Source organism: Acomys russatus, chromosome 32, assembly GCF_903995435.1.
Source record: "Acomys russatus chromosome 32, mAcoRus1.1, whole genome shotgun sequence".
NCBI classification, from domain to species: Eukaryota; Metazoa; Chordata; class Mammalia; order Rodentia; family Muridae; genus Acomys; species Acomys russatus.
The window spans coordinates 16,332,771-16,404,859 of record NC_067168.1 but is presented as its reverse complement, the minus strand read 5'-3'; the positions used below and the strand labels follow the sequence as shown (position 1 = coordinate 16,404,859).

Sequence of the window (72,089 nt, the reverse complement as noted above, 5' to 3'; positions counted from 1 at the left end):
AATAAAATAGAGTTGGGTGGGTAAGGAGGAGAGGAAGAATCTGAGAGGACTCAGAGTGGCAATCATGATAAAAAAAATATACTGTATGAAATGTGTTTTAAATAAAAAGTGGTTAAAAAATAAAAAAAAGGAAAAAAAGGCCTTGATAGCTAGGGAAAAAAAAGTCATCTTTTTGAGGAGTTCCACGATGACGGCACCTATCCTGAACTGTATCTGATCTACCACATGGAGACCAGGGACCAGAGTGCGAGCCAAAGACTGAAAGACTGGAAGCACTAGGTGGGTCCTGCACAGAGCAGACCACAGGCACGTCTGGCCCCAAGTCAAATCACAGCCCATGGGGGTCCTGAACCCACTCTCCAGACTTTAGAATGGAACCCACCTGTAGCTGCAGCTGAACTCTATAGCCCAGGTGCAGTGTGGACAGTAGAACACCGGAGCTCCTGACCTGAGAAAGCCTCAGGGAAACAGGTGAATCTATCCTCAGACACTGGACAGGCTAAATCCTGGTTCATCTTCTTTGTGCCTACATGATCCACCATGTTCTGGCTCTTGGATTTCGGTTTTATGATGAAGTCGTTAATAATTTCACAAATACCATATCAGTGGAATTTGCAATATTCTTGGCCTAAATTCTTATTTTGATTATAGACTTCACTGACCACACTGCTTACTGTTCTGTTCATTATAAAAGATTCTACACAGCTTGTTGCTCATTCTGGTATGATGTCCTGGAGTGCAAACTTGGATTTCTAGATCACTCAGCTTAATATTAGTCACCCAGCAGGACTGCAGGAAATAAACTTCCAATTAAATGATGATAAAAGACTATAGATTACATTGGCACCTCCACACCCCAGCTTCCAAGGCCTTTGTGAAGTGGTGATGAGAAGAGGCAAAGCCAGAGTGAAGTTCTCAGTCTTTTCCTTCCTTAGAACACACAAAGGGAGAAAATCTGGTGAAATCTGGATAGTCTTTCTGTCTTCCATGACCCCCTAGACCTGTTTGCCTGAATGTTTCATGTAGTGAGTGTGGCTCTTAAACGCAACCATCCTGGCAAGAGTTCAGATATCCTAAAGAGTGGTTGTATGTTTAGAAGCCTCTTGATTAGACTGCCCCTCTTATTCCTGGGAGAACAAGCCTGGCATTTCCTTGAGAGGCTTTTTAAAGCTTGAGCATAGCTCTTTAAAGTTGCTAACTCATGCAGGTTGTAACAGAATAGAACAGTTTAAAGGAAGACATGTTTAGGATTTCCTTGGCTGTAAACAATTCTCCACATATAGCTGATGTGTAAGTGGTGCCTAAGTTAGGGTCCAGGTCATGACTCTGAATCCCACTGTGGTGGTTCAAATGAGAATGGCCCACTTTGTTGGAACTGTTTGGGAAGGATTAGGTGTGGCCTTGTTGCAGGAAGTGTTACTATGAACAAGTTTTGAGGTTCCAAAGGACTTTCTCCATTCTCTCTCAAATAAAAATGTGAACTCTCAGCTACAGCTACAGTGGCATTCTTGCCTGCCTTCTGCCATGACTCCTGCCATGATGGTCATGAATTCTAACCCTCTGAAACTCTAAGTTCCGAATTAAATATTTTCTTTTACAAGTTGCCTTAGTTATGGTATTTTATTACAAAAACAGAAGCGTAACTAAGATACCCCCAACCATTCATGTTTGTCTACCTGTCCTCGATAGTTCAATTAAAGACACAACTAATAGTGAAAAAGCATAAAGAAAGATGAATAAATTAACTCTTTATTTTAGCCTCAGGCCCATTGGGCCACTTTCCATGAATGTTGTCATGACTTCCCTGCTGGAGTCCCATTGAACACCACAAGATGGCACCCTATGAAGGTCTGTTGATGTTGCCTGTTGAGTTATATTGGGAAGAGGAAACAAAGAGGCCTGTTGACTTCTCCATCTATCATAAGGTTTAGTTTTAAACAAAATCAAGATACAGCTCAGCAGTGCTGGACAAGGTACTCCCCCTCCTGACTCTCATTACTATTGTCTGAGCTTCAGCCCCTCCTGAAAAGTACTATGATAGGTCTTAGGTCTCTTTCCAGAAAATAAGCCCTCCTTCTGCCTTACCCAAGGGTCCTAGCTTTTTCCTTCTGCCGGCATGAGATAAAGACATCCACTGTATCAGCTGTCTAGTACCCAGGGGGAGGAGCACAAGTGTCTCTTCAGAATATTTCATACCTTCCAGGATGGTTATAGAAATAGTTATAGAAGTAGCTTTGTGCCCTTGGCACCACTGCTTTGAGCCTTCCTTCTTCCTCTATAGTTCCACGCATGGCAGAGTAGAATGCACACAATGAAATGATAGAATTTACCACTCACCACTAATTCTTCTACATCAAAACTAAGATGGGCAAGGGGAAGTCAGTTCTAAGAATGGGAATTTTCCCTCAGTGGGAGGCTTGGCCAAATGTTTAGGACTTCTGCTTTATGTCTACCCTCTCTCTCAGAAATATGTGATAGCCAAAGTGATTGAGAACTGGGAAGTGGGAAGAAAAGGTTCTGGAAACCCCCAAGATTTCTTTTAGTGCAGACATATGGCTGTTAAAGCTATCTGCAGCTGGGGTTGGTGCCTGAGATGACAATGGGGTTTTCCTTTGGAAATTATCTTTCACTAGATAGATAGATGTCCCCCAAGTGTATTAGAAAGCAAATAATTTCTGTGTAACCATACTGGCAAGAATAAAAATATCCTAAACAAAACAACTTATTTCCTTCCCTTTGGCTATCAGATCATCAAAATAAGAGTCTACTATAAATAAGAATTTCCTCTGTAACAGCATAGTTGGAGAAAACAAATGCCTGGAACCCTTATTCCAGCCAGAGGGGAATGCTTTCCTGTGAGACATATCTCTGTATCCAATTTTTCGAAGCCCAAGTTTTGGGCATGTTGTTAACCAGAAAGAAAGGTGAATGCTCTAAATATTTTGCATGAAATAGAAGGTGATTCCTTTAATATGACGAGGAACACTACGGGAAGGTACAGGTGGAATGTCAAATGCCATATAGAGATTTTTAAGTCTGAGATGCTGGTTACAATTTTAAGTAGAAAAGCTGGATAGCCATCTGAACACAGGAGTCTAAAATCTGTGAGAAAGAAACACGAAGAGAAACAGGGCAAAGACAGGACACCATAGAATGCTGCACATTTGGGACCAAACTCCATCATCCTTTACGTATTTCATATGCATTGCTAGAAGTCAAGGAAGTCAAGAACCTTGTTTGTTGCCTCTCACCTCACTACTGACCACACCTCCCTGAGTACAGTTTTGGTGAGTAAGTGGACATAAAGTTTTTCAAAGTGTGTATTAAAAAAAAGATGAGATTGTGAGGAGATGAGGGCCTAAGGATTAAATAATATGGAAAATTCTTGAGACAAGTATAAAAATATGGTGAAGCTGTTAGGAGGTTACAAATCAAGGGGGAACTATTTCTTTTTGTAAAAAAAATATGGGATGAGCCAGGCATGGTGGCACACACCTCTAATCTCAGCACTTGAGAGGCAGAGACAGGTGGATCTTTGTGAGTTTGAGGCCACCCTGGTATACAAAGCAAGTCTAGGACAGCCAAGCTACACAGAGAGACCCTGTTTTGAAAAAAATATGAGATGAATTCTAAAATGTTTATATTGCTAATGAAGATGTCTCAGTACTGAGGTAACAATGTAAGGTTCAGTAAATTATAGAAATAACTCAACTAGTCATGGGGAGAAAAGATCTGCATCTGGTGTTTTCATGTGAGCACAGAAATAAGAAGAGAATTCCAAGGGAAGTCCCCCAGGCCATACAGAATTGCAATTCGAGATACAGGTCAGGTCTACCCATCAATGGAAGAGATCAGGGAAGTTGGGGTGGAAAAAACACTGGCAGCTTACTTACTGAGAACCCAGCATATTATGCCTGCTTATCATGATGTTCCACAGTAGAGCCAAAGTCTATTTTTCCAATAGCACTGAACTTGAGTCTGTTATATTTTACTGAATCTGTTATCTCAGAAGTAACAAAAGAATGTATTGAAAAGACTGCGAGATGTTTCACTACCTAAATATGGGTAAAAAAAAAATAATAATTTGAACCTAGGGCCTGTAGAGCTCCAGAACTCTTACCAACAATCTCTTCTTTCTGCATATGGACCTCATTTAATTTTGAAATACTTATTATTTTTATTTTATACATATGATTGGTTTTCCTGCATATACATGTATGTACTGAATGTGTGCCTATGTCTGTGGAGGCTAGAAAAGCTTGCCATATCCTCTGGTACTGAAGTTAAGGATGGTTTTAAGACACCATGTGCATACTGGGTCCTCTGCAAGAACCGCAACTGCTCTTAACCTCTGAAACATCTCTACAGCCCAACTTCATTCACTTTTACCAGTTTTACAGATTGAGAAACACAAAATACTAAAAGCCCTTGATCACCACTCAAGTATTTATATGATAAAGAGGATTGGATTACATCTGTTTTATTTCTTAGTGTGCTTTATGTTGGGACAACAAAATTTATGTTGGACAACATAGAAAGAAAAAAATCTTATTTGATTCATGATTTTAGTAGCCAGAAAGTCTACATAGTATGGTGCTGGCTGACATCCTAGGAAGAGTCTTCTGACTCTTAAACATTCACAGAAAATCAGACAGGGTACCAGAAGTATGAAAAAGGTGTATGAGTTCGGGGCAGGTATGTCTATTTCTAACTACATGGTCCAAAATAAATTAACTTATTCTCACCAGATACACACCACTATCTTTATAAAGCATTAATCCATTCCTGAGGTGGAACCTGCCATGATCTAATTACTTTCCATTAGGCTTTCAACACTGGCATACAGAAGACCAAACTTCCATCCCATAAATCCTGAGAAACAATCCCGTTAAATATAAATGGAATTGTGGAGTTGTTATAGCAAATCTGTTATTTCCAAGATACAGGTGGCAGGAGGTTGTCTTAGGCTACCATCATCATCAATCATCATTAACTGAGAATTAACCTAGAGTTTAGTCGCTTTGATTATTAGGCCAGAAGGTGGGTCAAGTTTTGGAGGTATTAGGTGATTTGTAATGTAGAGCCTCAGGATTCTGAAGTGTCAGAAGGGTACACAATAGCCATAGTGTCAATCCTTCAGTAGGTTAACACTCAAGAAGCTCATAAAGTACAAATGTCAGTCCTCTGTCTGTTCTGGCTGCTCTCCATGCTCCTAATGGATTTGAGTGGCAACCTTTAGCTAAAAGCCACCCCAGGAAATAAAATCTGGGGATCTATAAGAAGAGTGAGAGAAACTGTACAGCCCACTAATACAGTCAACTGCTACCAGATGAGGCCCCCTGACATGAAAAAAGAGAAAATTCCCGCTGTGAAGGCAGCTCAAGCAAGCATCAGATACTTTTCCAATACAGACTCAGTAACAACATGAAGCAAGATATATGAAATATTACACTGAAATATTAAGGAAGAAAAAGAAAATAAATGAGTTTGACCCCAATGTCCAAGAGCCCTGGGATACAGTCACTAGACAAAACTCACAAAACTATAGGATGAAAGAAAGAGCTGTGATAAACATTGTGAAGGAATGAGACTCTATTTAAGAAAATTATAGCAGAAAATGTCCTAAATCTTAGAAACATGAATATACATTCAAACAAAGAGCCATTTAGAATACCAGGTAGACATGACCAGAGTACGTATCCACAATGTATTATAGTCAATATGTCAAAAAAAAGAGCAAAAGAAGAATATTAAAAGCATTAAGAGAAAAACACCAAATCATTTACAGAGGTATAAATATCTAAACAATTTTATGTAGAGGAATTTTAATCCAGCAACATGGCTGCTTTGGCAAAGGATCGCATCTAAAACCTTCTAGGTCTATGTGATCCAGGTGGAATGCAGACACAAACTAGATCACATTATGACCTGGTTGGAGTACAGACACACTCTTAGTAATACCTTTAATACAAAACAATGAAAGTGAGACTAGTTCATAAAAGAAAGCAGTCATGTTTGAAAGTGACTTTTAATTGAGGGACAGACAAAGTGATGAACCAGAGAAAGATTTGACAGAATGAGTCAGAGATAGGATATGCCCAACTCGCACAAGAACAACACAGGAAAGAGAGGCTGCTTGAGAGCAGTGCAGGGAGATGGGGGGCGGGGTCAATAGTAGTGTGTGAGTGTGTGCCATATTTACCAGGACAGTTTTACAAAGACAAGTTGCAAAGAGAATGAGCCAGATAATAAGAAGGAGCCAGAGATTAGAATACATTGTCAGAGTTAGTTTGAGGCCAAGCAGAGCAATTCAGACTGAAGTTAAGAGAAGCCAGTTTGAGCCATAAAAGCTGAGTTGAACCAGCCAGCAAAGTTCCAGCAGAGCTAGAAAGAGCCTGGGAGGGGATCCAAGATGGCGGCGAGCAGTGTGGACCGCGTTTGGAGGCTCCAGTGAACAATTCAGGGAATTGCACAGATTTCTGAGCCAGGAACACCGAGGTCCGAACATCACGGCAGCGGGAGTGCTCCACGGTTCGGAGGGACCAGGGTGCGGAGGACCTGCGTGCCCCTGCACACGGGAGGAGCGTGGTTTTTCTCTGATTGGAGCGGCAGCGGTAGAGGCGGCAGCACCAGCGGCACCAGCAGCGGCGGCTGAGGTTTGCAGCTCATAGCCTTCCGGTGGAGGCGATTGGTGTGGTGGCTGGTGGGAATTGCTGCGGGAGAGGGGACTCGGGGCAGGATTTGGGTCGCGTGGAGCCTTTGGACCCAGACTGGACTCGGCGGACAGTTCGGCCCCAGAGTCCCGGGTATTGGCCCGGCCCAGCAAACAATTCTGCCTGAGGCACTAACTCAGCGTGGCCATAGCTCCCCTGCTGTGGCGCAGGCTTAGTTGAGCACGCTGCTCCACACTAGGCACTACCTCAGCTCAGCGGCAGCTCCCCTGCGGTGACACAGTCTGGGCGGAGCACTTGGTTTCACCACAGGCGCTAACTCAGAGCAGCCGCAGTTCTCCTGCTGTGGCGCAGGCTTGGTGACGTGCTCGGTTCCATCCTAGGCACCACCTCAGCTCAGCGGCAGCTCCCCTGCGGGGACACAGTCCGGGCGGAGCACTTGTTCCACCACTGGCGCTAACTCAGAGCAGCCACAGTTCTCCTGCTGTGGCGCAGGCTTGGTGACGTGCTCGGTTCCATCCTAGGCACCACCTCAGCTCAGCGGCAGCTCCCCTGCGGGGACACAGTCCGGGCGGAGCACTTGTCCCACCACTGGCGCTAACTCAGAGCAGCCGCAGTTCTCCTGCTGTGGCGCAGGCTTGGTGACGTGCTCGGTTCCATCCTAGGCACCACCTCAGCTCAGCGGCAGCTCCCCTGTGGGGACACAGTGCGGGCAGAGCACTTGTTCCACCACTGGCGCTAACTCAGAGCAGCCGCAGTTCTCCTGCTGTGGCACAGGCTGGACAGAGCTCTCGGTTCCACCAGCTCTAAGACTCTGGTTGGACACAGTGTACAGTTTGAATCCAGAATTCCTGGCTGAGATTGGTGGTCAGTTCGGGCCCTGAGTCAATAACTGACCACAGCACGCACTTTGGGCCAAAAGGCCCTAGCGGAGCTTGGTACGTAGTCCCAGCCCAAAAATTCTGGCTGGACCCTGTGTGCATTTTGGGCCCAAAATCCCTAGCTGAGCTTGGCAGACGGTTCAGGCCCTGAGAATCTAGCTGAGTTCTGCCCGTGGTTCGGTCCCAGTGCTCCTGGCTGGACTTGGCAGGGAACACAGAAGGCTGTGGATACCTTGGCCTGACCCAACGCTCATTCAGAGACCCAGAACAATTGCAGGATCCACAGCAGAGAGGGACGGAGGATCACTGGCTGTGAGAGACCAGAACAACAGGGCTAACCTCCTAACATCCACACCAGTGAAGCTTTGAGCTCGCAGCCTAGGGAAATCGTAAGAAAACAAGTGAATCTATCATCAGACACCCTCCATTCAACTCTGGAAGCTACCCAACAAAAACAAAGACGGCAAGATGTCTAAAGGACAACGAAAAAGCATACGCAAAAAACCCCAAAACAACATGGCGTCTCCAGTTTCCAGCTATCCCAAAGAAAACCACCCAGAGAACTCAAATACAACGGAAATACAAGAAAATGACCTCAAATCCTTAGTAATGAGGATGATAATGGAGGAAACAAATAAAATTCGTAATCAAATGCAGGAAGACGCAGACAAACAGGTGAGAGACATAAAAGAAGCACATAGAGTGGAACTGGAAAAATTGCAGGAAAATGCAAACAACCAGATGAAAGAAATAACTAAAACGGTTCAAGCTCTGAAGACCTATAAAGAGGCAATGGAAGAAACTCAGGAATATACAAAAAATCAGATGAAAGAAATCAAAAAATCAGTTCAAGATCTGAAAATGAAAATGGATTCAATGATAAACACACAGACAGAAGAAAAACGAGAACGTGAGACCTCAGAGAAGAAGGCGAGCAACACAGAGGTGAGCTTTTCTAACAGAATCCAAGAGATGGAAGAACGAATCTCAGGGCTAGAAGATACAATCACAGATATTGAATCAACCATTAAAGAAAATGCCAAATCTGGAAAACTCCTGACACAAAACATCCAAGAAATTAAGGACACCATGAAAAGAAGAAATTTGCGGATAATAGGCATTGAAGAAAGAGAAGACATCAGACTCCAGGGCCCAGAAACTATTCTCAACAAAATCATAGAAGAAAATTTCCCCAATCTAAAGAAAGAGATGCCTATAAACATACAAGAGGCCTACAGAACACCAAATAGAATTGACCAGAAAAGAAAAAACTGCCCGCCACATAATAATCAAAACACAAAACATGCAGAACAAAGAAAAAATATTAAAAGCTGCAAGGGAAAAGGGCCAAATAACATTTAATGGTAAACCTATCAGAATTACACCTGACTTCTCAGCAGAGACCATAAAAGCCAGAAGGGCCTGGACAGAGATCCTGCAAACCCTAAGAGACCACAGATGCCAGGCCAGACTACTTTACCCAGCAAAATTATCAATAACCATTGATGGAGAAAACAAAATATTCCATGACAAAAACAAATTCAAACAGTACCTATCCACAAACCCAGCTTTACAGAAGGTACTAGAAGGAAAACTCCATCCCAAAGGGTCAAGCTACAACCAAAACTACCCAGGAAATAGATAACTATCCCATGGCAAAAACACAACTACACAAACGCTCGACTGGAAACAACATCAAAATTAAGACTCTTAACAGTCACTGGTCATTAATATCTCTCAACATCAATGGCCTCAATTCTCCAATAAAAAGACACAGACTAACCGAATGGGTACATAAACAAGACCCAACATTCTTCTGCATCCAAGAAACACATCTCACCCATAATGAAAGGCATTACCTCAGGGTAAAAGGTTGGAAAAAAATATTCCAAGCAAATGGTCACAAGAAGCAAGCAGGGGTAGCCATTTTAGTATCGAACAAAATAGACTTTCAACCAAAATTAATCAAAAGGGATGAGGAAGGACACTTCATACTCATCAAAGGTAAAGTCAACCAAGATGACATCACAATTCTGAACATCTATGCTCCCAATACAAGGGCACCCACATATGTAAAAGATCTCCTAAAAAAGCTTAAACCACACATCGATCCCCACACAATAATAGTGGGAGACTTCAACACCCCACTCTCACTGAAGGATAAGTCATTGAAACAGAAACTAAGCCGAGAAATAACATCATTAACCAATGCCATGGGTCAAATGGATCTAACAGATATCTATAGAACCTTTCACCCAAACAAGAAAGAATACACCTTCTTCTCTGCACCCCATGGAACCTTCTCCAAAATTGATCACATCGTAGGTCACAAAGCAAGCCTCAACAGATACAAGAGGATTGAAATAATACCTTGTATCCTATCAGATCACCATGCTCTTAGGCTGCAATTCAACAACAACAGAAATAACAAAAAGCCTACACGTTTGTGGAAACTAAACAACTCTCTGCTAAATGACACCTGGGTCAGGGAAGAAATAAAGAAAGAAATCAAGGAGTTTCTGAAATTCAATGAAAATGAAGAAACAACATACCCAAATTTGTGGGATACATTGAAAGCAGTGCTAAGAGGAAAATTCATAGCACTAAGTGCCTTTAAAAAGAAATTGGAAACATCGCACATAAGCATCTTAACAACACAACTGGAAGCCCTAGAAAAAAAGAAGCAGAAACACCCAAGAGGAGTAGACGCCTGGAAATTATCAAACTCAGGGCTGAAATTAACAAATTAGAAACTAAGAAAACAGTCCAAAGAATCAACAAAACCAAAAGCTGGTTCTTTGAGAAAATCAACAAGATAGACAGACCATTAGCCAAACTAACTAAAAGGCAGAGAGACAGTATTGAAATGAACAAAATCAGAAATGAAAAGGGAGACATAACAACAGACACTGAAGAAATTCAAAGAATCATAAGATCCTACTTTGAAGGCATATATGCCACAAAATTTGAAAATCTAAGGGAAATGGACGATTTTCTTGATCAAGTTCACTTGCCAAAGTTGAGTGAAGAACAGATAAACAAGTTAAATAGTCCCATTTCCCCTACAGAAATAGAAGCAATCATCGATGGTCTCCCAACCAAAAAAAGCCCAGGGCCAGATGGTTTCAGTGCAGAATTCTACCAGACCTTTAAGGGCGAGCTAATACCGATACTCTTCAAGCTACTCCAAAAGATAGAAATGGATGGAAAATTACCAAATTCATTCTATGAGGCCATAGTCTCATTGATACCTAAACCTCACAAAGACTCAACAAAGAAAGAGAATTTCAGACCAATTTCTCTTATGAACATAGATGCAAAAATACTAAATAAAATACTTGCAAAACGAATACAGGAGCACATCAAAGATATCATTCATCATGACCAAGTAGGCTTCATTCCAGGCATGCAGGGATGGTTTAATATACGGAAATCCATCAATGTAATCCATCATATAAACAAACTGAAAATAAAAAACCACATGATTATCTCCTTGGATGCAGAGAAAGCATTTGATAAAATTCAACACCCATTCATGTTTAAAGTTTTAGAGAGATCGGGGATACAAGGCACTTTCCTCAACATAATAAAGGCTATATACAGCAAGCCAATAGCCAAAATCAAAGTAAATGGTGAGATACTCAAGGAAATTCCTCTCAAATCGGGAACAAGGCAAGGCTGCCCACTCTCTCCATATCTCTTCAATATAGTACTCGAAGTTCTAGCCAGAGCAATAAGACAACAAAAGGAGATCAAGGGTATCCAAATGGGAAAGGAGGAAGTCAAATTATCCCTCTTTGCAGATGATATGATAGTGTACATAAGTGACCCTCAAAACTCCACCAGAGAACTCCTAAAGCTGATAAACACCTTCAGCAAATTGGCTGGATACAAAATTAACTCAAAAAAGTCTGTAGCCTTCCTATACACAAATGACAAGCTTACAGAGGAAGAAATTAGGAAAACCACACCCTTCACATTAGCCACAAGCAATATAAAATATCTAGGAGTTACCCTAACTAAGCAAGTGAAGGACTTGTATGAAAAAAATTTCAAAACTCTGAAGAAAGAGATTGAAGATGACCTGAGAAGATGGCGTGATCTTCCTTGCTCATGGATCGGGAGAATTAACATAGTAAAAATGGCCATCCTACCAAAAGCAATCTACAGATTCAATGCAATCCCTATCAAAATAACTACACAATTTTTTAAAGACATTGAAAGTTCAATTCTGAACTTCATATGGAAAAACAAAAAACCCAGAATAGCTAAAACAATCTTGTACAATAAAAGATGCTCCGGAGGAATCTCCATACCTGATCTCAAACTGTACTATAAAGCAATAGTACTTAAAACAGCATGGTACTGGCACAGCAACAGGCTGGTTGATCAGTGGAATCGAATCGAAGACCCAGATATGAATCCACACACATATGGTCACTTGATTTTTGACAAAGAAGCCAAATCCATTCAATGGAAAAAGGATAGCATCTTCAACAAATGGTGCTGGTCTAACTGGAGGTCTATGTGTAAAAAAATGAAACTGGACCCATATTTGTCACCTTGCACAAAACTCAAATCCAAGTGGATTAAAGACCTCAACATAAAACCAGAGACACTAAGCCACTTAGAAGAAAAAGTGGGAAAGAGCCTGGAACATATTGGCACAGGAGACAACTTCCTGAACAGAACACCAACGGCCCAGGCCTTAATGTCAACCATTAATAAATGGGACCTCATGAGGCTGAGAAGCTTCTGTAAGGCAGGAGACACTGTCAAGAGAACAAAGCGACAGCCTACAGACTGGGAAAAAATCTTCACCAACCCTACATCTGACAAAGGTCTAATATCCAAAATATATAAAGAACTCAAGAAATTAAACACCACCAAACCGAATAACCCAATTGAGAAATGGGGCTTGGAACTAAACAGAGAATTCTCAACAGAGGAGTATCAAATGGCTGAGAAACACTTAAAGAAATGCTCAACCTCCTTAGTCATCAGGGAAATGCAAATCAAAACAACTCTGAGATTCCATCTTACACCCATAAGAATGGCTAAGATCAAAAATTCAAGCGACACCACATGCTGGCGAGGATGTGGGGAGAGAGGAACACTCCTTCATTGCTGGTGGGAATGCAAACTAGTACAGCCACTTTGGAAATCTATCTGGTGCTATCTCAGAAAAATGGGAATAGGGCTTCCTCAAGACCCAGCTATTCCACTCCTTGGAATATACCCAGAAGATGCTCCAGCACACAACAAGAAAATTTGCTCAACCATGTTCATAGCAGCCTTATTCATAATAGCCAGAACATGGAAACAGCCTAAGTGTCCCTCAGTAGAAGAGTGGATAAAGAAACTGTGGTACATATACACTATGGAATACTACTCAGCTATTAAAAACAAGGAATTCCCGAAATTTGTGGATAAATGGATTGAGCTAGAAATGATCATAATGAGTGAGTTAACCCAGAAGCAGAAAGAATCAAATGGTATATACTCACTTATATCTGCATACTAGCCCAAGGGGCATGTCCCACGAAAGCCTTCACTTACCAGGAAACTGGGACAGAGGGGAAGGCATCCTATTGGGACTCTAAATGAGAGACGCATGGGAGAACAGCAAAATAAAAGGATCCAGAGGGTCCTAGAAATCTACAAGTAGAGCAATATGATAGGCAGATTTGGGCCCAGGGGTCCCGCTCAAACTAAGGCACCAGCCAAGGACAATACAGGAGGTAAACTTTAAACCCCTTCCCAGATCTAGCCAATGGTCAGAATATTCTCCACAGTTGAGTGGAGAGTGTGATACGACTTTCTCACATACTCTGGTGCCTCACATTTGACCATGTCCCCTGGAGGGGGAGACCTGGTGGCACTCAGAGGAAGGACAGCAAGTAGCCAAGAAGAGACTTGATACCCTATGAGAATATATAGGGGGAGGTAATCCCCCTCAGGAACAGTCATAGGGGAGGGGAATAATGGGAAAATGGGGGGGGGAGGAATGGGAGGATACAAGGGATGGGATAAACATTGAGATGTAACAAGAATAAATTAATAAAAAAAAAAAAAAAAAAAAGAGCCTGGGAGCCTGAAACTGGAGCTTTCAAGGTTCAAGATTGTATAGAGGTTAGAAGCTTCGAGGCCTAGGCTTAGGGATAGATGGAACAGAGAAAGGCATGCTCTGGGTTTAGCTGAAACTGTGTATTCATACAGCTTGGGTAACGCTCTCTTCTCATCCCTTCATCTGAGGGATAAAAACAACATTTACATTTGCACTTCATTGCCGGGAAATCATGAAATGATGTATTTCAAGCCCTGAAAATTACTGCCAATCAGGAGTTTTACATTACAAAGACATATTTTTAAACAGACAGAAAAAAATAAAGATTTCAAAAACAAGCATCTGTCATTGTGTATCTCTGCAAAAGATAGTTAAAGGAATACTATAAATGGAGGAGGAAGACAGGCTCAAATACAAGATCACAGGAAACATACATTTTATGGGACAAATGCCTAAACAAAGAGAGCTGAGAAAGAGTTCATCATCTCTGGCACAATAGATAAGAAAATTCCTAATATAATGATTGGAGAGAAAATCAAATAGCCAACAAAATTATCAGAATCAATAAGTATAGCTTAGTATAGTAAAGTATAACTTTACAAGTGAATTCAATTCATCATTGAAGACAAAAGACTGGCTGACTGGGTTAAATAATTAGATAAAAAAAATAGATCCAACTTATCTCTATAAACACACCTTACTGGTAAAGACAGCCACAGACTAATAACCAAAGGATAGGAAATAATCAAGTAAAATGACGCCAGAATGAATCTGACACAGCTATTTTTCTACCAAATGAAGCAGATTCAAATAAAAATAAGAAGGATAAGGAAAACCACTTCATATTTTAAAAGGAAACAATATTAGGAAAATATTACAATTTTAAAATATATGTGTTAAATATTGATATCCCCAACTTCATAAGACAAAGACCAGTGGACATATAAGGTCAGGTGATACAATAATATTGGGTGATTTTCATAGCCTATTCTAATTTCAAGACAGGTCATCCAAACTAAAGTATTAGAGTTAAACTATAGTATAGAGGAAATGGGCTTAGCATATGTATATGGAACATTTAATCCAACAGAAACAGGATAAGTATCCTCAGGAGCCTATCAACCTTCTGTAGCACAGACCACACTCTAGACCAAAAATCAAACATTAGCAAGTATAAAATTACCAGAATATCTTGTGTCTTATCAGACGATGGTGATAAAACAAAAGAAAGAAAGAAAAAAACAAAACAAAACAAAGAAAAAACCTGTAAGTAGCAAGGAAAAGTACAGAAATGACATAAATACACAGAAACTAAATAGTACACATTGTAGGATATTTGATCCCAATGTGATCCCTGAGATAGTGAATTATAAAAACCTGTCTTTTGTTTATCACAATTGAGCCCTAGCACACACCTTTCATCCAAGAGCAAACTGTACACAGGATTTAATAAAGTTAACCCTAGGTCAAGAGGAGAGCAATAAACCAGTTGACAGGGATTACAAAGTAGGAGAGACTTTGAGCTGAGTACTTAAGACTGTGTAGAAGTAGAAGGGGTCTTTGATGCTTTTTGCTATTGGGTCTTACTCTTGGGATTTTAACTTAGCTCTTTAGCTTTTAGCTCTTTGGCTCTTAATTCTCTAGCTCTTGAGCTTCTCATTTCCTTGGTGTTTGGCTTTTTAGGCTTTGAGCTAGCAAGCCTTTGGATTTGAGATTTTTGGCTTTTTTCTTCCTGGGCTGTCAGCTGAGCTAGTGAGCTTCCTGGGCCTCCTCCATAGGGACATGAGCTGAGTAGGAAGGTCAGCTGGGTGCTTTCTCTTTGTCTCTGAGCTAGCAGGTTACTCACCACAACATCTAGCTCCTGAGTCTTTATTGGTAAAATAGATATGGGATTTTCAGTGAAAAAAGTATATTCTTGAATGACCAGTTAGCTTGTACAAGAAATTTAAAACATTCTAGAACCAAATGAAAAATGAAATGACATTATATCAGAGCCTTTGGGTTTTATAATTAAGGTAGTTCTATGAAGAAAATATTTATAGTTTTGAGTGCTTTTAAAAGCCAGAACAATCTAGAGTAAATAAGTTAAGGATATACCTCAAGGCCCCAGAATACAAAAACAGTCCAAATTCTAAAGCAGTAGATAGTCATAATAAAAATCAAGGCAGGAGATAAGGAAATTGAGATGAAAATAAATATATATGTATATCTCCCTTGCCAAACTTGTCAAAAGAGATAAAAGACCCAAAGTGAAATATTAGAGATAAAAAGGTCCAACATCCTTTCATGATAAAACCTCAAAGAAACAAGAAAATATAATGTAAAAACAATAAAGGCAGGATACAACAAGTATTAGTGTTACACTAATTTGGGGAAACTGAGAGAATTTTTTCTAAAATTTACAATGAAAAATTGATTCACATTCCCTCCATAGTTATTAAATACAGGACTAAATGTCTTAGCTGGAGTACTAAGACAAGAGAATTAAAGAAGAGGACACATGTAAGAAGGAAAGAAGGCAGATTACTGCTATTTGCAGACAGAATAAGCTTCATAGACCCTAAGCATTCCTCCAGAAAACTACAAGCTCTAACACTTTTAGAAGCATAGCAGGGTATAAAAGTCAGCATACAAAAAGAGTGCCCTTTCCATATAACAACAGTAAACTCACTGGGGATGAAGATAGAGGGCAATCCTATTCATTATCGCTATTTAAAAAAAAAAAGTGAAGAAGCTTAACTGTGGAGGTAAAAGAATGTCTACAATGATAATTTAAGAAACAGAAGAAAGAAAAAAGGAAGACACTAGAAGATGAAACTACTTCTTGGTCATTTGGACAGGCATAATGCTGTGTATATGGCCACATTTCTAACAGCAATCTACATATTTAAAACATTCTCCATCAAAATGGCGATGACATTCTTCACAGAACAAGAAAGGCACTCTTAAATCTCATATGAAAGCACAATGCTCCTAAGAACTCATAAAATCCTTAGCAGAAAGAACAATGCAAGATATTATATTACAGAGTTATTGTGGCAAAACAAAACAAAACAAAAGAGCAGCATGGTACTGTTATAAAACCAGATGCAGATCAATAGACTAGAATAGATGACCAAGCAATAAAGCCAGAGAGTTACAATCATCTTGTTTTGGAAAAAGCTCCCCAAAATATAAGTTGGAGACAAAATAGCCTCTTTACAAATGGTTCTGGGGGAAACAATTTACATGTAAAAGACTACAACTAGATTTCTCACCCTCCACAAGATTCAATTCACACTGGATCAAAGATATTAAAACGAAACAAGAAACCTCTCAACTGTCAGAAGAAAGTCTAAACAAAACACTTGAGGACACAGGATTAGGTAAGCGTTTTTTGGAAAAGGACTATAACACATAGGACATATTTGTAAGAACTGACATATGATAGATCACACGATGGCAGCACCTATCATGCACTGTATCTGATCTACCACACAGAGAGACGAAGCACCGGACTGGGAGCCACAGACTGCAGGAACTGGAGAATACTAGGTGAGTGGAGTCCTGCACAGTGCAGACCACAGGCGGGCCTGGCCCGGGGTCAACCAACAGCCCACGGAGGACCTGAACCCACTCCCCAGACTTTGAAACAGAACCCACCTGTGGACTGCAGCCAGCCTCTATAGCCCAAACTCAGTATGTGGGACAGTGGAAACACCGGAGCTCGGAGCTCCTGGCCTGAGGAAGTCTCAGGGAAACAGGTGAATCTGTCCTTGGACACCCCCCCCCCAGCAAAGGCCCTGGTAGGCCACAGGGAAGCCCAGGAGGCTGTGAACACATTGCCCAGCGAGTGGGGTCTGAACGGGACCAGACCGGAGCCAGACTGCCGGCCACGGCGGACCGAGCCTGCAAAATTGGACAGATAGAACCTGGCCTGGCCAGTCCCCACGCTCTTGGGAGAAGCTGGACAGCCCTGAGGGGGTCTGGATGGTGGGGGTCTGAACAGTGGCCACAATTCAGTGGGACTGAACCGCCAAAGGTGCGCAATCTAGACTGGTCCCGGCAGGAACCTGACTGCTGGCCACGGTGGTCCTGGCCAGCACAATTGGGCAGATAAATCCTGGCCTGGGCAGTATAAATGGACTTGTAGGGTCTCCCATGCTCTTGGGAGAAACTGGACAGCCCTGAGGGGTCTAGACAGGGGTCTGAACAGCAGCCACAACTCAGTGGGCTTGAAGTGCCACAGTTGCGCTGTCTGAACAGGTCCGGGCAGGAACCTATCTACTTGCCATAGTTGTCCATGCCTGCACAATTGGGTAGACAAAACCCAGCCTGGTCAGTCCCCGTGGCCAATTTACATGGCCCAGCAGGGTCTCCTAAGTGCTTGTGAGAGGCTGGACTGCCCTGAGGGGTCAGGACAGAAAATTAAACAGCGGAACCAACACAGCTAGTCTGAATCACTTTAGTAGCATGAACTGGGATAAAGCAGAAGCCTACTTCTGCTGACCCAGTCGGGAGCCTAAGCTGTAGAGCAAAGTCTCCTGGCACGGAAACCAGGTCGCCTGCCAGTTCCAGGGAAGAACTCCCTGATCCCCTCCCCACAGGCAAAGGGATGTGACCTATAATCACTCACCAACTATCCACTCCCAACAACCAGTGAAGGACACCAGAAGCTACCTAACATCGGGGATAGCAAGATGACTAAAGGAACGCAAACAACAAAAACCAAAACAATTTGGCATCTCCAGATCCCAGCTATCTCAAAGAAAGCAGCCCTGAAAACTCAGACACAATCAAAATACAAGAAAATGACCTCAGATCCTTAGTAATGAAAACAATAATGGAATAAATGAATAAAATCCATAAACAAATGCAGGAAGATGCAACCAAACAGGTTTAAGACGTAAAAGAGGCCTATAGAGAGGCACTGGAAAAATTCAGGAAAATACAAACAACCAGATGAAGGAAATCAATAAAACAATTCAAGATCTGAAGGCATAAAAAGAGGCAATGGAAGAAACTCATGAATGCACAAACAATCAGATGAAAGAAATCAATAAAACAGGTCTAATATCCAAAATATATAAAGTAATCAAGAAATTAAACACCACCAAACCCAATAACCCAATTAAGAAATGGGACTCAGAACTAAACAGAGAATTCTCAACAGAGGAATATCGGATGGGAATGAGAAACACTTAAAGAAATACTCAATGTCCTTAGTCATCAGAGAAGTGAAAATCAAAACAACTCTGAGATTCCATCTTACACCCACCCATCAGAATGGCTAAGATCAAAAATTCAAGTGACACCACATGCTGGAGAGGATGTGGGGAGAGAGGAACACTCCTTCATTGCTGGTGGGAATGCAAGCTTGTACAACCACTTTGGAAGTTTATCTGGTGCTTTCTCAGAAAACTGGGAATAGGGCTTCCTCAAGACCCAGCTATTCCACTCCTTGGAATATACCCAGAAGATGCTCCACCACACAAGGACATATGCTCAACCATGTTCATAGCAGCCTTATTTATAATAGCCAGAACCTGGAAACAGCCTAAATGTCCCTCAGTTGAAGAATGGATAAAGAAACTGTGGTACATTTACACTATGGACTACTACTCAGCTATAAAAAGAAGGAAATCACAAAATTTGTCGACAAATAGATGGAACTAGAAACGATCATGCTGAGTGAGTTAGCCCAGAAGCAGAAAGATTCATATAGTATATACTCACTTATAATTGGACACTAGCCTAAGAGGCATGTTCCATGAAAGTCTTCACTTACCAGAAGATTGGGATAGTTGTGAGGATGTCCTGTGTAATGGTGAGAATCGTGCTGCTGCCTTGTGTCCATTAACCAGTCATCCTGACAGGCCCCTACAACCCAGTCCCAGGAATCTCTCAAATCCATCTCCCAGTAATATTTCCCAGAGGTGAAGCTCTGTGATCCCCGGGCAGCAAGAGTGTGTCCAGCAGATTCCACAGTCATCCCCTGACACCAAGATGTCGAGTAGAATCTTCTCATGTTATTTAATAATCGGTCAATGTTGTAAGTGAATCTCGTGACATATTCAAAGGCAATGTTCACTGTAGGAAGAAGCAACAATTTAGTTAAAATGACCATTTACATTTCTCAAGTGAAAGAGGTACCTGGACACTTCCTGAGTAAGACTAGAGAGTTAAATGTGTCTCAAATACTTCAATACCAAAAAATTCCACATGAAGCAGAGTATAATCATGATTTTTTTTAATTTTTCATGTTGTAGAGAAGGGTGTTTCAGCTTATTTCTGTCAGGTGACTTTTAATTGCACTGGGAAATTGGAAGACATATGCACTTTATTGAGGTCCACAGCATAGGTTGTTCTACATAAAAAGTTATTTCTAAGATTAGGCAGTAAATGTTGGTACTTCTATTTGTATGTCAGTAACCCTGTTTCTACTCAAGCAATGGCTAAAGATGCATTAGAAGTGGTTCCCAGGGAGTCACTGTCTACCTTTAACCCCTTGTTCCTCTGATGTTCTTGCCTTGTGAGGTTGAATTCATATTTAGGTCCTCAGGCACTGCCTCACATCCTATCAATTTCCTTTATTTTCTTGCTCATGATAATATGCCTTTCTGTATATAGTTTTTTATGTTTATTATTCAGTTCTCTTTGACACAGAGTCTTGATATATATTTTTGTCTGGCCAGGGACTCATTTCATCAACAAGTCTAACGTCAGACACATGGACCATCTTCGTGTCTCTACGTTTAATGTTGTGATTACAAGTGTATACCACTATATTTTTACTCTAAGATGTGTAGTTTACTTCAAAAATTCAACCGGTAAAATGCTTGAGAAAAAAAAACAATCAAATATCTGCACTGTTGGGTATACTTCATATGACTTAGATGATGACTGAATTAATTTATCTTTCCTTGTGTCTCAAGGAATTACAGATAATGTATTTTCAGCCTGGATCAAATATTAATATTCATCAACAATTTGTTTGTAACATGACCCTGTGAATAAATAGAATTACACATGTGGGTTTTATAGGCATATCTTTCAGGAAAGGTAAAATGTTCGAGTGTGCAAAGCTTATCTCACTGTTGAAGGTCATCTCTGGTCATTGTATCAGTGCTGACACTCACCTCGGAAGCAGTTGGACCTTTCAGTGAGTCCAGTGATGGGCAGGGCCCTGAGCTCTGGTTCCATAGCCTGGGGCAGGCACAGCTGCACTGACTCACTCCTGCAAGGAGAAGAAGACATTGATCTGCCTGGTGCTAAAGACATCATCACAGAGATCAGGAGAAATCCTCACTCCAAGTCCAGTCAAAGGCTCAGGGGTTAAGTCCCTATGCACACAAGCCTGGCGACCTCAGTTCAATCTCTGGAACCCATGGTGGAAAGAGAGGACTGTCTCCTGAAAAATTGTCCTCTGACTCCACATATGTGCAATGCACACACACACATGTACTTCCATAATTCCAATTAATAAAAACAATACTCACTGGAACATCTTTCAGACAATCACTTCCTATATCATACGCTCCCTGTGATCAGGGTCCCCTAATCCCCTTAGATTCTCCTATTTACTCTTTGTGAAGCCCTTCCTGCTACCTGTCCTTTCTCCATGCTTTCTGCCAGGAAACTACAGCCCATGAGCCTCAACGTTTATGATTTCAAAACTAGAAATCTTACCATCTAGTCCTCTTGCTACACTTCCATGTGATAGAGAAAGCAAAGGTACTTTCTGGAAACGAGGTTTCAAGTCATATACATGACAACAATCTCAGACATATCACCCAAACAAATGAGTATTTCTATATAAAATAGATTGGTAGCTTTATAGCAGAGTTCAGAGTATCCTGTCTTGCACTGGGAACTAAACTCACCTCTTGAACATGGCCTCCAAATCCTGCAAAGAAAACAAGAAAAACTTGGTTTTCTGAAGGAATTGGATACAATGATGAATATAACGTTCCCATAAATGTTAGTCATCATCACACTGATCGACCCTGCAAATTTATTTTCCAGCCTCAGGATAATGTCAACCCTGCAGGTTAGCAGAAGGGGATTCTTGGTGAGAGCAGAAAGTAGGCCATCACGCACCACAAATAAAGACCTTAAATCAAAACACCAATCCCCAAAATAACCCTCAAAATACAGCTTGTAAAAACTAGAAATTAAGCAAAAGGGTTCTATAACTGTGCACGATGTCCAAGGAGAGTGAAAATGGAGTGTTTGCTGACAGAAACAACCTGATTTGGGCTTTCAGAGAAGCAACCTACAAGAGCAAAAGTGAGGTATAAATGAGGAATCTACAGACACAAGGTCAACAGGCTTGTTCTTCTAAGAGAAATCAATGGCAAATGACTGAGTTGGCCAACTATCTGCCTATAGTTACTTCTAGCATCAGTCTCCTACCCACCATCCATGGAGTTGACATTCTCTTCTCTTGTTCTATGATAAAATTTAGTTTCTCCAGATTGCCCATAAAACATCATCTCCCTGAGAACAAGCGCAGGTGATACAGAAAGCTCTCTTAGGTGTGACAGTCACCCCTGTGGGACTATGAAAATACATCCTTTTCATGCACGCTTCCACACTCACCTGGAGCAGCAGCACATATGGCTGGTGGGACATCCTCATCAGCTCTTGATACATCTCAATCAGCTGACTCCTGTTTTGGACCATCATGGCTTCACTTTTCCTGAGTTTCTCTATAAAAGTTTGGCCTTCAAGGTTCACACACTCCAGATGCTGCCTTTCTTCCTCATAGAGGCGTGGGTGCAGCTTCCTGTACTCTGTCCTGATCATCTCTTTCCGCAGAGTCACATACTCCTGAAAGAAAAGGGACATTCTAGAGCTTTTTACAGAGTATTTTATCCTCTCCACTGACTCTGTGTATGTTTAAATTTGACCAGAGCATCTTATCACTCTGCTGCACACACTGATTTATTGTGCCCACTTTTCAGAATTGTAAATTCATGAATTCATTTATTTCTTCTTTATAATAGAACAAGCAGACAATCCCACTCTTTCCTATAAGCATTTTCATCTATAAAATGAGATCCTGAGCTACTTAGAGAAAGTGCAATGACAATTCACATCTTTATTCTAATGTGGAACTCTGTGTGCATTAAACATCATGGGCCACTTATAGAGGTGAATGCAGTGTGTGCACTGTCAGCAGATCACTCATTAGCCTCAAACTTCTCTGACACATGTCCAGGGCATCCTTCTGCAGACAGGATTGTATTTTACACTAAAACCTTGAAGGGAACAGAAAATGTTTTCATGGCATCACATGCCATGACTTAGACTCAAATGGCAAATGACCGAGTTTGCAAATATCTGCTTCAAGCTGCTTTAAGCTTCAGTCTCATACTCACCATCCACTGAGACTTCATTGTCTTCTCTGCCTCTAGATCCTCCTGATTTTCTTGGGTCTTCTCCCATAAAGATGCCATCTGCTTTAGAAGTCTCTCCTGTCATAAAAAGTAAGTATCCGGTTTAGATAAATAGATACTGGTAAATGACTCTTCAGCAAGGAACACAATACTTTAGGGAGAGTAGAAGGATGATAATGTTCTTTATTTTTTACTTTTGGTAACTATGAATTCTAGACATCAGACTACAGAAGTACTATATACAACATTACCTTTTGCTCAGTGGAGTGATTAATAGGTCTGACTGATTTTTGGGTAATTTATGTCTGATTTGGATGCCCAGATGTTTCTCTCTAGATAATTCCAGTGTACTTTCTACAATTTGTCTCCAGTCATAAGTACCTTTTCAACACATGACTACCTTAGTTTACTCAGAAGCCGCCTGAGCATAATGTACCAACTAACTATAAATGATCTTTACACTTGTGGGCTTCCCAAGTGATGTTTACATTTATCATTACACTTCCTCCGTTAGCTATTTTTAAATTCCACCATTCAGGACACAATGGCTTCCCCGTACTGAGGACAGGCATCTTCCTGTGCTCAGCTAAGCTCCCACTCTTCACCTTTCATGTTCTCTCAGAAACATCACTTACCATTTGCCCCTCAGCAGCTGCTTCAATGGGACAGTGTCTGTGACCCATGTGCTCCTGGGAGTCAGAGCACAACTGACAGAGGGGGATCCAGTTCTCCTCACAGAAGATCCTCTTTGTCTCCTTGTGGGTCACACACCTGTGCTCCTCAGAGCTCAGGTACTTCATCAGGCTGTGTTGTCTGGCAATGGACACCAGCCTCTTCAGAAGAATGTTGGTTCTGAGGTCCTTGTGCTGGGATGGATGCCTACACGTGGGGCAGGGAACAGGGATCTGCTTGTCTTCCCAGGAAAGGCAGAGGCAGGCCCGACAGAAGCTGTGGCCACAGCTGACGGTGACTGGATCTATAAGGCTGTCCAGACATATGAGGCAGGTGAGCTCTTCCTTGAAAGCTTGTGAGATGTCTGGCTCCATTTTTCCTAGGAAAGAAATCAAAATAACTACTACTGGACCCAAGGGAAGCAAGAGATTGCAGAAAATCTGATTCAAATTGTAATCGAGTTCTGTCTATGAATAAACAATCCTTGTTTATTGTATGACCAAGAGAAAACTAAGCATAGGATTGTGGGTGCATGTTTCTTGTTTCATTTTTCCTGATGGAAACACAGATTGATCTCGTGGCCTTCTGTGTCCTCCTATCTGCCTTTCACCAGGTGACTAAGGTCAAATTGACACCTTGGTTCAAAGTCAGAGAAAATCTTTCAGTGTTTTGGGTGGGAAAAATATATATGTACATACACGCACCCACGCTTGCATAGACATAGGCATGTACATACACACACACAGGTGCACACACACTCACCCACACACACACACCTATTCCCTTGCACGCACCCACCCACCCACCCACATGGTGGAGTGCTCAAAGTCCTTCAGTTTCCCAGGGTGACCTGACCCTGCAGACATATGTAGGTAAAACCCTCCTTCTTCATTGTCTAAGAAAACACTCCCCACCTTCACAGCTACCCTACAAAATGCTTGGGTTTTATCTCTGATTTTAGCTTTAGATACTCAGAATCCACCGTCTCTCCACTGACACTGGGAGGCGTTATCATTTCCTCTGTCTCTGCTACACAAACACTGAGAAGAATAAGAATCTATGTGGCTCCTAATCCAAGGGTTTGGCCACCACTATGGTGAAGAAAAGTGGCAGCAGCTCTAGGCAGCTGCTCTCCTGGGGCCAAATACAGGAAGCAGGAAACAAGGAAAGCCTGTGCTCAACTCCTCTTCCCCTTTTCTTTCAGACTGAGACATCAGCCCATGGGATGGTGCAATGATCTCAGCAGCACTTAGGGAGCATCTTGCACCTGAAGTGAATCTAGCCCGAGTCATCTTTCACAGACCTGTCCAGTCATTTCCATGTCAGCCCTAAGTCCCTTCAGGTTAAATCTGGGAAAATGTTTTGTGGAAACCTGTTTGCTTCCCAAAGACACAACTCCTGCCCGAGTTCATGGGAGGAAACTTGGAGGCACAAGTGAAGCTGTCATGACTATTTGAGACTCTGCTATCTACACAGCAGGGGCCCACTTACTAGCTCTTTTAGCTTGTTATGTTTCTCAAGACAGGGTTTCTCTGTGTAGCCTTGGCTATTCTCCACTCCGTAGACCAGGCTGGCCTCAGACTCAGAGTTCTGCCTGCCTCTGCCTCCCAAGTGCTGGCATTAAAGGTGTGTGTCACTACTACATGGGTCTCTTTTAGTTTTACAGGAGGAATTAATCTTGGTTTGATTAAGCCAAGTGTTCTTCAAATATCTTAAGGTTCTTCCTTTGAAAACAAAGCAATCAAATGGCATTAGCTAAACATCCTCTATACCTCAAAAAAAGCAATACTAATATTCATCATCAAAATCTTGTTTAGTAAAGTGACTGAGACTCCAATACTTCCTCCTTTTTTATTTTTATTTTCATTTTCTTTATCTTTTTTTTTTAAGACATGGTTTCCCTAAGAATCCATGAACCTCCCAGATTCACTATTTAGACAAGGTTGGCTTTGAACCCAGAGCTGGGATAAAAACTTGTACAAACATTGCCTGGCTACTTATTTCTAAACTTATCAGATGGTTGTATTTTTCTACTTTTTTCCCTGTGCATTTTACACCTCACTCCAAAATAATTTGTAAATACAATGAAATACCAAAAGTTGAACAGTGTTGAAATATTGCGTCTTTTTTACCAAAATCTAGTTTATGAATGAAATGGGTAAATTAATTTTCTCTACTTTAAATACATGTAACCTTCCAATCTAATAAACCAATCTATAGCCATGTCTTACAAGATGGTAGACTACTAGCAACTATCCCTGAGATTTTCCTATAATTTACAACAAAACATATTAATATGTTTTCTTTTGCTAGGTTTTGTATTTAACTTCTATACTGCCCCTAAAATATCTGTAAATCCTTATATTTTTCAAGCCATTTGGACCATTAGATTATTTCATATTATATGCTTTTCCATTATTTAGAGGTTATGATCTTGCTTACATACAGTACATACAGAATAAAATGCTCAGTCTGGCAGAAATATTAGGCCAGAAAACTAAAGATGAGGCTCCAACGTTATACAGTGTATTGGGGGACTGGTCAGGAGGTAAGCTGTGTTAAGTCAATTTGTACATTTTGGAAACTGCTAACCCACACTGCTGGTTCACTCAGGAATTTAAGTTTTATTCCTTCTCAAGTCTCTGAGGGGCATTGAAGACAAAATAATATAGTTTTATAACCAAGTTTAGCTGGTTAGGGGACAAGAGCGTTTTAGATCAAGATAAAGAAGTTCAGCTATTAGAGTTGAGATAGGATAAATATTGAATCTCATTCGGAGATCTAGACCCAACAAGACAGGAAAAACACTTACTTCAAAGGAGACGAATGCAGATGGCCAAGTCACTATGAATGTAACATAAATAGTACTCAGTACTCTCATGATTGTCACATGGTCCTCCCTGCTGTATGTAGTTTGTTTTACACATGTGTAATGAAATAAAGTATATATTTTAAAAAGAAGAATAAAATGCTCACAATATTTTAGGATTCACAGCTGGGCATGGTGCACATGCCTGTAATCTTAGCACTCCGGAAGCAGAGGCTGGAGGATTGCTGTGAGTTCAAGGCCAGAATGGTCTACAATGAGTGTCCAGGACAGCCAAGGCTACACAGAAAAACCCTGTCTCAAATATATATATATATATATATATATATATATATATATATATATATATATATATATATATATATACACAAAAAAAAACAAATACATATATATAATAATTTAGACAAAACTCAAAATTAAAAAGTAGGCTGGGTGGTAGTGGTGGAGTACATCTTTAATCCCAGCTTGAATCTCTGTGAATTCGAGGCCAGTCTGGTCTACAGAATGAGCCCAGGACAGCTAGGGCTACACAGAGAAATCCTTTCTTGAAAACCACAAACAAAACAAAAAGGAAAGAAAGGAAGGAAAGGAGGAAGGAAGGAAGGAAGGAAGGAAGGAAGGAAGGAAAAGAAACGTATCTTGTAATTTCTTGTCAGCATAATACATGAGAGGAATTCATGTGTGCATGATGAATCCATATGTATCCGTAACTTTCACCCACATTATAGACCAAGGAAGAGAACAAATGGGAACAGGATCATTTTAGCTAATTAGTACAGTGTCACTTCTAAGCAGAAGCCTCACTTTGGTAATTAAACCAAACTAGTAAATATCAGTGCCCTTTCCCCTGCCAACTGTGTACTCACCCAAGCAACTGTCTCTGGCCTCGGCCATGTTTCTTAGGGACTCAGTAACAGTAGCTCAGCTCTAGGGTCAGATCACCAGCTTGTGGAGGTGATCGATCCTTCAGTGTCTGGAGCCAGATGGTGTGGAAACACACTCTCTCTGGTCTGGAGAAGAATGGAGCTTGCTGGGCCCTGGAGCTTCCTTACATACCCTCTCTAAGCTGGGTGTGGCAGCTCATACCTTTAATCCCAGAGTCCTAGGTCCTGGGCTACTGAGGCAGGAAGATTTTAGGTCAAGGCCGACCTAGGATATACAGAGAGAATTTGTCAAAGAAGAAGAAGAAAATGACAGTGATTTTACACCAAATTTTGCTGTACCTAAATATTTTGCGATGTGCTTATATTTTTGCTCTTCCTAAGGTAAAAAGATGATGATGTCATCAACCTGTGATCTTAGCAAAATTGTCAACATTAACAATATTTTACTGGCTCTTAGAGAATTTTGTTCAACTTATTTTTATCACGTTCCCCTCAGCTGCAAATCCTTTAAAATCTATCCACTTTTTCTACAAACACAACTTACTGTTCATTTTTTTAAGGATTTCTTTATTTTATTTATTACATATCAGTGTTTTATCTGCAGAAGAGGGTATCAGATTACATTATAGATTGTTGTGAGCCACCATGTGGTTGCTGGGAATTGAACTCAGGACCTCGGGAAGAGCAGGCAGTGCTCTTAACCACTGAGCCATCTCTCCAGCCCCTCTGTTCATTTTTTTAATGTATTTGTTTTCTAATTTGATGTATACTAGTGTTTCACCTGCATGTATGTCTGTGTGTTGGATCCCCTGGAAATGGAATTACAGACAGTTGTGAGCTGCCATGTGGGAATTGAACCTGTGCCCTCTAGGAAAGCAGCCAGTGCTCTTACCCACCGAGCCATCTCTCCAGCTCCAAGTCTGTTCTTTAAAAACACAAAACATCAACAAAAATAAATGCTCATATATATCACTCTATTTCAGTTCCCACTGTGTGGTGACACGGGAGATCAAAGATGCCTGGCTCTCTAGTAATCTAGCCAGAGAACGCCAAGGAAATGCCCCAGATGTGAAACAGCTAAGAACCAGCCACAGGCCATGGTGGCACAGACCTTTAATCCTAGCACTAAGGGACTCAAAGGGAGGCAGATCTCTCTGAATCCATGGCCAGCCTGGTCTACAAAGCACGTCCAGGACAGCCAGGGTTTGTTACACTGAAGAACCTTTTAAAAAAAAAAAAAACCTACAGCATTTTTCTGCCCTCCCCACTCTCACAAAACAGGGTTTCTCTATAGCTTCGGCTTTCCTGGAGCTCGTTCTGCAGACCAGGCTGGCCTAGAACTCACACAGATCCTCCTAAATCTGTCTGCCAAGGACTGGGATTAAGGGCGTGCACCAACCATCAGCCTGAAGCTACAACATCTCAGTCAGATCCAGTTCAGGGTGTTGCACCTGGATGCTGTGTTTTTGTATTTTACTCTTAATATGTTTTTCGTTGAAATAAAACCACATCGCTTTCTCAGTCCTCTTTCTTTTTACACGAGTCTTTATATAAACTGGCACCAGAAGGTGAAGCTAAAATTTAAAATGGGTCCTCATACCTCAAAAGATCCAGATTGCGCTGGCCGGGCGCCGTGGCACACGCCTGTAATCCCAGCACTCAAGAGGTAGGCCGATCTCTATAAACTCAAGGCCAGCCTGGTCTACAAAGTGAATCCCGGACAGCCAGGGGCACACACAGAAACCCTGTCTCAAAAAACAAAAACAAAAACAAAAAAATCCACATTGAGGTGGGTCTCTTCATATGATTCAACCAGGGAAAAAATCCCATCCTCTTGGGGTTTAGTGGATCCCAGATGAGGTCAAATAGACAAGCAAGGATAGCCATGCTGAGGGCTGAGCACTTAGGACTGGCTAATCAAGTCAGGGAGCTCATCCCTGATAGAGGCTAAGTCTTTGTCTGAACTTCCATATCAACATATCGATTGCTCTGGCCTTGTTTCGGCAGCCACTTCTAGGAGAGACTGTTTTTCAACGAACTCCATGGTGCTCTGGTTCTTCCTGTCTTTCTGACCATCTTCCACGTGGGTCTGGAGCCATTGATGCCAGCACTAGGATATATCCGATGGGCTGGGATCCCCATGAGCTGTTGTTTTGGTTTGGTTTGGTTTGGTTTTTTGGTGGTTTTTTTTTTTTTTTTTTTTTTTTGCATTCTGTCCAGTTGTGGTATTTTATGAGGATCTGCCTGTGTTGCTTCTTTTATATGTTATTGTAAATAATCTTTACTAGGAATTTCTAACTGGATTTGCAATCAGATGTTTTGTTTAATTTGATAGTAAACCAAATCAATGATAAATTAATGTTTCTGCAATTATGAGATCAAGGGAAGCATAAGCAAAGCTACGCAAGAGGACTGGCAGGAAAGGAGCATTTACAATTATTTATATGTCATGCCTGTTTCCCACACTGTGCTGTTTTTAGGATTTTTGTTTTGCTTTGGTTTGCTTTGGTTTTTTGTTTATTTGGTTGTTGGTTTGGTTTGGTTTTTTTGAGATAGGGTTTCTCTGTGTAGCCTTGGCTGTCCTGTACTCACTTTGTAGACCAGGATGGCCTCAAACTCACAGAGATCCTCCTGCCTCTGCCTCCCAAGTGGTGAGATTAAAGTTATGCAGCACCTCGCCCTGCACTGTCTTGAGTATTTAGAGAGCACATGGAACCATAATGAGTATGTTAAGATGGAACCTAAGGACTGTGTAAAATGGTGAGGAGGAAGACTGTAAAATTACACGCAATTCGCCCATTAATTCCTAGATGGCAGGAGTGGATTTGTCAGGCTGGCAAGATTTGTTCCTAAGTGGAGTTTCCAGGAATTCTAAGGATGAAGTCAGGCCACGTACTATCATTGATGCTACAGCTTTTATGTAGCCTCTTCCTGATGAGGCTTTTTTAAGGTTTTTTGAGACAGGGTTTCTCTGTGTAACAGTCCTGGCTATCCTGGACTCGATGTTGTAGACCAGGCTGGCCTCGAACTCACAGCAATCCACCTGCCTCTGCCTCCTAAGTGCTGGGATTAAAAGCGTGAGCCACCACATCCGGCTATTTGAGACTATTGTGAAAGGTGTTTGATATCTTTCTCAGTCCATTTTTCATTTGTATACAGGAGGGCTACTTATTTTTGTGAGTTAACTTTGTATCTAACTACTTTGCTGAGCTGAAAGTGTTTATCGGACATAGGAGTTTCCTTATAGAATGTTTAGGGTGACTTTATATATACTATCATATTGTCTGCAAATAAAACTATTTTGATTTCTTCCTTTCCAGTTTGCATATTCTTGATCTCTTTTAGTTGTCTTGTTGCTCTAGCTAAGACTTCAAGTACTATATTGAATAGGTATGGAAAAAGTGCACAAACTTGTTCTGTTCCTGGTTTCAGTGAAAATATCTTGAGTATCTTTCCATTTAAGTTACTATTGTTTATTGGCTTGCTGTAAATAGCCTTTATTATGTAGAGGTATATCCTTTGTATCCCTCATCTCTCCATGACTTTTATGATGAAAGGCTGTTGGATTTTGTCAAAGTCCTTTTCTGCATCTAATGAAATGATCATGTGGTTTTGTCTTTCAGCTTGCTTATTGTGTGGATTACATTTATTGATTTCTGTATATTGAACCATTCCTGCATCTCTGGAATAAAATCTACTTGATCATGGTGGATGACCTTTTTGGTGTGTTCTTGCATTCAGTTCCCAAATAATTTAATTACTTTTGCATCTATGTTGATAAGGGAAATTGGTCTGTAATATTCTCTCTCTCTCTCTCTCTCTCTCTCTCTCTCTCTCTCTCTCTCTATCTATCTATCTCTATCTCTCTCTTTCTCTCTGTTGTCGATGTTGAGTCATTTTCTGGTTTGTGTATCAGGATAACTGTGGGCTTATAAAATAAATTGGATGATGTTCCTTCAGTTTCTATTTTGTGGAATAATTTGAGGAATAATGGAATTGAGGAATACTCTTTTTTGAAAGTCTGATAAGATTATATGCTAAGACCATTCGGACCCTGAGCTGTTTTTTTGTTTGGTTGGTTGGTTGGTTGGTTGGTTGGTTGTTTTTTTTTTGTTGTTGTTGTTTTTTGTGTGGGCGGGGGGGGGGGAACAGAGACCTTTAATAACTATTTGACTATGGATTATAGGTTTGTTTAAGTTGCTTATCTAATCTTGATTAACTTTGCTAAGTGGTACCTATTGAGAAAATTATCCAATTCTTTTAGATTTTTCAATTTGGTGGAATATCAGTTTTTATAATTCTCTGGCTTATCTCCATGTCTGTCGTTATGTCTCCCTTTTTATTTTTATTTTGTTAATTTGGACATTCTCTCTGTGTCTGTTAATTTGGGTAAGGGTTTGGTGATCTTTTTGATTTCCTCAAAGAACGAACTCTGTGTCATTGGTTCTTTGTATTGTTCCTTTTGTTTCTATTTTATTGATTTCAGTCCCCAGTTTGATTATTTCTTGCCATGTACTCCTTCTTGTATGATTTCTTCTTTTTATTCTAGAGCTTTTGGGTGTGCTGTTACATTGCTATAATGATATTTTCTCTAGCTTGTTTCTGTTTTTGTTTTGTTTTGTTTTTGCACACAGCGTTCCTCTGTAAGGTCCCTGGTTGACCTAGAACTAGTTCTGTAGACCAAACTTGCCTTAGACTCAGAAATCCACCTGCCTCTCCCTCCTGAGTTCTGGGATTAAAGGCGTACACCACCACCTGGCTTCTCCCTAGTTCTTTTATGTAGGCACTTAGTGCTATTATCTTGCCTTTCAGAACCACGTTTATTGTGTCCCATAAGTGTGGCTATGTTGTTTATTCATTTTTATTCAATGCTAAAATGTCTTTAATTTCTTTGTTATTTTTTTTTCCCTGCCCATTTTTCATTCAGTGGTAAGTTGTTCAGCGTCCATGTATTTGAAAGCTTTCTGTTGTTTCTGTTGTTATCAAGCTTTACTCTGTGGTAGCCTCATAAGATACAGTGAGCTATTTCAATTTTCCTGTATCTATTGAGACTTGTTTTGTGTCTGAGAATGTGGTAATCTCTGGATAAAGTTCCATGGGGTGCAGAGAAGAATATATATTCTTTGGTGTTTGGGTGAAATGTTATGTAAATGTATGGTAGGTCCAATTGGGTTATGATCTCATTTAGTATTTCTCTGATTAGCGTTTTTCTGAATTACTTGTCTTCTGGTGAGAGTTGGGTATTGAAGTCATCTATATCAGTGTGTGAGGATCAGTATGTGACTTAAGCTGTACTGGGTCTTTTACAACCTTGGGTATCCTTGTGTTTGGGACCATAGATGTTAAGAATTAAGATGTTGGGACCAAAAAGATGGCTCAGAGGTTAAAAGTATCAGTTTTTCTTCCAGAGGACCCAGATTTAATTCCCAGCACCAACATGGCAGTTCACAACTCTGTAACTCCAGTTGTAGAGGATCTGGCACCCTTGCACAGGCATACATGCAGGCAAAACACCAATGCACATAAAAGACAATCCTTACAAAAAAAATTAAAATGTCATCTCGGTAGATTCCCTATCTCTTCTGATTAGTTTGGGTTTGATGTCTATGTTGTTAGATATAATGGCTACGTGAGCTTGTTTCTTAGGTTTATTCAATTGGAATATTGGTTTCCAACCCTTTTCTCTATGCAGCAGCAGGATGGATCCTGGTTTTCATCCATTCTATTAGTCTGCATCTTTTTATTGGGGAATTAAGATCATTGATGTTGAGAGGTATCAATGCGTAGTTTGTTGATTCCTGTTAGTTGTTGGTGTGTGTGTGTGTGTGTGTGTGTGTGTGTGTGTGTGTGTGTGTGTTTCCCCTCTTTTGATTTGTTAGTCTAGGATTACTTATTCCTTATGTTTTTTTGGATTTGGTTAACCTCTTTAAAGTTTTCCTTCTAGTGCCTTCTGTGGGGCTGGACTTGTAGATATATAAATTTCATCATGAATGTCTTATTTTCTCCATTATTGTGATTGAAAGTTTTGCTAGGAGCTGGCTGCAGTGGCTCTTGCCTTTAATCTCAGCACTAGGAAGGCAGAGGCAGTTAAATCACTGAGTTAAAAGTCACCTTCTTAAACTCAACAAATTCCAGGATGGATAGGACTACACAGAGAAACCCTGTCTCCAAAGAAAAAGAAAAAGGGTTTTCTCAGTATAGCAGTCTGGGCTGTCGTCTGTGTTTTCTTAGAGTTTGTAGAACGTCTGTCCAGGCCCTTCTGGCTTTCAGAATCTCCATTGAGAAGTTGGACATTATTTTACTTGGTCTACCTTAAGATGGTACTTGGTCTTCTCTCTGTGTCTGTCTGTCCGTCTGTCTGTCTGTCTGTCTGTCTCTCTCTCTCTCTCTCTCTCCCCCCCCCTCTCAGCTTTTGATGTTATTTTCTCTGTACATTTAGTTTTTTATTATAATTTATCATGGAGAATTTATTTTCTGGGTGTTTTGTTTTGTTTTGTTTTGTTTTGTTTTGTTTTTCGAGACAGGGTTTCTCTGTGAAGCCTTGGCTGTCCCGGTCTCGCTTTGTAGACCAGGCTGGCCTCAAACCCACAGATATCCGCCTGCCTCTGCCTCCCGGGTGTTGAGATTAAAGGCATGTTCCACCACCATGCTCGGCTGAGAATTTATTTTCTTATCCAGTCTATTTGGTGTTCTATATGCTTCTTGTAACTCAATAGGCATCTCCCTCTTTAGGTGAGACAATTTTTCCTGTAGGGTTTTGTTGATGATATGTACTATGCCTGGACACTTGACGCGGGTTTCTTCTCTTTCCACTATTCCTATTATTCTTAAATTTGATCTTTTCAGAACTGGGCAGTGGTGATGCACACCTTTAATCCAAGCATTCAAGAAGCAGAGACAGGCAGAGCTCTATGAGTTCAAGGTCAACCTGATCTACAGAGCAAGTTTCAAGACAGCCAGGCCTACACAAAGAAGCCCTGTTTCAAAAAGAAAAATGTCTTTTCAGTGTCTCAGATTTCTTCCCCCAAGGATTTCATTTTTTTTTTCCTATCTATCATTTCTTCTATGTCAGAAATTTTCTCTTCCATCTCTTGTATTTTGTTCATAAGATTTGCCTCTGATGTTGTTGTTAGAGACCCTAAATTTTTCATTTCCAGTTTTCCTTGAGTTTCAATTATCTTTATTGGCTCTGTTTCCACTTTCAGATCTTGAACTGTTTTATTCATTTACTTCCACTGTTTGCTTGTGTTTTCATTGATTTTATGGGCTTTATTAATTCCTCTTTAAGGACCTCTATAATATTAATAAAGGCTATGTTAAGATCTGTGTCTTGGGCTTAAGGTATGTTGTAATCCTCAGGGCCTACTGTGATAGGTTGCTGAGCTCTAGTGTAGACACACTGTCATGACTGTTGTTGGTTGTATTTTTTTTTTTTTTAAATGCTGACATCTAGGCATCTGGCAACTAATTCTAGTCTTTTGGAGTGTTTTGTTCCTTGTTTTCTGTTGCCTTGTTAGTTGGGTATGGTGGCTTTGTGTTGATTCGTAGGGAATTCTGGGTTCTATGAAAAAATGTGTTTCTCCATCTTGGGGGTTGACAAGTCATAATGGGGATACTGTGAGGGGGACTAAGGGGATCCACAGCAGGGAAGAAAGCAGGGTATTGCACCAAGATCTAATGTGTCCCCTGAGAAATGGGGCAGACTGAAGAAGTACCACAACAGGTGGTCTGCCACAGAGCTGGGGATTAGAGTGAGGGGTTAGATTTGGAAGAGAGATTGAAGATCTGCAGTTAGCCTGTTTCACTAGTCTGCTTGCCTCTCCGGTAGGCTTGGCTGACGGGTTCCTAGGGAACACATGCTGGTGTTTGGGGGCTGAGATAATGTGATGTGGGGGGGAAGATTGGAAAGAAAGATCTGAGTGATCCACTGGCGGTGGGGGCAGAGAGAAGGGGGAAGTCACAGTAGGTGCTCTGCTACAGCTGGGACTACGACTAGGGGATTGGATTTGGAAGAGAGAAAGGAGAAATGAAGATTTGCACTTAGCCTACTGTTCCCCTGGCTAGAGTCTCTCAACTTTATTGTTATTTCCTGTTAAAAAGCCTTGTGTGTTATATATTTGTGGGTTGGTTGGTTTTTCAAAACAGTTTCTCTGTGTAGCCTTGGCTTTGTTGACTGGGCTGGCCTTGAACTCAGAGATCTGTGTGCCTCTGCCTCACCAAGTGTGTAGCTCAAGTTTTTATATTATTATCCCACATTCTCTCTCCATTATCTTTCAAAATATGAAACTGAATAAAAAATAAAAATTTCCAACTAGGACCTGTTCTGACCTCCTTGGGTACTAGGCATGTATGTGGTGGATATACATACATGTATACATACATACATACATACATACATACATACATACATACATGGAAAACACTTGCACACAAAGTGAATAAATACAACTTTTTTTTTCTTTCTTTAAAGTTGACTAATTGAGTAGCTGTTAGTGGGCATTAGCTAGTCTCAATAACTGAAGACTAAGTTATAGAGAGTAACTAGTTACACCCTTCAGAGTAACTAGTGACACACTCTTTGGCATACAAGCCCACACCTATGCAGGAACCAATTTCAACACGGGAAATTCTTCTTCCAGAGACTGCATTTCACTGAATGGAATAAAATACTACTATTGATCACAGCTGTTTGAGGTAATTCATGGTTAATCTGTTTAAAGTACTGTGCCATGATTGTACATTTCTACAGAAAATGCTTTCTGGGGATCACTGTGTGTATTGAAGACATTAGTAGGAAAAAAAGTATTTTACTTAAGATTAGGTAATAAAAATAAAAATTGGCTGGGAAAGGTGGTATACACCTTTAACCCTAGAATTGGGAAAAGGAGAGGAGCTATGTGAGTTCAAGGTTAGTATGGTCTACATCCAAAGTTTCAAAGTCAGACTAGTCTACATAGCAAAGTCCAGGGCAGCAAGAGCTACATAATAAAGAGACCCTGTCTCAAAACAACAACAAAAATGCCTAAATATATTAAAATCTTACATACATTAGTAGAAAAAGTGTGGTATAAATCTCCCTGTTTCATACTTAAAATGATATGAGCTTACAAGGGTATTTAATCTGAAGTTCCTTTCAAAGGTTTATATGCTAAGTAAAATGTGACCCACTGTGTGGTAACACTGAAAGGCGAATGAGCCTCCACTACATAGTGATGAGGAGAAGGAGGTGGTGACTGGATCAAGGGGAATGCCACAAGAGAGATTAGTGATGATCTTGTTGTTGGTCCCATCATTTTGGGTTACTTCTAATGCAGATTTGCTGTCTCTCTGTACTTAGCTTGATCCCTTTCTGACTCGCCAACATGCCAAGTATGTCTACAGTAGACACTAAAATTATGAAAACTACATGATTTTGGAATTTTTAACCTAAAAAAGAAACTGTCATCAAAATTAATTTAATTTGTTTGTTTGTTTGTTTGTTTTTCAAGAGAGAGTTTCTCTGTGTATACTTGGCTATCCTGGACTCACTTTGTAGACCAGGCTGACCTTGAAGTCACAGAAATCCGCCTGCCTCTACCTCCTGGGTGCTGAGAGTAAAGGCGTGCGCCACCATGGCCAGCTTTAATTTCTTAATAAAGTTCTAAACATCAAGTATTTTATTATAGCAACTGAAAACAGCAGAGCACACTAATTTGTCACAGTATTTTTATATTAAGCCATATGTGTTGTCTCACCACCATAAAGGTTCCAACTAAGAGAAATCTCTAACATAAAACACTTATTCATTAACCATGTACCGAAGGGGCTGTTCGCTACTTCATTAGCAGCATGTCAGATCCCTGGCCTCTACCCAACAGCTGACGATCAGCAGCTCCCAACATCCAATAAAGTCAACAATATCTCCAGGCTTGGCCAAATGGCCCAACAGACTGAATCACCACTCATCTTTTATGTATGATGAAGACTCAAATATTTGTTGTTAAAGTTATACTCAACATTACCTGTATTCATATCATAGTACATGGAAGTAAGTGTCTATTTATTACAATTTTGTATAAAACTGGAAATACTATAAAAAAATGTATGACATCTACTTTTTCTGCAATGAGTTAAACCTGCATGATAAAACGCATTCCCAAAAATGATTCATTGTGGGTTTTTCTACATTTGATGCTTCTAGAATTAACCTGGAAATAAAGAACTACAAGGCAGACTTCTCTTCTGTATGAATGTCCTGGGGAAAGGGTACAAAAGATTCCCTGTATCCCTAAAGTGAACTGCCAATAATGAACTGTTAGTAATATAATGAGAAGAGATCAGAGTTGAAAAGATGAAACACTACAGACATTTATTTCTCAGGAATGTGACAGATATACAGCACAGAAATAAAGGAAAAAGATCTGGTTTTTTTGTTGTTGTTGTTTTTCAAACAACTCTTAAATCCCATTGACTTTTGCAAGGGTATCCTGGGGTTAATGTGCACTTCTCTCTGAGATGGCATAGAAACTGGAAATAGCTGCCTACTGTTTTTCAGGTTGCCAAGTCTAGAAGCACTGTTCATCACTTGGGTTCACAGTCTCCCAAGTAGCACTCACGTAACGTGTGATGGCCACAAGTAAAGGCTGAAAACTGCAGGCTATTTCCAGAGATAAGAAAGTAGACTCTGGGGTGGGGTGGGGGGAGTAGCACTCTGCTACTCAGTACTGTTTCTTTGTACATATTGTGATGTATGCCAAAGCTTGATTACTAATGGTTTTCTTCCATGCTCTAAGATTTCTCTTGAACTGTGCTACCTGATAGTTGCTAGGTGTGACAGATAGGTGGTTAATGGGTTTTCAACATTATAGGCTTTGCTTTCTCAAGTGAGTTCTCTGATGTATGCTGGGGTGACACTTATACTAGAAAGTTTCCATAATGACTCCATTCACAGAGATGTCCCTCACAGGGTGATCTCATATTTTAAAAGGTGTGACTTCCAGACAGTTTTCTAATGATTATACTTCTTGAAGAATTTTTTCCATTGTGGAGTTTCTCATGTATAGTAATGGATGAATAATGTCAAAATGGTTTTCAACTTTAATTATATTCATAGATTTTTTTCTAAATTATGTTAAAGTATTTTCTACATTCATGACATTGAGTTTCTCTTCAATATGAGTTATCTCAGACATACTGAAGGGGAAAAAATGGTTAAAACTTTTATATTCTCTACGTTCATGTTTCCTCCTATGTAAATAACTTAGATGCACACCAGGTTTTGACCTCTAATGAAATATTTTTCACACATATTACATTTATAAACATTCCCTCCAATGTGAGTTTTCTTACAACTTTTTTTTTTTTTTGGTTTTTCTCTGTGTAGCCTTGGCTCTTGGCTGTACTGAAACTTGCTCTGTAGGCCAGGCTAGCCTTGAACTCACAGCAATTGGCCTGCCTCTGCCTCCCGAGTGCTGGGATTAAAGACGTGTGCCACCACCACCCAGTTTTTCTTATAACTTCTTAAGTGCAAGTTCTTCACATGCATTCAATAATCCTAAGCCTTCCCAGCCCCATGTGCTCTCTCTCCTATGAACTGAGATTTGTCTTACAGAAAGAACACCTGCACTACTCATGCTTGAGTGGATTCTTGGAGTACTCGGTGCATTCTGGGGCTTACGTGTGAGGTAAACGCCTTCCTGTCCCCATTACCATCACAACTCCCCATGGCTGTGAGTTCTCTGGTGCCTGCTCAGGTTTGATTTCTGTGAAAAGGTTTTTCTACATACGTTACACTCATAGGGTTTCTCCCCAGAATGAATCAACTCATGTACAATAAGGGATGATCTGTAGCCAAACGCTTTCCCGCACTGAATGCACTCGTAGGGCTTCTCGCCAGTGTGGGTTCTGTGATGCTTACTGAGGACCAACTTCCACTGAAAGGTTTTCCCACATTTACTGCACTCATAGGGCTTCTCGCCTGTGTGGATTATCTGATGCTTGCTGAGATATGACTTGTTCTGAAATGCTTTTCCACACTCTTTACATTCATATGGTTTCTCACCTGTGTGAACTTTCTGATGAGTTTTGAGGTATGATTTATTTTGAAAAGCTTTTCCGCATTCTTTGCATTCATGTAATTTCTCACTGCTGTGGATCCTCTGATGCCTCCTGAGGTCTGACTTTTGGTAAAAGGCTTTCCCACACTCGGCGCATGCATAGGGCTTCTCACCAGTGTGAGTTCTATGATGCATGTTGAAGTATGACCTGTTATGGAAGGTTTTTCCACATTCTTCACATTCATATGGCTTCTCACTCTTGTGAGTTCCCTGATGCATCTTGAGGTATGACTTCTTCAGAAAGGCCCTTCCACATTCTTTGCATTCATATGGTTTCTCACCAGTGTGAGTTCTCTGGTGCATTTTGAGGTACCACTTATGTTGGAAGGCTTTACCACACTCCTGACATTCAAAGGGTTTCTCCCCAGTGTGAGTTCTCTCATGGACAATGAGGGCTGACTTTTGCCGGAAGGTTTTATCACACTCACTGCATCCATAGGGCTTTTCTCCTGTGTGAATTCTCTGATGAATAGTCAGGGAAGAGTGAGTGCTAAAGGCTTTCTCACACTGGATACACACATGGGCTTTTCTCGGGTTGTGTGTCCCCTGATGAACTGTAAGGTCCAACTTGCTAGTAAAGGTTTTCTTACTTTCAAGGCATTTACAAGATTTGCTCCCTGAGTATGGTGCTTGATGTTTAGTGGGGTTACATTTTTTCCTGAAACTGGCCTTCCCTACCTCAGCCACGACATCTGACTTAGCAGAAACTTGCTCACATTCATTATGCTTACAGGAGCTCAGTTCCATCTTAAGTCTCACAGATGAAGTAATTTTTTTCAAGAGTTTTGCCTCCTTTGCGTCTTTCCCTTCTCCACTATATTCAAGATCCTGCTGTCCAGTTTGAACCTTGGAATGTTGACCAAACTGCTCAGGACATCTGAGGGATTTCCCTGCTGCACAACAGTCATTGTATTTCTCTGCAGTACACACTCCATTGGGATCAGAAGCAAGACATGTATTCTGATATCCATTCAACCTCTCAGACTTCACTCCTGAACAGTTTCTATTATTTACAACAAAATTTGAAATGTTCATGGAGCATAAATAAAGCATGTTTTCTAATCCACCTGTCTCCTCGGTTGCTCCATTGGGGCTGTTGGCAGTGACTCGCCACAGATGTTTCTTTTGACTCTTCTTGTTGGTCTCAATTGTACCATCCACAGTGCAGAAGCCTAAGAGGACAAAACAAATAATTTCTATGAATTAGTCTTAGGAGTTTCTAATTGAGAGCCAGGCATGATGGCACACGACTTTAACCCCAACACTTGGGAGGCAGAGATAGGCAGATCTCTGTAAGTTTGAGGCCAGCCTGGTTTGCAAGGAGAGTTCCAGGACAGCTAGGGCTATTACACAGAGAAACCCTGTCTTGAAAAAGGAAAAACAAAAGACAAAAAATGAAAACAAAACAAACAAAATGATAGAAGGAAAATTAAAGCAGAACATGCTACATTCAAACTATAGTCCCCATTCCAAAAAAAAAATAAAAATAAAAAGCTTCAGTTCTTCAACATGAAAATTTGTTTCACTTCTCTTGGAAGCAAGAAATTCTTGATTCTTTCTCAAGTTGGACCATCCTTTCTTGTATTGAGTCCTCCTTATGATTTCTTAGATCATGGCGCAAAAGCCTAACTTCTAGATGGTTCTATATTTTCTCACAAACTACCTACGTGAAATACTCTGTAACTTTAAATACCATCTGTCACTCATATACTCTCTGGCTCAACATTGCATATCAGTGCTTGTGACTACTTAGTATAAATAATCTTATTTGTCTTTTATAAAAAAGTTAATTCCATGAAGTAAGGACATTACTTTTACATTTTTATGTAGAAATATACAATAACCAGCATTTAAAGTTTGCCTCATTAGAATGTGCTAAAACAAAAACAAATACATGAAAAATATCTGAAAACAAAATCCCCATGAGATTGAAGTGTTAGAGGCAATTGAAACTTTGGAAAAAAGAAGCACCAGAGAAAAATATCAAATTACAGACGTCAGAGGTTAGGCTTGGGGGGGGGAGGGGGCAGGAGTCTATAAACAAGAGACTTCTCCTTGCAGACTACACGACAAACATGTTTGGGCCCTCAGACATGGATAAACTGGTGCAATGGCCAGCCATGCTAGATGTGGTTCCTCATCCACGGGTGCCAACTAACCTGGCACACTGTGGTTTGCAGGGTCTTCTGCTGTCCAGGGCTCCGCCCCCTGTTCCAATTTGAAGATCAACTCAGGTTTAGGGATGCACTGCCCTGTAAATAGGAAATAATATAGGACTTGGAAAAAGTCTGCTATGAAGGTTCTTTGAAAAAAGACAAAACCAGGTTTTAGGATCTGTCCAACAAAAGTGCAAACGCGTGCCTTTCACTAGACAGCATTGGACAATCTGTGGCCTAGAACCTTATCCCTGATCAGCCTTAAACCTCACAAGTGCTCACAGATTTACTACCAAGCGCTTGCTGCTGAGCCTCACTCACCCAGTGACAGCAGGCTGCTGTAGGTCTCCAGCATCACGTTCCTGTACAGCATCCTCTGAGTGTCATTGAGATTCTGCCACTCCTCCCAGGTGAAGTTCACAGTGACATCCTCAAACGACACCAAATCCTGCAACAGCACATTTCTCCTCAATCAATTTACTCTAGGCTTATAAAAAGGAACCCGAAGACCCAGCCTCTCTTAAGGAGTGGAAGACTCTTGTATGTATTTCACATTACAATGTACCTCACTTATATAGTGGAGAAAAAGAACCATCAAAGATCCATCCTGGTGTTACCTGGTTTGTTAATGTAACCTTACAGATTAAAGCCTTCACTGTTGGTGGAAGAGAACCTAGGCCACTCTGGTAACCAGGTTTTAATCAGATAGTGATTCAAGTGAAGCAGAAACACCCCCAGGCGTCCCTCTGCTGGCTAAGGGTTAGGAGCAGCCTGACTACTGTCATGTTGTATGGGTCATGCAATAACAATCCCCACTCCCATGTCCAAAGAGTGGCCCTTGTCATTAAGTTGCATGTGCCTTATAGGTCATATGTTAACCAAACCTGTTTCCTACAAGATCTCCCCTTCCCTCAGAAACCTTTGAAAGAATGACCTTTGCTTCACCTGGCATGGCTGAAACTCTCCTTCAGAACCCTGCCTCAATCACACAAGCAGCCACACGTGAGAGTAATGGTCCTACACATGGCATCATACGAATGTGAATGATCCTATATTGTGAGAACAGGAAAGCATAAAACTGAAGGAGCTGCTTGTGGAGTGAATGAGTCTGTAATTACATACCTAGACTAATTTCAACTTAAGTTTTCTATGTCTGTTGATATTCCTCACAAATTAAATGCATGTACTCTGACATTCCAACATTCCCTTGCTGCATACATATAACTGCTTGTTATTTGTAAGACCTACTGATTCCAAAATAATAGTGTAATACAATGAACCTGTATCAGAAAAGGTAAGAGAACTGAGCAGATCCGGGACAACTAGAGAGGCTTGTGGGATAGTCGGAAGGAAGAAGTACCAAGAGCAAGACACAGGGTGTTTCCAGATATAGAAAAGGGGAAAAAACACACAACAAACAAAAACCTGGCAAATGCTTGTGAGATTCATATTCCACAAGTGGAGGCTCCCAAAGAGACTGAGGTTAAACAGCTACTAGATAAAGTATGGAGATGAGTAAGGAGATTTAGCAGAATGGCTCAACAGTTGAAGGTGCTCACCACCAAGTTTAACACACTAAGTTCTATCCCTGGTACCCACGTGTTCCTCTGATTTGTCCTCACTGTGTGTGTGCTTGAACACACAAACAAACACACATACACACAAATGTGAAAAATAATATTTTGAACTGAATTCTCTTAAATGAATAAAATTTTAAAATGTACGACATGGGGCTAGAGAGATGGCTCAGAGGTTAAGAGCACTGGCTGTTCTTCCAAAGATCCTGAGTTCAATTGCCAACAACCACATGGCTCATAACCAGCTATAATGAAGTCTAGTGCTGTCTTCTGTGTGTGCAGGCATACATGCAGGCAGAATACTGTACAAATAACAAATAAATAAATCTTTTAAAAGGGAGTGGGTCTAGAGAGATGGCTCAGTGATTAAGAGCACTAGCTGCTCTTCCAGAGGACCCTAGTTCAATTTCAACCACCCACATGTCAGCTCACAACTATCTATAACACCAGTTCCAGAAATCTGACACACTCTCACATAGGCAAAATGTCAATGCACATAAAATAAAAATAAATATTGTTTAATTGTAGAGCAAAGCATAAACTGCTACTAGAAGGAAACTGAGAGTAGAAAGATGGAGCTAATAAAGGATGCTAAAATTTTAAGTATCAATTAGGGAAAATAAATAAACAGGTAGGTTTGTTAAGAAGGAAACATAATGGCTTGACTGCAATGACTGCAAGGATTCAGTGTTTTAGTAAAACACTACAAAATCCAAAATGATGGTCTCCTTCCTGAGGGAAGTAGGGATTAACCGAGTTAGACTCAATGAAACAAGCTTCCTAATGTGGGCAGCTTCTGTGTAATGGGTTTTGGTGAATTCTAAGTATGTACTTTTTAAAGAATTTATTTTGACATCATTTCCTATACTAAAAGGCCACAATCAGAAAAAAAAGGAAAGCAGAAAAGGAAGAAGGGAAGAAATGGGAACAGTTAGGTAACAGAGGGATGTTTAATACTCATGAGACTCATGGCTCAAGCCCCAACAGACACATACACACAAACTAAATGTAAAAGAGGCCTCTGAGTACCTGACTGACATAAGTGGGGGGAAAAGATGGTTATTTGCAAACTGAGGCATTTGCTAGAGAAAGAGAATATCAACTGAGAGACTTGCAAGAGCCAGAAAGCAGAATGAAAATACACGAAGCACAGACCTGGACAAGGCTTGTAGCAAAGACCTGGCATAGGTACCTAATGGGAACAAGACGCCCAACTCAGTGTACACAGCGTGCCCCACATCCTACCACCTGGGCCTTCTATTGCATGCCCACCACGTATGTACTTGCAGGCTCTTCACCATGCACTGGATGTATATGGAATGGGAAATTATCAAGCACCAAGAACCAACTTAATCATGATCTCATCCAGTTCCACAACTGGAAAAGCCTCATGGTGGAAGTGACAGTGGCCAAAGATAGTTTGAATCTGGGTGAAATATGAATAATTTGTGGTAATAAGGAAAACTGTAATTTATTAAATGTCACTATAATTACTACTAATAGAAGTTGAAGTCTAATTCTCTCTATAACTTTGGGCAGGTCTGGAGCTGGAGAGCTGGCTCGGATGTTAAGAGGACTGGATGCTCTTCCAGAGGACCCAGGTTCAATTCTCAGTACCCACATGGCAGCTCACAACTGTCTATAACTCCAGTTCCAGGATATCTGACACCCTCACACAGACATACGCATACAAAACAGCAATACACATAAATTAAATTATTCAAAAGATGGGGGCCTAGAGAGATGGCTCAGAGGTTAAGAGCACTGTCTGCTCTTCCAAAGATCTTGAGTTCAATTCCCACCAACAACGTGGTGGCTCACAACCATCTATAATGAGATCTGGTACCCTCTTCTGATGTGCAGGCAGAATACTATACACATAATAAATAAATCTTTCTTTTAGTTGAGCAATTCTTACATATGATCAGACTATGAATACAAATAAAATAACAATATATAATAAGGCGAGGAATAAACAACTCACCACATATTCACTCATGATGTCTGTCAGTTGCTTGTTTTTGGTTTTGCCCTTGGCAATGCACGGGTGATATCGGAGAGACACTTGAGAGAAGGAGACTAGTGTAGAGTCATGAGAGTGCGAGTCTATTCATGGCTTGGTCCTAAATTCTCCACTCAAAACACCATACAGTTAGCTGAAGAAGAAGGAAAGAAAAGTCAGAAAACAGTTTCTGGGGGCTGGAGAGATGGCTCAATGGTTAAGAGCACTGGCTGCTCTTCCAGAGGACCTGGGTTCAACACCCAGTACCACATAGCATCTCACAACTGTCCGTAACTCCAGTGCCAGGGGATCTGATACCCTCACACAGAAATACATGCAGGGCTCGGGAGACAGAGGCAGGCGGATCTCTGAGTTCGAGGCCAGCCTGATCTACAAAGAGAGTCCAGGACAGCCAGGGCTATTACACAGAGAAACCTTGTCTTGCAAAACCAAAAAAAGAAAGAAAGACAGGCATGCAGACAAAACGCCAATACACATTAAAAAAAAACAAAATCAATCCTTTGAAAAAAGAAAAGAGTCTCATCTACAAGAAAATTAAACAAAGACACCATTGACAACCCTACCCATAATACATTCACAGTCATTACTCATGGCTAAATTAAGATTTACATACATCTGCAATTAATAAACAAGTTGGTAACAATTGACATTCTTTCTTAAAGGTACTTAATAACCGAAAACAAACTCATTATGTTTTCCCTACTGCTGGGGATTGATAAGCCCTATAGAATTAATATCCAACAACACCCTACCATTCATATAGAAATGCATCTGTTACATGAAATATTCTATTCGTCCACCCCAAGGGCTCCATATGAGCACTTCCTCTATACTTCTTTTATACAGCTCATTTTCATGGGAAATACACAAATTGACAGATTTTCTTTTCAGGGCTGGATAGATGGCTCAGAAGTTAAGAGCACTGGCTGTTCTTCCAAAGGTCCTGAGTTCAGTTCCCAACAACCACATGGTGGCTCACAGCCATCTATAATGGGATCTGGTACCTTCTTCTGGTATGCAGGCACACATGCAGGCAAAAATACTGTATAAGTAATAAATAAATTGAGCTGGGTGTGGTGGCATATACCTTTAATCCCAGCACTCAGAAGGCAGAGGCAGGTGGATCACCGAATTCAAGGCCAGCCTGGTCTACAATGTGAGTCCAGGACAGCCAAGGCTACACAGAGAAACCCTGTCTCGAAAAATCAAAAAAAAAAAAAAAAAAAAAAAAGAAAAGAAAAGAAAAAAGAATTAAATAAATACATCTTTTTAAAAAAGATTTTGTTACAAGTAGAACAATATGATAGGCAGATTTGGGCCCAGGGGTCCCGCTCAAACTAAGGCACCAGCCAAGGACAATACAGGAGGTAAACTTTAAACCCCTTCCCAGATCTAGCCAATGGTCAGAATATTCTCCACAGTTGAGTGGAGAGTGTGATACGACTTTCTCACGTACTCTGGTGCCTCACATTTGACCATGTCCCCTGGAGGGGGAGACCTGGTGGCACTCAGAGGAAGGACAGCAAGTGGCCAAGAAGAGACTTGATACCCTATGAGAATATATAGGGGGACGTAATCCCCCTCAAGAACAGTCATAGGGGAGGGGAATAATGGGAAAATGGGGGGGGGGGAGGAATGGGAGGATACAAGGGCTGGGATAAACATTGAGATGTAACAAGAATAAATTAATAAAAAAAAAAAAGAAAGAAAGAAAAGAAAATAAGAAAAAAAAAATAAATAAAAAAAATAAAAAAGATTTTGTAGGCAGGCGTGGTGGTGCAGGACTTTAATCCCAGCACTCGGGAGGCAGAGGCAGGCGGACCACTGTGAGTTCGAGCCCAGCCTGATCTACAAAGTGAGTCTAGGACAGCCAAGACTACACAGAGAAACCCTGTCTCAAAAAACAAAAAACAAACAAAAAAAAAAAAAGATTTTGTGCCTATGCTTATACAGGAAAAAAATGTAAATACCATTTCATATGGAACATTGTTACATAATGTTTCCATCTCTATGTATCCACAGCCTTGTTTAGTTCCCATGAATAATGTGGGTTTTGCTCATCTGACTTAAGAGGAACTCAGCAAATGTGAAGACACCTAAGTCTGAAACATATTTCCTGACTGGCCTTTACCTACTGGGCACAGCCATGTTGTGAAAAACCTTGGTGGCAGCTTGATGGAAACAGAGCCTTGAAAAGACTCAGCAGGAGCCACTAAATGTGAGACTGAATACCCAGAACTAACCAGCCTCAAAGCACTGATGTCTTCAACTTCACTTGTCATTGAATGCAGGAACATATAGTAATTTCCCAGCTGAAGCCAGTGCAGATTTCCACCTACAGGAGTGTGGGAAAAGAAACTGTCCTTTTTTTTTTTGAAACTGTTCTTTAAAGCAGTGTTTTTGTTGATTTGCTGTACAAGAAAGGCTGATACTCTTTTTTTTTTTTTTTTTTTTTTTTTTTTTTGGTCTTGTTTTATTTTTGTGTTTGTGTTTCAAGACAGGGTTTCTCTATGTAGCCCTAACTGCCCTGGAACTCACTCCATAGATCAGGCTGGCCTGGAACTCTCAGCAATCTACCTGCCTCTGCCTCCCGAGTCTGGAATTAAAGGCATGCGCCACCATGCCCAGCCTGCCAATTAATTTAAAAAGAGCTCACAGTCTGGAACAGAGAGGGAAGAGGAAGGAAAAAGTAAATTAACTGACCACTGATTCATCAGGTGTGAGAGGGCCTCCCTCCACACTAGATCACAACTTCCAGACCCAGGAAATATTTCCTAGGTCTTTGCCTATCTTTTTCAAGTCGGCTGGTAGAAGAGAGATAACTTCAACCTCCTGAAAAACAGCAAGCCCCTGACCAACACCCATGTGCTGACAACATCTGAAAAAGGCAGTAAATTTGCCCAAAAACTGTTCTAACCAATAAGATCAGTAACTGATTAGGCCATGCAAAACTAAGAGTTTCACCTTCACTCTGCCTCTGCTCAAATGCTCTAGTTGACGAGGAAAGGCCATTAATAATAGAGCTTACCTGCAGTGGAGCAGGTCCCCAGTAGGGAATTTTCACAGGACTGAATTGTTTGCGTGGCCACTCCCCAGCTGCAAATTACATTCATAGTAGCCCTTGCTTAACTCCCTAAGCTGCACACTGACTCGTGTGACCTGATCCTCACACAGCACATATCACATGTCAGAGAAGTGCACACAAAGAAACTCTGTCTAAGCCCACCCCTGACACCACCTGGAGGGCCAGGGTCCAGGAACCAGAGGCTGGATAGCCCAGAAACCTAGGATAAAACCAAACACACCTGGCAGAAACAAACAAATAAGTAAATAAATAAATAAATAAATGATTCTTAATGATATTCTATTTTGCTCCTAGACAGGAGCCTAGCATAACTGTCATCAGAGACTCCATGCAGCATCTGATGGAAACAGATGCAGAGACCCACAGCCAATCATTAGGTAGAGCTTGCTGGACCCTGCAGAAGAGGGCACGGAAGAACTGTAGGAGCCAGAGGGGTTAAGGAACCACAAGAAAACCCACAAAATCAATTAATCTGAGCTCATAGGAACTCACAGACTAAAGTGACAATCCAGGAGCCTGCATGGGACTGATGTAGGTCGTCTGCATTATTTTATGGCTGTGTATCTTGGTCTTCTTGTGGGACTCCTAACAGTGACAGTTGGGGCTGTCTCTGACACTTTCATCTGTTTTGGGACCCTTTTCCTTACACCCGGTTGTCTTATGGACCCTTAATATGAGAAGAGGTGCCTAGTCTTATTGTAACTTGATAGGCCATGTTTGCCTGCTATCCCTGGGAGGCTCGCCCTTTTCTAAAGGGAAACAGGGGAGGAGTGGATGGTGAGGGGAGAGGGGGCACTGGGAGAAGAGGAGAGCAGGGAAACTATGGTCAGGATGTAGTATATGAAAAAAAATTAAAAGAAAAGAAAAAGAAACTTGCTCTAACTGAACAAGTACAGCCCCTGCCTCCCACCTCACCCACACTCATTAGCCTATGAGGCAGGTGGTCCTATACTTGCTGCCTACCTTGTTAACTCTATTACAGTATACTCAACAAACGATAGTTCTCCTATTCTGGTCTAAAAGACAAATTCATTCATTCACAGCCCAGCAACCCCTCCCTGTACTGGCCACCAACATAGTAGACTGAGCACTACGGTAATGGGGAAGGAACCCGGTAGATCAGACTGGCCACTGGTCTTAAACATTAGCTAGTGATGGTGTTCAGGTAACTTTCAATTATACAGTCTCTGTCAAGAATATGTGGACAGACCTGGATAATCAAAGTACAGGATTAGTCAAAGGAGCCTGTAACACAGGGCCCTGCAGTTCTACAGAATTAGGTTGCAGCATCCTAAGGCTTGGACCAGGAGTAAATTTCCTACCAGATCTCTTATTAAGGCTCTTCCTCCCATGTGGGACAGAACTCCTCCTTCAAAATTCGAAACCCACCCCCTACTTTGCTCCCAAGAAAATGTTCTTATTTCAATACTAGAATCTTCTAAGATAGCATCTCGGCTCTGGTAACTAGATATTTGCAAAAATGAAACAAAACCTTCTAAGACAGTGGTTCTCAACCTTCCTAGTGCTGCAACCCCTTAATACAGTTGTGGTGATTCCCAAGCATAAAAATATTTTCATTGCTACTTCGTAACTGTAATTTTGCTACTGTATGAATCATAATGTAAAGCTATGATATGCAGGACATCATTCAACGCCAGAGGCTCGTGACCCAAAGGTTGAAAACCACTTTTTGGCGCTCAGTTCACCTTCAAGCTGACTACGCAGTTTGAACGAGGCTCAAAAATGTCACTTCATAAAGAGGCAGAAAATTTGACGAATACAATTGCCAATACAGGACAGGCTCTATAGTCACTACGTAAGACTTTCTCTAGGAATTTCAGGCCAATTCATTAGGATAACAAACACCCTCTTTCTTACATACATATGGGTCACAGACCGTTCCACCCCCCCCCCCCCAAATTCGGGCTCTAGCACTCTGGTGTCAACTTAGAACTTTCCCAGGCTCACGGTTTGGGATTCCTAGGTCCGAAATCTCCCGATTCTGTAGTCCTGTCTCATATGAATGGTCTTTCTCCACCTCAACCCCCTGCAAAAACGGATGCCAAGCGGGTAACAGGAGTCTTCACTAGCTGGACCGGAGGCCTCCCCGCCCTGATAATCTACAGACACTCACCGCCCTTACCCCCCAAGTCGCCATCTTGGGCTCTCACCTCCTTGGCAGAGCTTCTGTAACGGTCCCTTGGCCAGCCGAAGCCACAGATCCAGACATTCCTAGTCTTCGGACAGAAAGACACTCGGACACACTTTGGACACAGCAGCCATGAACGAGAAGCTGCCCAGTCCGTCTGTTTCGACTGGGAATGGTGGCTCTCGCAGTCGCAGGCCAGACCCGCTTGTGTCCGCCCTCAAACTGCGTCTCAGTCCGTCAGACAAGACCCACCTATGCTTCTGCTTCCACGGATTATGGGGGTTTCTACGCCGTAGTTTCCAAGCGTGTGCTGGACAGGGACGCCTACAAGCCAACTGCTGGGGCTGTTTACCTGATCCTGTGTGGGAGGGCCTTGCACATGGGGGACTACATTACCCATGAGCCTCTGGGCAACTATGGCAAGAATAAAGGGACATTTTCCCAACAGGTCCAACTATCAAGTTGTCAGGCATGGTGGACTTCATGGTTTGGGAACATGTACCTAGCTCATAACAGCTATGTGGAATTCCTTCAACTTTCTCTCATACGAACTCCAGATGTTCCAGAGCAGTATAGAACCTGAGAAGGAAACTCCAGTGTGTTCATTCTCTGTGGAAAATGTGGAGTCACAGAAAATCGATGTGATACCTGTAGTAGGGTATTAAACAGAGAAGACTACTCAGACATGGATGGTTTTGTTTTTGGTTTTGTTTTTTTTTTTTTGGGGGGGGGGGAGGATTTTTTTATTTAATTAATTTATTCAGATTACATCTCAATTGTTTTCCCTTCATTTGTATCCACCCGTTCCTCCCTCCCTTCCACTTTCACCCTATTCCCCGCCCCTAGGTCTATGACCGAGAGGGACCTCCTCCCCCACTATATGGTCATAGGCTATCAAGTCTCATCTTGGTAGCCTGATTATCGTTTCTCTGATTGCCACCAGGCCTCCCCATCAAAGGTCAAATATGGGACACCAGAGTTCATGTCAGAGTCACTCCCCACTCTCCACATAACTGTGGAGAATGTCAGACATAGATTTAAGAAAACAAAAACTCTTATTAGGCAGCTCTCGACCACCGTGGGTGTTCAAGATCCCAGGGAAGCCCCAAGCCTTTCTCAGGGAGCTTTTAAGCACAAAAACCATGTCCCAGGTTGGCATATGTCTGTTAACAAGAACAGTTAACCAGAAGCCAAAAAGCAAGATTAGTGCATTTAGAGACTTTCCCAGAAATATGGACTTTAATGGATTAGGCCTTTGTTTTAGTTTTGGGAGGTGGGGTTGTCTATATGCTGAGTTTTACAGCCTGAATGGTACTTCCATCACGGAGTCACTTATGCTAAGGTCTCAGCACCTACTAAGGTCTAAGCCCTGTTACAGTCTCCTCTGCTGGCTGTCCAGAGCACCACAAAAAGCTGAGTGCTTAGCGTTCCCCTAAGCCTGTGAAGCATTTACAATATCGCTAGTGAATTGTCAAATTCAACATTCTGGTTAGACCACACAGTAATTTTCAAAATACATGTTGAAATAGAACCAATCATTTTGGACCTCCATAGTGATAGAAAGAAATAACAAGGAACTATGGGCTGGGCGGTGGTGGCTCACGCCTTTAATCTCAGCACTTGGGAGGAAGAGGCAGGTGGATCTCTGTGAGTTCGAGGTCAGCCTGGATTACAGAGTAAGTTCCAGGATAGCTAGAGCTGTTACACAGAGAAACTTTGTCTCAAAAAACCAAAAAGAAAGAAAGAAACTATGTAGATGGACAACAGGCAAAAGTTGAGGTATTTCCCATATGTTGACAATGATATATAGGAATAATTGGAATTTGAAATGAAAAAATTCACTTCCTAAAATTGAAATCATTTTCAAAAATATCTTTTAAAATGAACAAATACAAGCTGGGTGTGGTGGCACTTTAATTGCAGCACTTGGGAGGCAGAGCCAGGTGGTTCTCTGAGTTCTAGGCCAGCCTTTTCTACAGAGCATGTTCCAGGACAGCCAGGATGATACAGAGAAACGCTGTGTCAAAAAGAAAAGAAAAGAAAAACTCAATAAACCAGACAAACAGGTAAAATGAATGAAACAAAATTTTAAATAAATGTGGACATTCCTTGCTCAAAGTTGATAATTATACATTATTAAGATGAATCTTTCAGCTGGGCAGTGGTGACACACACACCTTTAATGCCAGCATTTGGGAGACAGAGGCAGGGAGATGACTGTGAGTTCCAGGACAGCCTGGTCTTCAAACGGACCCCAGGACAGCCAAGGCTGCACAGAGAAACCTTGTCTGAGAAAGAAAATGAAAAAAAGAAAGAAAGAAAGAAATGAATCTTCAACATAATCCAAACATTCACTATAATTTCAATAAAATCCCCAAGAAAATGTTTCCGTCTGTAGACTGAAAGACACATGGCCTCACAGTCACCTGTCTCTGCCTCCCAAGTGCTGGGATGAAAGGTGTACACCACCCAGCCTGGCCCTTAATAATTTATTACTAAGAAATAAGTAATGAAGTGTCATCCCGAGGATTATCTTATAGAGGAACTGTAGCCTCCATTTGGGTTCTTTTTCTTCCTCTTCTTACATTATTTGGCTTGAAGGAAGTCAAATGCCAATTTTCCAGACCAGGCTGTAGATAGGAGCATGGGAGTGATCTTAGAAGCCAATTTATACAGCCCAGATGAGCTTGAGATGACTGCAGCCCTAGATGTGAATTAGAACCAAAAAGCACTGTAATAAACTCATAGTTTCTGGTTCCCCAGAAATTACAATAAATTACTGTGATTTTAAACCACTAAACTTTAGAAATTTGCTAAGCAACAGTAGATAATACACAGCCAGGCACGATAGTTAACGCCTTTAATCTCAGCACTTGAAAGATTCATCCGCCAGGTGGATCTCTGTGAGTTCCAGGCCAACTAAGGCTACATAATGAAACCCACTTGCAGTGCCCGCGCTGCTAGTCTAGGCTACGGCGAGACAACATTCATGCTAAGAGAATGCAGAATGCCATTTATTGGGAGTAACAGAACTGCTTATATAGAGGAGGAAGACTCAAAACAAGGAAAATGGAGGCAACCAGTGGAGCACAATGTTTCAGCTGCAGAGAAAATCAAGTAATGCTTCAACTGCAGACAAAAACAAGTAATGGTCAGTACCAGCACAGCTGCAGTTCCCCACAACAGCGTTCAGCCTAAGCACAGGATTTCTGACATGGTGGAATTTGGCATGGCTCCACCCACTCTCAGAAAAGGGGGGAGAGGGAAGAGCAGTGGTCACACACACCTTTAATTATAGCACTCTGGATACACAGACAGGTGGATCTCCAGGAGTTCAAGTACAGCCTGGTCTACAGAACAAGTTCTAGGACAGCCAGGGATACACAGAGAAACCCTGTCTCAAGAAAAAAAAAAAAAAAAAAAAGCAAAGCGAGAGAGATACAGCTATTAAAGCCACTATCTGGGCTTTGGAGAGTTGGCTCATGGATGAAGTCCCTGACATGCAAGAAGGAGAACCACCAGAATGCAGATCTACAAACCCTACATAAAGCCAGAGAGACATGAGGCCACCTTTTTGGGGATTTTGTTTGGTGGTGGTGGTGGTGCTGGTGGCGGTGGTGGTAGTGGCAGCAGTGGCGGCGGCTGTTGTGTTGTTGTTGCTGTTGTTGTTGTTGTTGTTTTTCTTCTTCTTCTTCTTCTTCTTCTTCTTCTTCTTCTTCTTCTTCTTCTTCTTCTTCTCCTTCTTCTTCTTCTTCTTGTTTTGAGACAGGGCTTCTCTGTATAGCCCTAGCTGTCCTGTAACTTGCTTTGTTCAGGCCGGTCTTGAACTCAGAGATCATTCTGCCTCTACGTCTAAAGTGCTGGCTTAAAGGCATGCATTTGGGCCACCACCACCAGGCTCATGATGGTCACCCTTAATGCCAGCACTGAAGAGACTGAGACAGGGGATCCACAAGTGGCCAGGTTCAGTAATCTCAAATAAAGTGGAGAGTGTAAGCAGGTAAAAGTAAAACCACTGAACTAGATTACTCCATGGGTAGAAAAAAAAAATAGTTTATTTGGGATCAAACTGCCAAGTCAGTTTCTTCAATAGAAGAGAAAAATGGAGGAAAAGCAAGCGGGCTTTAGATCACGGTCATCAGGGTGGGCTCTGTGAGTGGATGCTGGATGGTAGGATTGACTGGGAACTACCCGCCTTTGCTGGAGGCAGTTGACATTTGAGGGCAGGATTAAGGGATGTGTCTGCTAAACAGAAACTCATCTTTCAGCCTCTGCTTATCCAATAACAATCCTTCTGTTTACCTGGCCAAAATCCTCCTATTTAGGATATTGTCACCAGCACTGACATTCTGAAGGGCCACTTTGGACACAACAAAAAACAATCAAAGAAGACACCTGACATCAACTTCTGGCCTCCACACACATGCATGAGCACTGGCACCACATATGAGCATGTATACAAACATGCATACACACACCACACACATGACAAACAAAAAAAAGGTTGTTTTAAGTGAACTGATACAATATATGAAATTCAGTAAGTTCTCTTGTGCAAAGAATTGACGCCTAGTGTTTGCTAATTAGTGTGATAAACAATTAGTACCTTCATTTCAATAACTACACAATCAATGAAGTGGTGATTGACTTTTATTTTTATTTGGTTGCTTGAGACAGGGTCCCTACATAGTCCTGGCTACCCTGGAATGAATTATGTGTACCAAGCCGGTTCTAAACTCCTGAGTGTTGTGATTAAAGGTGTGTCCTACCATGCTCTGTGGATAATTGAACTTGAAGTTAAAGAAGTTCTTGAATAATTCACCAAAAAAAATGAAGAATTTGCATGTTGTATAACCTTTAAAAATCTTTTTATAGCCAGGCATGGCAGGTAAATCTCTGAGTTCAAGGCCAGCCAGGTCTACACCATGAGTTCTAGGACTACACAGAGCTATGCAGAGAAACCCTGTTTCCAAACACCTAAATAAATAAATACCTTTTGTAATGTTGATAAAATTGCATGAACAGAACTCCCAGTGCTGTTAGATAATAAATATTCAACTCAAATTCATTCTGTAGATCCAGACTGAATTTCTGTGATCATTCCTCTAGAATTCCCAGAGTACCAATCACTTCAACGAATAGGACACGAGTGCCCTCTTGTGACAGGCTAGGTGTATACATTTGTCTATAAATATTTTTCAGTAGCATATAAAACAATGTGAAATCAAGTCATTTCACAAACATAAAATGCCCTGCATTGCTAAACCAGTGTGCACTAGTACTTTTAAGTAAAGGAAGGTCAATGTCTCAGAGGACTTGCTAAGGTTAATAGACAGTACAAATAATTACATTAAAATGCTCTCCTTAAATTATACTGAGAGCTCAGCAACATCTTAGTGGGACGGAGGCTGATCACCACTTAGATGGGTAGCAAAGGTGCTCCTTTCTTACTCTGAAGTTCAGACAGAGTCCTAGAACAAGAAAAAAAGCCTTATGCCGAGGAAGTCACCTGTGCTATGCATCCACTTTGAAGGTCTCACTGGATGAGGTGTCTGCTTTTCTTTGGGAGTTTGGTTTTTTTGGTAGGGGGGTAAATAGGGTATCTCTGTTTTAGCCCTGGCTGTCCTGGAACTCACTCTGTAGACTAGGCTGGCCTTGAACTCAACAGAGATCCACCTGCCTGTGCCTCCTAAGTGTGGGGATTAAAGGCATGTACCACCACTGCCCGACTGAGTTGTCTACATTTCAAAGGCCAATTGGTTCCATTCTGAACCAATGTCAATTACATTCATGTTAAGCAATTAATCATTGGCACCTTTAATCCCAGCACTTGGGAAACAGAGCCAGACCGATCGTTAGAAAAACAAAAATAAATAAATAACTGGGGCAGAAGAGAGGGCTTAGTGGTTAAGAACAGTGGCTTCTCTCACAGAAGACCTGGGGTTCGTTTCCCAGAATGCTCCTGGTGTCTCATTCACAACAATCCTTAACTCCAGTCCCAGGGGATCCAATGCCAATTTCTGACTTCTGCAGGCAATACATGCACATATTACACAAATACGCATACAGGGAAAACACACACATAAAATGAAATGAAATGAAATAAAATAAACACATCCAAATATTTTAAATAAAGGCAGGCAGTGATGGTGCACATCTTTAATCCCGGCACTCAGGAGGCAGAGGCAAGCAGATCTCTGAGTTCAAGGTCAGCCTGGTCTACAAATTAAGTTCCAGGACAGCCAGGGATATACAGAGAAACCCTGTCTCAAAAAATAAAATAAATAAATAATCTGTAAAAACATTTATTACTAAAACAGAAAGAAAATGCTATTTAGGCAGGAAAAGACTAGATCAAATATGTTGAAATAACTTCAGGAAAGATCTGTGGTGGAGAATAAACTTTCTTCAAACTGAACATGGACAAGAAAGATATGAAATGTAGAAAAATGTCCAGGGTGTGGCACGGTATGCCTGTGACCTCAGCACCCGAAAGGCTATGGCAGAAGTATAGACATGAAGCCAGCCTGGTCTATAAAACAAAGTCCCAGACAGAGAAGAAGAGGAAGGGAAGGAGGAAGGGAGAAAAAGGAGAGAGAAAACCCTAGAAGAACTGTAAATTCAAAAGCTAACTTCGGCAGACATAGATTTTGTTAAACTTTTTGTTTTGTTTTGTTTTGTTGTTTTTCGAGACAGGGTTTCTTTGTGTAGCCTTGCCTGTCCTGGACTCGTTTTGTAGACCAGGCTGGCCTCGAATTCACAGCATGAGTTTGAACAGTATGAACTTTGACACCTAAAAGTACATTACTCTATTTTGCCACTACTGAGAAGTGGACCTAAAACTTGAAGAATGCTAGTCAAGCACTGGACCACAGAACTACATCTCCCAGCTGCACGGCTGTGATGCTGCTGATCTCAATAAAACATCCAGGCACACTACTCCCTGGACTCCTCACCAAAAGAGGGCACTCCACGACCATTTTAAATAAATGCAAATGTCTCTCCCGTAAGACTAGAACTGGCCTTCCTGTCAACACGGTGAGGAAGCTTCTACCTCAGTTTTTCAGCATAGCTATTTATCTGTTCCTGACCAATTATGACCATAAGGAGCCCAAAGGAATGTAAGTGGCCAACAGTTCTCTGAATTACAACATTTTGAGTTTTCTCTGAGATACAGCATTTCAAGTTTTGAACACTTACAGTATTCTTTTCTGGTTTCCCCTTGACATGTATACAGGAGCCTCAGAAATAAGCATCATATTAATTAGCTGAATATATATTTATATATTAATATATATATGCATTTTTCACTCCATGAGTCACTGTAAATTACTAAAGTACTACAATACATGTAAACAAGTGTAAGTTCTTGCCCTCAAGGGGCCTATGTTTCACTAAGGGAAACTTTAAAAAAATCAACAAATAGAAAATGAGAGAAGTGAATAGGGACTACTGGATCAGAACTGTGGTGTGTTGCTGTTTTTGTTTGTGTTGTTGTTGTTGCTGTTGTTGTTTTGAGACAGGATTTCTCTGTGTAGCCTTGGCTGTCCTGAACTCGCTTTGTAGACCACGCTTGCCTCGAATTCACTATGATCCTCCTGTCTCTGCCTCCCAAGTACTGGGGTTAAAGGCGTATGCCACCACGCCCAGCCAGAACTGTGGTTTTAAGGAAGCTGGTTAAAGAAACCCACACCAAGAGGATAATGGTTAGGTCAGAATATAAAGAAGATGAGGTACGCTGTGAAGATGAGTGAAGACAGCAATCCATACCAGGAATAGACAGGGCAGCCAGAAACTCTGATCTTAAAATGGCCTCACGTCTGGGGCTGGAGAGATGGCTCAGTGGTTAAGAGCACTGCCTGTTCTTCGAAAGGACCCGGGTTCAACTCCCAGCACCCACATGGCAACTCACAATTGTCTGTAACTCCACCAATGCACATAAATTAAAATTAAATAAAAAAATATTTTTTTTAAAAAATAGCCTCACGTCGCGAAGGGGTGGGAGTGTGGGTCAGGGCTGGGGGCATGGATCTCCATGGGAGGGGGAAATATAATAGATTTTATAGGTGAACTCGGGGCAGGTGGGGAAAGGATCAGGAGGGTCAGGTGGGGAGGAGGAGCAGAGATAGGGTAGAGGGAGAGGCTATTCCCATGTAGAGGTGCCTTATTCAGTTATCAACAGAAAAGCTTCCTCCGGCAGCACATGGGAACAGATACAGAGACCCACAGCCAGACACTACTCAGAGAGAGCCCAAATGGGAGGTCTCCATCAAATGCCACCCCTCAGAGCTCAGGGAACCCACAGAAGAGGAAGCAGAAAGAGTGTAAGAGTCAGAGGGGGTGGCGAACACCAGGAGAACAAGGCCCTTCAAATCCATGAAGCAAGGTGTGTATGAACTCACAGAGATTGAAGCAGCAAGCACAGGGCCTACATGGGTCTGCACCAGGTCCTCTGCATATATTTTATAGCTTTTAGTTTAGTATTTTTATAGGACTCCTGAGAGGCAGAACAAGTGGATCTCTGAATCTTATGCCTGCTCTTAGGACTACTCTTCCTCCTATTGGGTTGCAGTGACCAGCTTTGATATGATAGTTTTTGCTCTATTTCATTATATTTTATTTTGCAGTGTTTGGTTTTTATTGCTTAGAAACTTGGGGTTTTTTGTTTGTTTGGTTGGTTGGTTGGTTTGTTTTGTTTTCATTTGGTTTTGGGTTTTTTGAGACAGGGTTTCTCTGTCCTGGATTCATTTTGTAGAACAGGCTGGCCTCGAACTCACAGAGATCTGCCTCCCTCTGCCTCCTGAGTGCTGGGATTACAGGCATGAGACACTCCTGGTTTAGAAATCTGTTTGTTTATTTGTTTGTTTTTTCCTAATGAGAGACAGAAAAGAAGTGGAATGGAGGTGAGAGTAAGTGGGAAGAAACTGGGGAGGGAAGAAGAGTAGAGGAAGAGAGAAAAAACTATAATCAGGATATATTGTATAAGAAGAGAATCTGTTTTCTTTTTTTTTAGTTTATTTATTGTATATGAGTACTTTATCTCAGAAGAGGGCATCAGATCACATTATCTGTGGTTGTGAGCCACCATGTGGTTGCTGGGAATTGAACTCAGGACCTCTGGAAGAGCAGAGCAGGCAGTGCTCTTAACCACTAAGCTGTCTCTCCAGCCCTGAATCTGTTTTCAATAAAAGGAAAATGTGAAAAATAAATAAATAAAATAGCCTCACTTATCAGCAGAGATAACAACCAAACAAAGAACAATTTATAAACGGGGCCGCCTGAAACTGAAAAGCTTCTGTATGGCAAAGGATACTGTCATTCAGACAAAGCAGCAACTTACAGAACGGGAAAAGCTTTTTTTTTACCAGCTACCACCCAACAGAGGGCTAATACCTTAAACATACAAAGAACTAAAAACAAACAAACAAACAAACAAACAAAAAACAAACCCTGGGGGAAAAAACTAATTAAAAATGGGTCACAGATCTAAACAGAATTCTCAATAGAGGAAATACTAACAGCAGAGAAACACTTAAAGAAATGTTCAACACCCTTAGTCATCAGGGAAATACAAACCAAAAACTACTTTGAGATTTCATCTTACACTGGTCAGAAGGGCCAAGATCAATAAAACAAATGACAGCAGACACTGGCAAGGACTCAGAATACAGGGGACACTCATCCAATCCTGGTGGCGGTAGAAACTTGTACAGCCACTATGGAAATCAGTGTGGTGGTTTCTCAGGAAGCTGGGAATTGATTTACTCAAGATCCAGCTTTACCATTCTCAGGTATATTCCCAAAGGATGCTTCATTCTGCCACAAGGACACTTGCTCAACCATGTTCACTGCTAGCCTTGCTGTTCTATTCATAATAGCCAGAAATTTGAAAAGGCCTAGCTGTTCATTAATGGATAAATGGATAAAGAAATTGTGGTACATTTATACAATGGGCTATTATTCAAGCCATTTTTTTTAATGAAATCATGGGGCTGGAGAGATGGCTCAGGGGTTAAGAGCACTTTCTGCTCTCCCAGAGGTCCTAAATTCAATTCCTAGTCAATGGTGGCTCACAACCATATATAACAAGATCTGGTATCCTCTTCTGATGTGCAGCCATATATGCAGGCAGAACACTGTATACATAATAAATATATAAATCTTTTTTAAAAATGAAATCATGAGCCAGGAGTGGTGGTGCACGCCATTAATCTCAGCACTCAGGAGGTAGAGGCAAGAGGATCTCTGTGAATTTGAGACCAGCCTGGTCTACAAAGAGTCCAGGACAACCAGATATATACAGAGAAACCCTGTCTCAAAAAAAAACAAAAAAGAAGCAAAGAAAGAAAAAATAACAAATTATTATATTTTTGGTGGTATTTATGAAATAAATGAAGCTAGAAAAATCATTCTGAGTGAAGCAACTCAGACAGAAAACGACAAATATTTGTATGTTTTCACTTATATGTGGATGTCAGCTTTTAGGTCTTTGATAAGCACAGAGGTCATGTATAGAGATTAAGGGACTAGAAGAGAAATTGGCATCTCCATAGGAAGAAGAAATAGAATAGAAAGTTATGGGTGGATGAGGAAAAGGACCTGGAATAGGAGCATCAGATAGGAAGGGTGAGGGAGGGAATATGGGGAAAGACAGCTAAAACTAAGGGCCAGTTGAGTTGTTGTTTGGAACATACTACAGAAGAAGCCTTCTAAAACACACACACACACACACACACACACACAGAGGAAGGCAATCTAAATGAAATCACCAAATAACATGGGGAAAGAGGACCCTGACTAGAGATATCTCTTACCACCAAATGAAGCTTCCAGTACTGGGAATGGGTTACATCTAATCAAGTTGTTAGCCAAATGGGCCATTGGAACCACCAAAGAACCCAGGCTACTTCCAAGGCTGTTGGTTGTTCTCTACAAACTGATGGTAAGACCCTATTGCTGAAGACAACACCTACACAACTCATTGAACATGGAGAAGTTGAGCTGGTGCCTGCCCAGAGCCTTCATGCCTATGAAATAGTATCATGGTACTGGAAAGTGCTCTGCATGCTACCAAAGGAGGAAAGTAAACATGAACTCCACTACAAACCCTTCTATCTACAACGATGGCCTGCCTGCAGGGTGTACTAGTACAACAGTGGCACAAAGTTTGTGGAACCACCCAAGAAATATCTGACTGGATTAAAGATTCATTTGATAAGATGGAACTTCTCCCCAACATTAGTCTGTGGCTAAGAGCCTGAGACCAGATAGGCCTGGGACCTAGTGTAAAACCAAATACTACTGATCTGCTAATGGAACATAGCAATAAAATTCTTCCTAGTGTCATTCTGCTATTCTCATGGGTCAGGGCCTTACATGGTCATCATCAGAGAAGCTTCCCCCCCTCAGTAGATGGAAACAAATACAGAGAATATGCAGAGAGTTAGAGACATGGAAACACTCAGTCCAAAATGGTATGTCTCCATCAAATGCCTCCCATCAGAGCTCAGAGAGCCTTGTGGAAGAAGAGATGGCAAGATTATAAGAGCCAGAGGGGATGGAAGACACCAAGGAAGCAAGGCCTTCTAAACACAGCATGACTGACACACATATTAACTCATAGAGATGGTAGCAACATGCACAGTGCCTGCAGAGGCCCAAGCCAGATGGGGTCCCAGCACTGAGAGAAGTGGAGACTTGTCCCAACCCCTAACACAGAAGCCGTCTTGAATTAATCACCACTCACAAATGAAAATTTAGTTTTCTCTAATAAAGTCTAACTGGGATACAAATCACTCTGAAGGGCAAGCCCCATGCCAAGCAGTAGATAGCCAACCCAAAAATGAAGTTAACAGCATCTTTGAAGGTTCTTTGACTTATAATGTTTTGTCAGGGCATTGTTTAACTTATAGGGCCTTTACATATGTGGGGGGGGGGTATATATGTGTGTGTGTGTGTATATATATATATGCGCATATATATGTATTATGGCTTCCAGTTTTGTGTATCTATGGGATTACTGTGTGTGTGATCTTGTGTCTCTACATCTATAATTGTCTCTTGTGCTTCTTCTTTGGCTGTTTTCTCCTGTTTGCTTGTTTTGTTTTGTTTGTTTGTTTTGTTCTCTTTTTTTCTATTTTTTAGTTTTTCAAGACAGGGTTTCTCTGTGTGGCCTTGACTGTCCTGGACTCACTTTGTAGACCAGGCTGGCCTTGAACTCACAGAGACCTTCCTGCCTCTGCCTCCCGAGTGCTGGGATTAAAGGCATGTGCCACCACCGCCCGGCTGTTTTGTTCTATTCTTGTTTGTTTTATCTTATTTTATTTTATTGTTGTTCTTTATATGCTTTTTTGTTTTCTAATAAAGACAGAAAGGGTGTAGATTTGGATGAGAGAGGAGAGTGGGGAGGATCTTGGTGGAGTTGGGGGAGGGGAAACCATAATCAGAATATATTGTATTGAAAAAGTTAATAAAAGTAAAATAGAAAGAAAAGAAGGAAGAAGGAAGAGGAGGAGTAATGGTTCCAGGCTCTAGAATCATCTGGTTTTTGTCTCTTACCTCCCCAAACTCAGAAGTTTTGGCACTGGCTTTTATTCTACAAACATTAAAGCTATCTAGATTTGTCATTGATAGTGCTTTAAAGCTACATAGCAGCTTGAGAAATCCAAGATTACTTTTTATCAAAAATTATACACTTAAAAGTTCATGTCTACGAGAAAGCTTCTTTTGAGTTGTAGGCAAGGAGAGTTCAAGACAATGCCAAAACATGTAAGCTATTGCTGTTGCCTTTGCTTATCTCCTGGATGTTGAATGCAAGTCACTATTGCTGAAAACACCACACACTCTAAATATAGGACTCGGGAAGACTAGCTTTCATAGTACTAGGTGCTATGAAAACTACCAAGGAAGGAAGTAGTCAAAAGCTCTACTGGGCTGTGATGTATATGAACCACAGCTGTGACCATCACCACAAGACACTCCTAAAGGTGCAATAGTGGGACTCATATCTTGGTAGTAACCAAGGCCCACGCAATGGGAGGAAAATCATGCCTGCCAACTGAAAACATTGCCAACTACCTGAAGTCTTGGACCTTAGGGTAGATCCTACTACTGCCAACTTAGTAAATAAGCATAATCCTAACTGTATTTAAATACTTTTGTTTGTTTGTTTTTTGAGACAGGGTTTCTCTGTGTATCCCTGGTTGCCCTGGTTGTCCTGGACACACTTTGTAGACCAGGCTGACCTTGAATTCATGGTGACAGTGATCTGTCTGCCTCTGCCTCCCAAATGCGGGGATTAAAGGTATTGCACCACCATGCCCAGCCTATATACTTATTCTTATACTCAGATAAATATAGCTCTCACATAAATAAGACATGTATAATGACAAGCCCAATAGACATGCTAGCATGAAAGGAGAAAGTCTCACCAGAAGCCACCCCCAGACAAAGGGCTACAGGCAACTAACAACTGCTGAAGCAGAGAAAGAATTAGTCTTCTCCAGGCATGAATTCCCTACTTGTTTATTCATCAAGTCAGCCATGAAAAAAAAAAAACCACAAATACAACCACTAAATGGACTATTCAAATGTGTATGTGTGTGCGTGTGCATGTGTGTGTGTATGTATGTGTGTGTGTGTGTGTGAAAGAGAGAGAGAGAGAGAGAGAGACAGAGAGAGAGAGAAAGAGAGAGAGAGAGAGAGAGAATAAAAAGAGGCAATGAATTTGAGAGAGAGCAAGAGGGGACATAGAAGGAGTCAGAGGGAAAAGAGAAAGTAGGAAATGATACGATTTATTTTAATTTTTAAAATTGCAAATAAAAATAGTACTTTTTAAAATTCATGTCTAGAAACCTTAAAGATGGCTAAGTGGATAAATCCCTTGCCGTGAAAGTATTGGAGTTTAGATCCTCAGAACTCACATAATACTGAGAAAGTGGGGTAGCTTATAATTCCAGCACTCAGAAGCAGAGACAGCTTGTCATCTGGTTAAAGAACAATCAAGGAAGCCACCCACCCAACCCCACCCCTATCACACCCCTGGCCACTTATGGCAGGCCAGAGAGCTGGCCCTAAGATCATCAGATAAGAAAAGCTGTCCCTGCCCCTTACCTATTGCAGCACTCAGGAGAGTGGGCCCTGCATCTCTCCTGGACAGCATAGTAGAGCTGGCCCTAGAAGTGAGGATTGCAGATGAGCCTGTCCCAAGTGTGTGAGCAAAGGAGATCCAGCCCTACCTCTTATCTGCTGTGAGATAGCATAGGCAAGGCATACCCTCCCTCATCCTCACTCCTTGCCACCTATAGCAGGTGGGAGAGCAGTCCCTGTCCCTCACCTGCTACAGCACTCAGGATAGCAGACCCTTCACCTCGTGTAGGCAGTACAGTAGATCTGGCCCTAGATGTAGGGGTTGCAGGTGAGCCAGCCCAAAGACATGAGCACAGGAAAGCAAGCCCTGCCTCTTGTATGTGGTGTGGTAGCATGGACAAGGGAGAGATGCAGGTAGGAGACCTGGCCCCAGGGTCATGAGGATGGAAGAAGTGGCCATGTCCCTCACCAGCTGCACCACTCAGGAGAGCAGGTCCTGCACCTCACCTGGGTAGCAGGGTACAGCTGGCTGTGGTTGCAGGAGTTGCTGGTGAGCCAGTGCTAGAGCAGGAGAAATGGAGATCTGACAGGCTGACTAGCTCAGATACCTCTCAAGCCCATATTCAGGGCTTTGAGCTGCCATATAGGTGCTGGGAACGGAACCCAGGTCTTCTGGAAGAGCAGGTAGCGCTGCCAACCACTGAGCCATCTCTCCAGCCCTCACACTTCTAAATCTAGTTTCAGTTTTGTTGACCCAGCAAGATGAGTCATCAGTGAAGAGGATTCTCAGTCGGTCATCCTATGTAACTCAGAGGACAGTAACCAGGTGCCATCCTCACAAGGAACTTATTGTTTAAAACTGACTTTCTTGAAGGCCTGAAAACCAAATAATCACAAGTCAGGACATTTAAATTAAACCGCCACTGCCCGCTGGGGTGAGAGATAGTCTTGAGGTCATGCATAAAGAACAGAAAAGCTAGACACTGGCAAGCCCAAATTGCATGCAGCAGGAGGCTCAGCTCTGGCAGTAAAGTATACCAGGAAAGACAGACCTACCCTCAGTGGCCAAGAACTGACCTCATCAAACAGAATAACTGCAAAGAATGAAGTCAGTGGGTGGATCAAACACTGGAGCCAGCCTTCTGCCTGAGGTGTGCTGTTACAGAGTCCAGGAATTCTGAAGGTCCAGAAGAATACTTAACAGCCAAAGGCGTTCATTGCTTCAACAAAGTGATTAATGTTTAGTGGGTTTTGACTGGGCCGAGAGAGATGCCCTTGCTCAGATTTCAGTGCAGTGGGTGCTCTCCTCACTCCCCGTGCATTTAGGAGATGCTTCCCGGGCAGAACATTAGCCGCCCTGAGGAGGGCAGGAACTATGGCTGCCCTCCCACTCTAAAAGGTGGAAGAACCTGTCCAACTCACAGACTGAAAAACTTAAGAGTGTTCGGCAGAGAACCCTGGTATTCAAAGAAGGGAAATTATGAAGTGAAAGCACTTCTGGCAGACATCATGTACTTGCCCTGTACAGACTCACACTCAGAAAGACCACCATAAACAGATTCAGCCCACCCTCCCCAGCTCCCAGAAAGAAAACACTTCCACATTAAATTTTTTTTTCTGTTCTTCTACCCCACCCCCAACCTGTATATTCCCTTTGCTCAACTTTTTTTTTAATTGCAACTTTAATGGTATTTTTTACTTCATTGGTTTTGTAAAAACTTTGTTTTTTGTTTTCTATTCCTCTTCATACATTTATGTCAGGTTGGTTGTTCTTTTGTTTGCTTATTGTTGGACATTCTTCTTCCTTCCTCTTCTTTGGTTGCCTATGTTTGCCTTCCCCTCCCTCCTTTTTTGAGGGGAAGGAAGTTTACTTTGACTGATAACTTGGGGATACAGTCCTTTGTGATAGGGAGAACATGGAAACAAGAGCAGTTTTGACCGTGCCAGTAGGAGGGTAAGGCCGCTTGCTAACATCTGTGCAGACCAGGAAGCACAGAAAAGGAAAAGCCAATGCTCTTCTAGCTCTGTCCCATCGTACTCAGTCTGGACCCTCCAACCGTAGAGTGTTGCCGCCCACATTCAGGAAGTGTCTTCACACCTCAGTGTGAAAACCCTCTCAAACATGGCCTGAAGTGTATCTACTAGAAGATTCAAAAATCCGTTTAAAATGATGGCGCAGATTAACCATCACATGTCTGCCCCTTGTCAAGGCCAAGTGCCATCACCTTTAGATCAAGTAGTGTTTGCATGGAGGTGCCCTGCCTGAGAGCACAGTGCTGCTGCCGGAAGACACAATGAAAAAAACCTCTGGGGCTTGAGAGATGGGTCAGCAGTTAAGAACACTGGCTGTTCTTCCAAAGGAACCATCAAATCCCATCACCTATCAGGTGGTTTATAACCATCTGTAATCTCAGTTCAAGGAGTACCCAACAACCTCTTGTGACCTCCATAGCCACCAGGCATATATGTGGTGCACAGACATACACGTAGGCAAAACACCCATTTACATTTTTAAAAAACGAAATAAATCTTTTTGAAATGATTCTTTAAAATTTTTTACATATGAGCCAGGCGTGGTGGCACATGCCTTTAATCCCAGCACTTGGGAAGCAGAGGCGGGTGGATGTCTGTGAGTTCGAGGCCAGCCTGGTCTACAAAGAGAGAGTCCAGGACAGCCAGAGATGTTACACAGAGAAACCCTGTCTCAGAAAAAAAGAAAAAAAAAGAGAGTAGAAGTGAACAAAGTAGGGTGAATGGAATATGTATGACATGAAAACTGAATGGAAGACTTTATTTATTATTTGTTTAGTGCGTGTGCACAGACATACATGTTCCAAGGCACACACATGGAGACCAGAAGGCAACTTTCAGATTAGGTTCTTGCCTTCCACCTTGTAAAGGTAGGGTGTTTTGTTTCTGATGCAGGCTGGCTCTAGGCTAGCTAGCTTATCTTCTGTCTCCACTTTCCAAATCCCAGGGGGAGGACAGGGGTTACAGGTGCGTGGCGCCATACATGGAGCTCCACAAGGGTTCTAGAGACAGAACTGAAGACACAAACCTGACCAGACCTTTTACCTACTGAGCCATTTCCCTAGCCCTGAAGAGTAGACTATTTGGGAGAAGGAAAGTTCAAGGAGAGAAGAAAGGGAGCATGAGGAAGGAGAGGGGAGGGGAAGGGGGATAAAAATAACAAAGATTAGTAATGTGTGTGTTTGAAAGAAATCACAGTGAAACGCATTTCTTTGTATGCCACTCAAAAGCACAATTTGTTTTGTTTTGTTGTTGTTTCTGTTTTTTGATACAAGGGTTCACTGTGTAACAGCCTTGATTGTCTTGGACTCATCTTGTAGACCAGGCTGACCTCAAACTCACAGAGATCCACCTGCCTTTGCCTCCCAAGCTCTGGAATTAAAGGCGTGCGCCACTACTCCTGGCTCCTATGCTCACTTTTACTTAATAAATCTATGTTCCCAGTCTGTGGCACCAGCCAAGGACAATACATGCAGTAAACTTCAAACCCCTACACAGATCTAGCCAATGGACAGGACATTCTCCACAATTGAGTGGCGAGTGGGGTCTGACTTTCACAGGAACTCTGGTGCCCCATATTTGACCACGTCCCTTGGATGGAAAGACCTGGTAGCACTCAGAGGAAGGATAGCAAGCTACCAAGAAGAGACTTGATGCCCTATGAGCATATGCAAGGGGAGGAAGTCCCCCTCAGTCACAGCCATAGGGGAGAGGAGTAAGGGGAAAATTGGAGGGAGGGAGGAATGGGAGGATACAAGGGATGGGATAACCATTGAGATGTAATATGAATAAATAATAAAATATTTTTTTAAAAAAATAAATAAATCTATGTTCACTCTGCTTAAAGAGGTAAGACGGAGAAAAGAAAAAAAGAGAGGAAAAAAAGATGAGCTGGTAAGTAGGCAAGTGAAAACAAGGAGGAATAATGGGAGGGAAATAAAGTTAGTTTATAAATCATGCTAGGGCTATAACTCAAACAAGATTTTGAAATAGTAGGAATTTCACCATTTTATGTTGAAAGAGAGAAACTCAATCATTGCCACATTTAGTTCAGCTTGACAAGCAGCTTCAGGAATATAAATCATTCGTTGCTACAGTTTGATTTCGGAATCCAGGTCCTAGTAGGTCACAGATCTGCAGAAGCAAGACCCACACTGTTACTCAGCAGAAATTTCCCAAGTTGTAAAAAGCACTCTTTTTAGTCGGGTGTGGTGGCAAACGCCTTTAATCCCAGCACTTGGGAGGCAGAGGCAGGTGGATCACTGTGTGTTCGAGGTCAGCCTGGTCTACAAAGTGAGTCCAGAACAGCCAGGGATGCATAGAGAAACCCTGTCTCGAAAAACCAAAAAAAAAAAAAAAAAAAAAAAACACTTTAAAAATTTTTTTTCTTCAGACGAACGTGGGTAAAATGACGTGAGATTAAGATAACTGCTTTGTTTTGTTGAGGCAGAGCTTTAGTGTGCAGCCCAGGCGGCCTTGAACTCAGTCCCTCCGCCTCAGCTTTCCTAGGGCTGGGATTGGAGATGTTTGCCACCAAATCCACCTAAAGTCATCTTTCAGGTTCTAAGAGTCACACTACCAGGGATTCTGCTGTGAGGCTGCCTGTCCTAGAAACGGCTGCGTAGACAAGACGGGAACAGTGGCGGCATCAATAGGCACTGTGCTGGTTATGAAACCGACACCTGCCCCCCATTGCCCACCCCACTCCACCCCCACCCCACCCCACCCCCGTGGTCTCATATTTTTGCTTGCTTAGTCCCCTAGTTGAAGAGCTGTAAGGGACAGATCGGAGGCGTGGCTTGGGTGGGCTTTGACCTCTCAAAAGCCCTAGCCAGGGCCAAACCCTGCCTTGCTCTCTTTCCCTTTCCCTCTCTCCCTCTCCTCTCCCCTCACCTCTCCTCTCCCTTCCCTTTCCCCTCTCTACTTGCTGCTACCGCTCGAGCACCACACATACCGCCACAGTGATGACAAACTAAGCCTCTGAAACTGTAAGCAGGCCCCCTGTTAAATGCTTTCGTTTACAAGACCTGCCTTAGTCATGGTGTCTCTTCACAGCAATAGAACAGCGTCTAAGCTAGCCATGATCATACCAAAGCAGGGGATTCTTCCAGAATCCCCCCGGTAGACACTGAAGTACAGACAACTACTGACTGCTCAGAGAGGAAGAATTGGTCTATCCAGGAGTGAGGCACAGTGGTCAGCCCTGAAGCCATCCATATACACACAACAAAAACAACAATTTGATTTTACATGTTGTACATTCATATAAGTGTGTGTGTGTGTGTGTGTGTGTGTGTGTAATAATAATAACCAAAGAAAAAGTATCAATTTGAAAGTGAGGTGAAGGACAGGAGAAAACATGGGTGGGGCTGGAGGGAGGGAAGAGAAGGGGAAAGCGGTTTAATTACATTTCAAAATGTACTAGAAATTAAATTAAATTAAATTAAATTAAAAATGTACAAAAATAAAAGAGCAGCTTGAAAATAAATCTTACATAGTAAATAAAATAACCTTTCAGTTATAACTCCCTCTCGTAATACATAGGAAGATGAGAAGATCATTATTCAGATGTGTGTTTGCTTTCATCCACTTTCATCCACACCAAGTCTCTGCTCTTCTCCTAGGGCTGCAAGTGTTTAGTCACAGTTCCCGGTGGTTCCGCCCACACATTGTCCATTCTTCCCCCTGGACTTCATCCCACCAGGCCATACACCTTTCCAGATGTCTGTTTTGGCTTTCTGTCATTATTTCTTTTGTTGTGGTCCATATTGTCCCTCAACTTTTAAAAAATCAGCTGCTTTTGCAAAATAAACTTTTTCCGAGCCTGGTTTAGGATAGAATTACTTTATGTAACCGACACCTTCCTTCTGAGAAGAAAAGAGCACTTCAGTTTGTTTGGTTTTTTTTGTTTGTTTGTTTTTGTTTTTTTAAGTGCTTAGGCAATTTTCATGTAAAGTTTATCAGAATTAAGAACTGTTCTCGGAAAGTCATTAGTTATGTAAGAGGGGCCGTGAATCCAACCAGGAACTTAATTGGATAAACACAACTTCTGTGAAGGTTTAACGTAGAAACCAACCTAGAACAGGTCAGGAAATGAAGAAGTGAAAACCTGAGGCCTGGGAATGTGGGTGGTTGCTTCAAGATGGCTGGTTATCACATGTGTTATGAAGGCCTGCATTTGATTACCAACACACACACCCTCCACAACAACAACAACAACAACAACAACAACTTGGCTAGGAAAAACAGAAGCAAGCGCAGCAGTTCGTTTTCTTTCTTACTTGTTCATTTGTTTCTTTGTTTGAGACAGGGTTTCACTAAATAACCCTGGCTGTCCTAGAATTCACTCTGTAAACCAGGCTGGCCTCAAACTCACAGAGGTCCACCTGCCTCTACCACCTGAGGGCTTGGGCTAAAGATGTGTCGCCACCACCACCCAGCAGCGGCAGATCTTTTTTAAGGAGAAGATAACGGACACGTGTCTTCATGGAGAAGGAAAAAAAAGCATCATATGTAACAAGCTATTGACTCTTCATTTCTGAAGATAACAGGCCCTGGTTTTGTCTTAAATGTAGATGTTCCTCAGCAGCACAAGTTACAGTGGAGAAAGCTTACTTTAATACTTAGCAATTAGAGAAGCAGTGTGGTACATCTACCCGACTCTGAAAGATCTTGATAAAAATAAAGAGCCACTGCCGGAGTTGCTGTTTATAGGAAGCCCATGGCCAGCTCAGGTTGCCAGGGCCCTGTGCCCTGACAAGGAAGGTCAACTGCTTTTAGATGCTGGGGTCTCATGGTCTGGGATGCAGATTATAACCTGGGATGCACCTGGGGCCCCTGTCAGGCATCCAGTCCTGGTGGAAAAGAGGCATAGGGATGCCTCTTAAGCCAAGATAGCCAGGAGTCACTTTTGCAAGTCATTTCTTCCTTTTTTTATTTATTGTGTGTGTGTGTGTGTGTGTGTGTGTGTGTGTGTGTGTGTCCTCGTATTTGTGACCCATAAACTGTTTAATCAGAGCAAATTCACAGGGCTGTGGAGAGGATTAAATAACACCAAGCTTGCAAAGTTCTTTGCAGGAAGGAGCCATGAAGACCAGGTCCGGGAGGCAAAGCACCCCCACTGTCACTCCCAGACCACTGGCATCCTGAAAACCCTGAGGAAATAGCAGCCGATGGGATATGACCCCTCCATCTTCAGCATCAATGGACCCTCAGCTACAGGCCAAAACCAGAGACAGCATCCTACCTGGGTGAGACTCTATTTAGCAGCTTTGCAGATACCTGGCCTACCCAGCAGATTGTAACCCTCCCTGGGTGAAAAATTCTAACAGAGCTATTCAAGTGGGCACAGAAACATCAGTGATCTCTCTAACCACCACAGACTGTGAGACCACCACCACCACCCCACCACCCCCATGAGGGGACAGCACAAGAACCACTAGAGTACTGAGGAAGAACAAAATATGGTTTGATCAGCCATGCCTGCTCTTTCAGTGAAGTGTGG

The 72,089-nt window shown here is 41.7% G+C and overlaps 2 protein-coding genes across 4 annotated transcripts; both read right to left on the bottom strand.

Annotated features, from left to right (window-relative positions):
- Positions 1 to 17,882: 17,882 nt before the first annotated feature.
- Positions 17,883 to 24,045, bottom strand: LOC127183870 (tripartite motif-containing protein 43-like). The gene is made up of 7 exons (XM_051139970.1): positions 23,635 to 24,045; positions 22,982 to 23,077; positions 22,200 to 22,430; positions 21,482 to 21,504; positions 20,738 to 20,835; positions 19,483 to 19,688; positions 17,883 to 18,005 (listed from the first exon to the last, which is right to left on the bottom strand). The coding sequence occupies exons 1-7, from the start codon at positions 24,043 to 24,045 to the stop codon at positions 17,883 to 17,885; spliced, it is 1,188 nt and encodes a 395-aa protein (XP_050995927.1).
- Positions 24,046 to 38,936: 14,891 nt separating this feature from the next.
- LOC127184037 (zinc finger protein 717-like) lies at positions 38,937 to 50,742 on the bottom strand. Of its 3 annotated transcripts, none has more exons than XM_051140254.1 (5): positions 50,720 to 50,742; positions 45,195 to 45,366; positions 41,955 to 42,081; positions 41,637 to 41,729; positions 38,937 to 40,649 (listed from the first exon to the last, which is right to left on the bottom strand). In XM_051140254.1, exons 2-5 carry the CDS (start codon positions 45,207 to 45,209, stop codon positions 39,073 to 39,075), a joined length of 1,812 nt encoding a protein of 603 aa, XP_050996211.1. In that variant the 5' UTR covers positions 45,210 to 45,366; positions 50,720 to 50,742; the 3' UTR covers positions 38,937 to 39,072. The 3 variants fall into 3 exon arrangements, with proteins under 3 accessions (XP_050996211.1, XP_050996210.1, XP_050996209.1); XM_051140253.1 differs by lacking the exon at positions 50,720 to 50,742 and adding an exon at positions 50,490 to 50,610; XM_051140252.1 differs by lacking the exon at positions 50,720 to 50,742 and adding an exon at positions 47,477 to 47,582.
- Between the last annotated feature and the right edge of the window lie 21,347 nt (positions 50,743 to 72,089).

Bases quoted from the DNA above. Each gene is read 5' to 3' on its own strand.
- LOC127184037 (XM_051140254.1), bottom strand. The intron at 41,730-41,954 runs GTGAGTGAGGCT...TCCTATTTACAG, and splicing joins CAGCAGCCTGCTGTCACTGG to GGCAGTGCATCCCTAAACCT. The intron at 40,650-41,636 runs GTTAGTTGGCAC...TTGTCCTCTTAG, and splicing joins TGCAAACCACAGTGTGCCAG to GCTTCTGCACTGTGGATGGT.
- LOC127183870 (XM_051139970.1), bottom strand. From the start codon at position 24,045: ATGGAGCCAGACATCTCACAAGCTTTCAAGGAAGAGCTCACCTGCCTC. The intron at 19,689-20,737 runs GTGAGTGTCAGC...TTCTTCCTACAG, and splicing joins AAGGTCCAACTGCTTCCGAG to TGAACATTGCCTTTGAATAT. The intron at 18,006-19,482 runs GTAGGGGCCTGT...CTGACCCCTCAG, and splicing joins GAGATTCCTGGGACTGGGTT to GGCAGTCCAGCCTCTCACAA.